The sequence below is a fragment of the Phragmites australis genome, chromosome 19 (assembly GCF_958298935.1).
Source record: "Phragmites australis chromosome 19, lpPhrAust1.1, whole genome shotgun sequence".
In the NCBI taxonomy this organism is placed as follows: domain Eukaryota; kingdom Viridiplantae; phylum Streptophyta; class Magnoliopsida; order Poales; family Poaceae; genus Phragmites; species Phragmites australis.
This window is the reverse complement of record NC_084939.1, coordinates 22,369,805-22,436,475: the sequence shown is the minus strand read 5'-3', so window position 1 is coordinate 22,436,475 and position 66,671 is coordinate 22,369,805. Positions and strand designations below refer to the sequence as shown.

Genomic DNA, 66,671 nt, shown 5'->3' with positions numbered 1-66,671 from the left:
ATGCTCAGATGACAACAAGGTGGATTACTTACTCGAGGTATGAAAGCTCAAGAAGAAGTTCGAATGGCTAGAAGTAGCGCACGTCAAAAGGAGTGATAACTCTGGAGTGGATGAACTTGCTAGACTTGCTTCTTCTCGAGCACCGGTACCCATAGGGGTCTTCGTTGAGAAACTCCTTAAACCATCTGTCTCGACAGTTCGGCGAACAGATGCTGCCCACCCGACCAGCAATCTGGCCAGGTCAGCGAGGCAGAACCCATAGACACAGATGGTGCACTACTCGAACGTAACCAGACTTGGATGACTCCGTACCAAGTCTATCTCGAGGGTCGAGACATCCCTGATGATGATGCGTCTACAGAGAAAATTGCTCGTAAATCCAAGCTCTACATTTTGGTAAATGATAAGCTCTACCGAAAGGGGAGTAACGAAATCTTGATGAAGTGCATCACTCATGAAGAGGGCAGTAAAATATTGCTCAATATCCATGGAGGCATATGTGGCAATCATGCGACTTCTCGCACCTTGGTCGGAAAAGTTTTCCGCCAGCGATTCTATTGGCCGATTGCCCTCCAGGATGCTTCCAAACTGGTCAAAAAGTGCGAGAGCTACCAATTTTTCGGAAGGCAGACCACTTGACCATCCCAAGCTCAAAAAATTCCTCTTTCTTAGACTTTCTCTGTCTAGGGCTTGGATATCCTGGGACCATTCCCAAGGGCCCAAGATGGTTACAAGTTCCTATTTGTGGCTATCGACACGTTCACCAAGTGGATAGAGGCTGAACCCGTAGGAAAAATAACCGCAGAAGCAGCCAAGAAGTTCGTGATGGGCATAATTACTCGATTCGGCATTCCACATAGGATAATTACGGATAACAATAACCAGTTCAGGAGTGGGACCTTTATTGCGTTCTGCAAAGAATTCAATATCAAAACCTATTTCACCTCAGTAGCTCACCCGCAAAGTAACGGTTAAGTTAAGCGTGCTAGTGGTATAGTCTTACAGGGCATCAAAACTCAGGTCTTCGACAGGCTAAAAGCCTACTCGAAATGCTGGGTAAAAGAACTTCCCTCGGTACTATGGATCGTTCGTAGTTCGACCAATAGGGCCACCGGTGAAACTCTGTTCTTCTTTGTTTATGGAGCGGAAGTGGTGCTCCTGACTGAGTTGCAGTTCGGATCACCTCGAGTGGAAAGTTACTCCGAAGAAGGGCAGGAGCAATTATGACCAGACGACATAAATTTACTCAAGGAGTACCGAGATCGAGCATCTATTCGAGCAGCTAAGTATCAGCAGGCATTGTGTAGATATCAAAGATAGAGAATCCAGTCCAGGAAACTCGCTGCTGGAGATCTCATCCTACGAAAGGTACAGAAACAGGCCCAACGCCACAAGTTATCGCCTAAGTGGTAAGGACCTTACATAGTAATCGAAGTCACTCTACCTGGATCAGTACAGCTATCTACTCCAAACGGCGAGATATTCGAGCACTCGTGGAACATCAATCAACTCCGAAAGTTTCATTTATAGAAGAAGTAGGTTATAGGTAAGTCGATTACATTCAATTTGGTTAGCTAATCGATTACATATATTTTTTCCCTCTAATCCGTGTGGCTAGTGCAAAATTGACAGAAAGGATTTGCCTAGCTCTTGCAAATAATGAAGATCCACAACCTCCAAAAGTTTGGAAGCACATGGACCCTTATTCGCCCTTGAAAGAGTCGAGGAACCTTTTATACTCCTCCCTCGGGCGGCAGCTGATCACTCTAGGAACCGACCGTCGACCAGCATAAGGACCAGGAAAAGTGGCTAAGGCGAAGACCCTGCTGGAGCTGCTGGCCTGCGCTGGTGATGCCGAGTGGTCTTATGTGTGGCGCGAAGGCGATCTGGTGGTTGTCGACAGAGAAGACGACTGCGCCTCCTTAGCCGGTAATGACTTGGGGGCTCCACCGTCGAAGACCTCGATGGCAGCTTGGTCAATGATCCGGTCGAGATAACCACCATCCTCATTCCTCTCCGGTGTGGAGCGCTGCGCCGTCTGGCTTGAAGCATAGGTCTTGATGTAGCGGTGAATGCGCTGAATGAGGTGACGTCGACGATCTACGGTGGGGGCTACTTCCCTCTCCTTCTTAGGCTTGCCATTCGAGTCCTCGTCATCGGAGGAAGTGATGATGACTCAGGAGGGACCATGGTGAGAGGCCTAGGGGAGAGGACTTCTGGGATTATGTCATGGCCCAAAATTTCCAAAACATATAATTAAGTGCTAATGGACGTCATTAGCATCATTTGTTTGGTTTTGAGCAATTTTAGGCATGCAATTTTTAATTAAATAAATTGTAAAAAAATCAATATTAGTTGATGCGTTGTTAAGCAACTCACCATATTTCTATGCAACATAGGGTTGGAAACAATTTTAGAAATTAGTAGGTGCCTGGAGGAGAATATAAATGAATTTTCCCAAATTTTTGGGAATTATTTTAAAGGCATAAAAATTAACACAAGTTAGAAAAGCTTGCCTCTTTGGAGAATTTTCATTTGAATTTGGTGCAAGCTTTTTGGGTCAAACAAGGTAAAATGGATTGTTCATGATTTATAGAAGCCAGCAAAATTTGTTCCACAATTTTTAGACCACAGTAAGGCCTCCACCTTGATAACCAAAGTAGTGAAGATATTTTTGCCTGATGGTCACTATTCATCGGCCCCACCTGTCATCCCCTTCGCTCAGGCAGCCTCTGCTTCCCCTTCTCCCGCTCTCACAGAGCAAGGCGGCGCCGCAAATCTTGACTTCGGTGGCCAGCTCCACGTTGCCGGCCAAAAGATCGGCCCAGGCCTTATCTCCTCCTTCGCCTCTGCCTTATATCTCTCTCTCCCTCGCTTGCTTTTCCTGTCGCCCAGAGCACCACAGCGCCGAGCTGCATTGCGCCGCGCCGCTGGCCAAGCCAACGCGCAACCGGCAAGCTCCCTCGAGCCCGAGCCCAGTAGAGCCGCAGGGAAGAGCGCCCCGAGCTCCTCCGCCGTTTCCCCTCCTTCCCCGGCTGTTTCCCGCAAGGATTGGAGCCATCCACGCCTTCTTCCCCAACGGCGGCAGCCGAACTCCGCCGCCCTTCGTCGACCCGCCGTGCCCTCGCTTCTCCGGTCCAACCTGCTGCACGGTGAGCTTCCCCATGCTCCTGTACACCTTTTGCGCACGGCATTTTTCCTCCGTCCCGTCACCGGCGCGTGTGTCCACGATGGCCGAGCCGCCGCCGCCTCCCCGCGCGTGCCGCCAGCCGTGCCGCCGTCGAGCTCGTCGGCCAGCGAGCACGCCGTTAGGTCCACATGCTCGCGTGGAACGCGTAGGTGCATTCGGCCAGGCGTGTTACGCCGCCGTTCGTCGTCGGCGAGTCAAGACCGAGCCGCCGTCGTATAGTTTCCGCCGTCCGCCGCCGCTAGCCATTCTCCGGCCGTCGACAGTGACGACGTGTGCCTCAAATGGATCCCCGCGCACATGCTGGAGCCGCAGCTGCCGTTGCCAGCCGCTTGGACTGCGCCGCTCGCCGCCGGCGGGCTCAAGCCGAGCCCCGGCCAGCCGTGCTGCGCTCTGTTCTGGCGCGAGTCAGTTTTGACTCTGGTCAAGATGTGCCGGCCCCGCCGGTCAGTGGCTTGGGCTAGGCCGGTGTCGGTAGAAAAAGGCGTGGGCCCATTTGAATATTAGAGAAAATCGAAAATGCGAATTAGAATATTTGTTCAATGTTAAATCGGCTGAAAACTTGAAAAATGCATAGGAAATTGTGTAGAGCTCCAAAATTCCTAAAACCAATTTTGTTGGTTTTGTTGTGTCATGATCTGTCCATTAAAAATGCTAGTGGCCATGAAATGTGTGCTGTGAATTATTGAGTTAATGGTTTATGTCTAGGCTTTGATAATTCATACTTAAAGTTTGGTATTTCCAAAATTGATGAATCTAATTTTGTTGGCCTTGTATTGTCATACTCTACACATGAAAAATACTAGGTATTGTGAAAGGTATAATTACTTTTATTCAATTAATGAGTGTGTTTAATCTTCAATAATTCATAAACAATTTTTGATGAGTCCAAAATTGGCAAACCAAATTCTGTTAATCTTGTTAAATTATGCCATGTTTATTAATAATACTAGGGTTTATGAAATGCTTACTGAGGATTAATAAGTTGTTAAAATGGTTTCAATCTTTAAACATTTCATAATTGGTTAGTCCATAAATTGAGTTGTGTAAATCCTGTTAGTGGGTTCCTTGTTCACTCAAAAGAGTTGCCCTCTTGTTAAGTATAGTTAACTTTCTTTTGGATTTAACCTTAGAGTAAGCTTAATCAATCTAGGAAGTTGTCAAATGTTAAACAATAATTCAGATAAGGAAATCCCTAAGGCTTTTAACTCATGGCATAAGTGCATTGCATCTCCACTGCTGTCTTGCAGTAAAGCATCTTTCATTGCATGTCATTCATATTCATTACATTGCACGCGTGATTCTTTTAGGGAACTTCGAACCGGCGAACGAGGCGAACGAGGCTGTCCCCGGAGGTTCCCGCAGTGGTGATCTTGACTCGGGTAACTGTGAGCAGCAGCTAGGGCAGCAAGGCAAGCATCTATCATATTGCACCGTGTCAAATTGAAATCTAATATGTTATCTACGCTTAGTATACATTGCATGTGTCAGGTACCGAGTTGGGTAGAACCTATGCCTATGCATTCTCCCATTTTTGGTCACGTGCCGTGTTGTTCCTAGGAGCCTAGTGGAGTCATCGAGGTCTACTTATAGTTCGCTATGCTTAGTGGTACTTAGGCTTTCCGGTAGAAGTCGATGACGGCGTCCACCGTTGTCGCGAGCCTAGGGCTTATTACTTGTTCACACTTGTGGTTGTGTTGAGGATGAGTCGGTTTGGTGAGTGGAGAGTTGAGACGAGGTGTGGGCGGTGTTAGGGGTGTCATCTGCTCACGAGGAGTCCTCAGGCAGTTCGGGAAGGGAACCCGGACACCGTAGACCGCTTGCACCGGTTAAGCACCGATCATCGGTGTAGTCGGCTTTAGCACTTACCTTACTCACCACATGCTGATATAATGGTAGGCGAGCCGATTACCTTCGCAGACGTGGTCATGTGGGCCTCGTCATAGACGGTGTGAGTCCGGTTTGAGTCCGGGCTTTTAGCGGTATTAGTTTGCTCGAGGAGTAGTTCTAATACCGCCTCGCCGAGCTATGGTTGATCCACATGGTTGGGCCTGGTTGGGAAAGGTTGTCACGGGTACCCCCTTGTGCGCATCTTAGCGGGTGGCACAAGCCGTATGGTCCCTGTGTCGTGTGGGTCCAGGAGTATCCCCCTGCAGGGTGTATAATCAGTTCGAACTGCCGCGCTCTCGGTCATGAGCATCGCTATCGCTTATCTCCACCGAGCGACCATATTTTGGTCGTAGAGTTTCGATGTGGGTTGTAGTATGGTTGGTTTGGGTGGTTTGGTCGGTATGCGGTCGGTGGTTTGGTGGTAATGGTTTACTTTTATACACTTGTTTGTTTACATATCTGTTGTGATCAGTTGGTTGGCAGAGTTTGAATCGGTGGTTGGTTGAGTCAGTTGCTTACACCTAGAGTCTAGGTTGCTTACCGCTTAATGAACTTAAACATGTTTTAATCCTTGCTACAGCTTTAAATGCATGATCCTTGGAGTCGAGAAATATATATACTCATACTGTGTAAGACTTGCTAGTACCTTCGTACTAAGGGTGCTGCCCTTAAGTTGCTTTCAGGTTCACAGGTTGGCGAGGAAGAGGCAGTTTTCGGCTACTTTTTGCCTGCCGATCCGGGTGGCGGGCAGGGGTAGCACATTCTACTCCAAACTCCGGCGCTTTTGGTATGGAGCCTAAGGGCATCCGGCTTCATACTCTTTTGTTGTATAGGTTTCTCTTCCGCTGCGTAGTTGTTGTTGTTCCTCTTTTGTTGTAAATTGTGTAAGCAGTTGCATGTTTAATAATTGTAATTCAGTTTAATTACTTGCTCTCTATTAAACTGTGTTGGGATATTTGAGTTGGAAGGCATGTGTTCCGATCCTGGGCACAAAACACGTGCCGGGACTACCGGAATGGTATTCTAATTAATCGTCGAGGTTGTGATTATGAATAATGATCCTCCTGATGATTAATTAGAATTCCATTTGGACGGTTCCTCACAGATTAGTTCAAGAGGCGGAGATGGAGTGGAGGCCATGGCTTCAAGCTCTACGAGTCCTAGGAGGCAATGGGCAAAGGAAACAAAGGAGGCGACGAACAAACGGCTTTGAGCTCTCTCTATTTATAGCGGGAGAAACAGGTCGTCATGTGTAAACGTAGCCGTCAAGATTCGAAACTGTGAGGAACCATCCAAACAATATTCTAATTAATCATCATGAAGATCATTAAACATAATCACAACCTTGACGATTAACCAGAATACCATCCCGGTAGTCCCAGCACGTGTTTTGTGCCCAAGATCGAAACACATGCCTTTACAACATGTAGCATCACAACACAGGTTAAGAAAGAGCAAGTAATTAAAGTTATATTACAAGTTCTTAAGCATCAACCATTTTTAACAATTTACAACGAAATACAACAACAACTACACAGCAGAAACATAAACCTAGACAACAAAAAAGAGTGGAGCCACATGCCCTTAGGCTCCACCCCAAAAGCACGACCTTTCGATAGTAGGATAAACTATTCTTGTCCGCCACCCTGATCGGTAGGCACGAAGTAGCCAAACACTGATATGGTTTAAGTCTTGTGAGTACATTCGTACTCACCTGCTCTACAGGTTTTGCGGGTGAGGTAGTGCACATATACATAGCTCGACTCCAAGGATTATGCATTGAGCTATTAGCAAGGAAAAGCCACATGGTTAAGTTAAACATAAGCGGTAAGCAACCGAGACACGTAGATGTGAGCAACTAACTTAACAAACAACAACATAAGTCTAACCGGCCATAACCAAGTGAACATAAATAACTAGAACCATTGAACATATATGTAACAAAGACCAACTCAACCATCTCCCACAAAACCATACCACAAACTATAATCGAAAACTCTACGACTGATGCGGATGGACAGAAGCATGCTCATGACCGAGAGCGCAGCATTTCGAATGTTTATACACCCTGCAGGGGATACTCCTGGACCCACACGACTTGAGGACCATACGGCTCGCATAACCACATAGGTCCATACGAGAGGGTACTCATATCAACCTTTCTCAATAAGCCCCGATCATTTGAAATATGCATCGCTCGGCGCGGCGATACTAGAACTACTCCCGGAGCAAACTAGTACCACTACAAGCCCGCCCGCTCACACAATCGATGTTCAGACCCTAAATGACCACAGCTACAAAGGTATTCGGCTCGCCTTACTATTAAATCGGCATGTGGTGAGTAACGAAAGTGCTAAAGCCAACGGCAATGACGGACGGCCTTAACTGATGCAAGTGGTCTATGGTGCCCAGGTTCCTCCCCCAAACTGCCCCCAGGACTTTCCTCCAGAGCAGATACACCCCTAACACCGCCCACATCTCGCCTCATTCTCATCAGTCATCCAACCATCTCATCATCATCATCAAGTATTTGTGAACCAAGAAGTAAGCCCTAGGCTCGTGAACAACAGTGACACTGTCGTTCGACTTTGACCGATGACTTAAGCATTGCTAAGCATATTGGACGACTCTTAGACATCAACCATGTGACTATGGCTACAAGGATATGGATGAACAATAATTCAAGGTAGACGAACCATGCAAAAAACATAGGTTCTACCCATTTGCTCAACATCAACTCGAAACATATGCAAACATACATAAGCATAATTTATCAATTTTTAGACTCCATTCATTTGAACAAAAGGTGCAAAATACTTAGTTGCTTGCCTTGCTGCACTTGGGTTTGTCTGACACTCCCCACACAGAATTCATAGAAATGCGGGAGCTCGCTGCCGCCTTCGCTCACACCCGCGTCACGCTCCGGTTCTTCGTTCACTAAAAGGGTGAGCGCGTGAGATGAGTATGAATGAAGTGCAACAATGCATGCCACAATATGCATATGAAGAAAAGCCATAAAAATATACTTTAAATTGCATGAACATCTTTTCCTAGCTAGCACAAGTCATAAGAAGACTAGCAAAATTGGATTCACCAATTTTAGACTTGTAAAGAATTAATGGTAAATTAATAAAGCATTAACATAATTAATTTATCCCAGAAAGTTAATTAACTATTTCATGGATAGGAATATTTTTAATAGGCAGAGGAGGTTATTATGAAACCAACAAAATTAGTTTCATAATTTTTTTGGAGCTACGGAGAATTTATTATGAATTCTACAAGCCGCAAACTGCCTGATGAAAAGTAACTCCGGATTATCCGCAAATTTCTACGGATACTTCGCATTTTTGCGAAATATCTGAGAATTTTTGCAGAGAATCTGGACTGTCCAGAATTGCTTCCATGAAAAAGGGAAAACTTTGCCAAATCGACTTGCTAGCCTCTCCAATCCAAAAGGAATATGTTTGAGGTAGTTTATGGGGTCTAAAACCCACTCATCAACCCAGCAACTCGATTCATAACCCAAATCTCAACTAATCCTCATTTTGGTCTAAAGCATCAAGAACTCATGAACTTTGCTTTATCACAAAATCGAACAACCAAATCACGAATTCATACCATGGTGAGCCTAAGAGACTTACTCACGGTGCTTGTGGAGGTTAGTGACCGTCGGGTGATGAAGGAAACGGAGTGAAACGCTCGGGAGATGAAGAAATCCGGTGTTTCTCACGTTTCAACCCTAAACACCAAAAGATACCAAAATCGTGTGGAAAACAAAAATAAATTGGAGGGATGGGTAGCTTACGAGCTAGTGATCGCGTAGACACCACATGCACACCTCGATTCCTTCTCTTAGGGTGGGATTTTGAGGGAGAAGGAGAGAGTGCTTGAGAGAGAGGGAGAGAGGGCCACTTCTTTGGCCGGTGGGGAGCATGGTGGGAGCAGGTGAGGAGTGAGGAGGAGAGAGAGAGAGCAGGTAGGGGCTGCCCATTATGTGTGGTGGGTGGTGGGGTCCATGTGGAAGAGAGAGGAGGTCCGTTTTAACTGTGAATTTAATTATTTTCTCTCTTGAATTTTTTTCTCTTATCCAAATGACTCGGAACAAAGTGTTCTAGTGTGCCTAAATAATTTACCTCAAATTTAATTATTACGCTAATGACGCATGATTAAATTTAATCACGTGATTACGGAATTTGGGAAGTGACAGAAACGATGGCGTCGCCTCGAGCGCGTAGCACGTTCGGCGGAAGTCGAGACGTCATGATGGTGTTATGGCTTGTTTCGTCTCTACAAAGAGGGATGGACGGTCATCACGACGCGTCAAATCAAGGTTACGGTGAAAACGAGCATAAATGAGAGTGGGTTTTTAATACCCACCTACCCGGCGGTTTGAGTTTACTCAGTAACCACATTACAGTTAAAATCATAATACTCGGGGGTTTGCACTCTCGAGTATTCGATCGAGAACGGTGCATTAATGTTGGGTATCTATATGACTTCAAATAAAATATTATCACATACAAAATTGTAAATCTCATCGAGTGTTACAATTTTCATGTGAATTTCTAAAAGATCAATTCGTTCATTTTCGGGAAAACAACCATAACTTTTTTAATATGAAGTCGATGTTTGACCTCTACTTTTGATGTTAAAGATGAGGCACATGTGAAAAAAAATACAACAGTGGTACCTTTCTTGACTTAAAAAAAGTTTAGAAAATTGTCGATAGGATCTTTAAATTTTTGGTAGACCTTATCTAAATTACTGAATATATTTAGAGACATAATATTACATCTGAAAGTCAATATTACATCGATGATTCAAATTGCAGTTTTCAACTTTATGATCATTCGTGTTGTTTTTCTTTAGACAGTGTTATAGAATTAGTTTTTAAGATTAATTTTTCTTTTTTACTATGAAACCGCAACCTAACCTCTAGCGCGATCAGCCGTCACCCTCTTCCCTGCCCAAACATCCCGCTCCGCTGCAATCCGCATCGGATCATCCTTTCGCCATCACACTAGTCTGTCCTGTTCCCTCCACAAGACACTAACGGTGGCAAATCATCACTTGACCTGTTTAAATGGGCTCCGCCACGGCGACCCCGACCACTCCCCCGGCCTCTTCCCCTCCTAGTTCCCCTTCACCCCCGACCATCCGTGCATCCAAGCGCCGCCGCGGGACCGACGCCACGGGGAACTTGCCGCTGCGCCCCAGGCGGGGCAGGGGCGGAGGCGAGCGCCGATGTTTGGCGTCCTCCGCCTCCGCCTCCGCCCCCGCCCCGCCGCCGGCGGCGGGGGTGGAGGGGTTTCGCCTTCTCGACCTTGAAGCTGACCCGCCGCCGCCTGAGGGGGCTGCGGCGGCGGGGGTGGAGGAGTTTGACCCTCGCGACCCTGAAGCTGACCCGCTGCCGCCTGAGGGGGCTGCGGCGGCGGGGTTGGAGGAGTTTGAGCCTCGCGACCCTGAAGCTGACCCGCCGCCGCGGGCGCTCACGAAGGGCCAGGTGAAGCACTGCAAGAAGGCGCTCAAGGTGCTCGAGAAGAAGCTCGGGAAGCCCGCCGCGATCTTCAATGTGTCCTCGAGCCTCCCGGTATACAATTTCCCCGTTCAAAGTTAGGATGTTTTTACCTACTCTCTTTGCAGTTGTTTTTAAAAGAGCACATAAAAGGAATCAATTGGTTAACCTTAGCTGAGCCTGAGCGCGTTCCGAATTTACAATCAGGTGGCCGCTTATTACTCGAGCTGTGAAAAGATTGCAGAGGGTGAATTAATTTTACATAGTGCTTAGTGCTGCATGTTCTTGCAACAGTGGTTAGCGTAGCGTTGCTCCTAAGCGAAGTGTCTGGGAAGGCGATTGGTGTACAGGCACTCAGACAGAAGGGGGTCAGAAATGTGTTGGATATGATTAAGCCGCACTAGAAATTGCTAGTATCATTTCCTAAGCCATTTTTTGAAAAAAAATCGATGTAATGGAATGTTCACAAATTAAGTCACTGAGCGACCAAGGCGGTTCAGCCAGTTTAGAGGATCTTTCGGTTCCTAGATAAGATAGGCTACACGTACAATGTTGAATCGGCTGCTAGCTCGGTATTGATCATGTTTCATGTGCTTGGTTTCTACACACAGCAACCTGCTGAGCTGAAGGGATCTCCATGTCTCCTGCAAGGCATCGATGCCACGCCAGCAGGAGGCACAATGCAAGCTGGCTAGACCACCATACACTATCGCTTGGACTGACCAGAAATTTCCTGAGTCATTTTTAATTAACCGCCTAAAGCCTTATTTCATAAGTAGGAATTTACCCAATCCTCTTTGGTTTACATGACAATTAATTGTTTCCCTTCCAATCTAAGGAGATTGGCCTTAAATGCCACTCCATTTGAACAAGGCCTAGCTTGAACAAGCTGAAAAGTTCAAAACAGCGGCGATTGATCTTCTGCTTTGAATTGGTCTAGAAGTCACATGAAATATTGTTTGTTTTGAGTTAGTCTAGTGAGAGATCCTTACCTTGTTGCCTTCCCCTGTCATCTAGTTGGGGTGTGTTTGGTTGGAAGGATATCCCTGGATGGAAGATGACCATCCAATTTTTGAAGGAGTTTGGTTAGAGGGTAAGTTGGATGGTGACGATGAGTAGTATAAAACTACCGTATACAAGGCGTCTACAAATCCCTGGGGGTACCCTAGATACCCAAAGCGTATGGTCGTATTTAGAGAGGGAATTCATGGACGTATGGAAACCTTCTGTAGGCGTCCAGATATCCCTTAAACAAGGAAGTCTATCCCTACGTTTAAGGATGACAGAATCCTACTCGAAAAGGAGTTCGGATGCTACACGACGGAGTTCTATCCCTATATATTGAAGCTAGGGGACCTTGCGGAGGAGGCATCACCATCTAGCAAGACACAATCGACATCTAGAACCACAATTGCGATCTACATCGACAACTCGCCAGACAACACGCAAGAAGCCTTTGACTAGTTTTAGATCCCATCTAGGCTAGTCACGCCCCCCTTTAGTCTATCTCGAAGACCAATACAAGAACATAGAATGCATGTTATTATCCTCCGGGAGGCTCGAACCTGTATAAATCTTTATCGTTGGTGCTTGATTTCGGCAAGAGGGAGTATCCCCTACCTTCATCACGTATTCGTAAGATCGGTGGTTTACTAATCGTTGATAGATGAAATGACCACCTAAAGGGAATATTCTTCTCAAATGCTGGATCAACTCATCCCGTGAAAACTCCCAAACGAAACCATCCACCTGACTGATTGACTCCCACGCCTCTACCCCCTGTTTCCTCTCACCTCCACCCATTTCCACTCGACACTCCTCCCACTGCCCCCTACCACCCAGCCACCGCCTCCCTCCTCTATCTAGCATCGCCCCCTCCTCCATCCAGCACCACCCCCTCCTCCATCCCCCGCCATCATCCTAGTAAGGACGAAGGCCCTGCACCAGCACAACGCGCTGGAGGCCGCCATGATAATGGACCTATTCGGCCTTATCGGCACTTATGCCGTGGGGAGCTGCCATGCCTTGTCATTTTGTGATGCTTAGGTGCTCAAAATGTCCGCACTGAGAGCCAGCGCTTGCGCCTTAAGAACGTGCCTTTCGTCTCGCAGCTACCGACAAGGGTGGAGCTCACATTAGTCATAATAAGATTGGAGTTCTTTGTTGATAATTTAGATTGGAAATTGTAAATTTTAGGCTTGAAAGACTGAATTGTTTCTTGGTAATTGAAGGAGGTTGAAAAAACACATCCAGTTAGCATAGATTAGTTGATTTCCATGCTCACATGTAGTCTGAATTTGTATAACATGATGCTCGCAGGTAGTCTGGAGCTTTGGTCCATAACATAGGACCGAAATGGTTACTAGACTATATCAGAAAGAAAAAAAGCATAGTCTGGTTGGTTCCAGGCATATAGACTGCGTATCTGCTCTGGAAGTTGGCTGTGGCCAGGTTGGTAGTTGCAAGTTTCAAGGCTGAAGTCTGAAGCTTTGATTTGTTTCATAAAAATGAATTGACATGATGTATGCACTGGCAATGGATCGGGAGGGGTGTAAGTTCACCACCTCACCATAAAGAGGTCACCACAACCAACTCAGCGTATTCCATCCATTCAACCAAACAGAAAATTGGATTTTTCCTATCCAATTGATCAAATAGAAAATTGGATATCCCATCCCAAAAAACAAGGATTGCCCTATTACATCCAACCTTGCCCTCTAACCAAACGCATCCTTAAGGGATGATCCATCAGACCCCCCAGGCTCACTGCAGCTGACAAGCAGGTAGTCTAGTTAGGTTCATCTGCACCACCTCTCTCTATCCTCAGTTTCTTTCTTCTTTTCCTATATATGTGTATAGTTTTTTTTTTGTTCCTAGAGAAAAATGTAGCATAGAGCAAATATGTATGGCCAAATAGAGGAAGCTAGACTTTGGGAGCGGGCAGGCCTGGTGCTATTCTCGGTCGATGCACAGTAGCGAGTAATCAACTAGTTTCTTTGTGGGTGTCGACGGTCGAAAACCTCCCCCCATCCCCATGTCTGTGTTGGCCGTCCGTGGCATGTTTTTTTCTTCTGCTTTTGCGTTTGTAGCTTTGTAACATTTATTTTTCTCTCCTTCGCTTAATGAAATATGTCCATTGCACTGCACGTTCTCAAAAAAAAAGAAGGTTTCAGATTCCTGAGCTTTGCACATGCAACACAACTTAATTTTTTTTCTCATACATGTTGGTCTGACATTGACTTCTGACTTCTGTATGGCCTGCCAATTCCAAATGGTCGTTGAATCCTATTAAAACTACTCGATACTGTCTGTTAATGACCTTCTGGTGTAACAAACTCATTGTTTGTCTAAGTATCATCTCGTCTATTTTAGCAACTAAAACAGTTCTTATATTGATCGGATGGAGGACATGAACCCATGCAGCAAAACCAAAACAAAAGGGCTGTTTTTCTCCATAATGAATAGCTTTTAATTCATACTCAGAGATAATTTTTTTCTACTTTATATTAAAATGTTTTCTTTTTACACTAAGAATAGTTTACATCTGTATGGAGTACTTATTCTTTTTTATTTCTTCCTTGTGAAAAAATATAATAAAATGTTCTGTATGGCTGAAGAGCAGTGGAAAATATATTGTTGCTGATTGAGTTAAAGTAAACTTTATTCTTAATGAATGACACCCAAAGGTTCAGTTATTCTCCAAAGAAATGAATTAAAGTAAACTACGGGAAGTGGTTTCATGGTATTATGGCACTTCTGTATAATTACACTGTCCATATGGACATACAATATTTCAGGATCATTAAGACCATCTCCAACTATATTTCCTTCATTTCGTTCTTTTCTTGATTCCCCTTCCCGTTCTTATGCCATTTATTTTCCCTCATCTTCAACAGCTTCCCTTCGAAAGGATTTGTAAAGGAAAATGAGAGAGAATCTCGGGGTGGAGGGAATGTGAGAGAGAATCCCTTGGAAGCCGTTGGAGTGTTGAAGGGAGCGAGAATCCCTTCGCGAAAGGAACATGACTCACGAAGGGAAGCCGTTGGAAATGGTCTTAGGAAAAATGGTATTCCCTCTAATTAAAAATTATTGTTTGGAGATACACACATATTTTTGTTTGTTGATATTTCTATGGACATTGGGATTGAAGGTGTAAATTTGTCTCAAAAATACTTCCATGACATTATAAATGTACTAAGTTTTATAAATACATTTAGAATTAGATGTCAAAGTTGCATTTTGGAGAAGTATCAATGTCCAAACTGACACTTATCTATGACTAGAGTATCTACAGGCAGGTATAATTTATATATTGAATAGTTTTACCGTGGCAATGCAATATACTCCATGCAACTAACCGTACCGATATATGATGCTTCTTTACATATATTACATATGAAACAATGAGATTCCTTCAAAACTTTTAATAGGAAAATGCGCCAAAGACAAAAAGAAAATGCCTCTGCGATGCAGGGCAGTTAGCCGGTCACCATTCATGTTGGTGCATTAGTTATTCTTACATATTGTTGATCAGCTAGCTATTACTTAGTTCATGAATCTCAAAGCAAGATTTGCGTCTCTAGTGTGGTGAAGGCGTGCCCATATGTGTAGCATAAAGTCTTTTTTTCTTTTATCTTCTGGAGAACCTGTAAGATGTATTCCTTGCTTTCTAGGGTACGGTGTATGTGGATCCAAAATGTTCAGATTTAATTAAATTTAAATTAAGTTTCAAATATTTCTAGACCAATCATTCTTTTTTGAACACCACCTTAATCGCTCAAGTTGCCCATCCTGCTGAATTTAAGCTCCCGGTTTGAATGGAGCTTTGGGGCCTACTTAGGTATAGGGGATTGGGAGATAAAGTTTTTAAGCGAAATTAACATGGTATTTCTGTACTTGCAGTTTCTTTTTCACCGCAGGATGAGCAACAACACTAGTAGGCAACAAAGGGAATTTGATAGATTTGACAAAATACTAGCTAATCCAAGTGCCATGCCGGAGCGTTTGACGTTAGATTATCTGAAATACATCACAAATGATTTCTCCAAGGAGAAAGTACTGGGAAGCGGCGGATTTGGAGTGGTTTACAAGGTATGCCTATTTTTTTTTTTCTTTTCCCCTCATCCCTTCACTTTGCAAACGCTCGCAAATCATCAAAGGCTAATGTCTCGCAACTGAAAAATCTGACCAGGGCGTTCTCAAAAACGGGGAGGCGATTGCTGTGAAGAGGCTGAATAATATTCTTGAAACGCACCTAGGCGATGATCAATTTGAGAACGAAGTTACTCATCTTTTTGGGTTGAAGCACAAAAACATAGTTCAACTCAGAGGCTATTGTGATGACGCACACAAGCAAGTCTGCAGGTCAGAACAATCACGGTCCAAAGGAAGAGGGGAACGGGTCCTGGCTGAAGTACGAGAAAGGCTGCTCTGCCTTGAGTATGTTCCTAACAAAAACCTTCGTGAGCACATTTCGGGTAAGACAATGCTGCGTAGTTGCTCTCTTTTCTGTGTGTCCGCTCTGAAACTGCACAAACTATATTTCTTTGGAAAAAATTCAAATTACTTCTCTAAACTATTTCTAGTGTCCGGTAAACCTGGAACTTTAAAACTGTTTATTTAACCTCCAGAACTTTAAATACCGGATCACATAACCTCCTGGAGTGGTTTGCAACAGCGCTTTTGATGACGTGGTTGTCACGTCACCTGTTTTTGCCACATGGCTACCACGTCATCTCTCGCATGTTTTTGAACCGAGTTAGTTTGGGCACTGGCAGAACTCGTCGCATATGGCCTGAGTCATTCGACCTGAGAAAGAGGACGATGGGAGGGAGAGAGAGGCCGGCAGAAGAGGGCTGGGCGAGAAAATATGACATATGGGCCTGCTTGTCACGTGTGCACTTCTATATCAGCGAAAATAACATCGTGGGCTGCCACATTAGTGAAATCACCACCACATTAGCAAAACTAATGAGAAAAACCACTCCAGGGGTTACATGATCCGGTATTTAAAGTTTGGGAGTTAAATAAACGGTTTTAAAGTTTGGAGGTTATCTGGCACTAGGAATAGTTTAGATAAGTAATTTGGACTCTTTCCATGTTTCTTTTATTTCAAGGAAGACGTGCTCATTCTCATCACTGCAAGCAGCACAACGCACATATACACTCGAGTGCACCCACGTCAAGTTAGCACACGCCCAAGTGCGGTTTTACCACTTAAAGCACTCGAGTGCATGTAAAAGACGTGCAACTTTATTTCCTGAACTTTTGGCCTCACACGTCTTTTTATTTGTTTCTACAGACACATCTTGTGGACTCGAGTGGCACGTGAGATATGAGATAATCAAGGGGATTTGCTCCGGTTTGCATTACCTTGACACAGAATGCGATATTGCTCACATGGACCTTAAACCCGAGAATATATTACTGGATGACAATATGGTACCGAAAATTGCAGATTTTGGTACGTCGAGACTCTTTGGCGAAAATCAATCTCGAATTATCACCAAAACATGTAGAGGGACATTGTAAGCTAATCGCCTTCAGAATGGTACCATTGTATGCTTACTTATCCAACTAATAAATACATGAGTGCATTCTCTTGCTACATCATGCAGTGGGTACATGGCACCAGAATACATCAATGATGGGGAAATAACAAAGAAGGTAGATATATTCAGTTTGGGTGTTATAATCCTGGAGCTATTGACAGGATCCAAATTAGAGTTTCCCCGTGGGAAAGAATATGTCGCACGATTCACAAAGGGGGTAAGATGAACCACTCCAGCCTTTGCATATTTCGTATCCTCCTCCCAGTTATATTATATTCTGATATGATTACCGTGGCAAATTTTAGGTGGTTGGAAAATGGAGGGACAGATTGCCGAACTCAGCCTATAGTCAACAAGTGGGCATATGCATCTCGATAGGACTAAATTGTGTCAACTCTGACCCAAATAGAAGGCCTACCACAGGGTACATAATAAAAAAGCTTAGCGAAGTCCAGGTCGGTGTGCTGGCTCCTCCCTAACAAGTGTGTAACAAAAGATTTTCATGCTGAGATCATACAGATTGCATGGAGCTATATATTCTTACCACGCATGACCTCTCGTCCTGCAGAATCCCAGCATTGCATGGTCATGGGTGATAACAACCGCCCTGTCGATCGTCATGGCCGCCGCCATAGGAGTTGTGGCTAGTTCTCGCGGACGAGGATCAGTATCTGTATCAAAAGAGATGAGGAAGAACGAACCATCATGAGGAGAGGCAGGACGAGCTGGAAACGAAGCACGCAACCTTGTTTCTTTCTTTAATAAAAAGCTTCCCTCTGTTCAGAAACTGTATCAAGAAATGTTTGCGTTATTGGAAATTGTAAGTTTGGTAGCGTGACCGCTTGGGCCCTGTGTGGACAGACAATGATTCGGCCTTGCGAACGGGCATGGAGCCCGATTGGCAAAGCCGAAGGGAGTGGCCAAGCCCGTCGGGTTCGAACCCCGATATCGCACACCCCTCTGTTAAATACTCCTTTCGATTGTAAATGTAGTTCGTTTTAGATTTATACATAAGGATTAAAAAAGTAGATCAAATAATCTTGTTATTCTTTATTTATTTTGTATTGGAAAAGATAATTTATTCATTTGCGAGAGTGATAGTATCTATTAAACAAAGGCAAGAAGGGAACAAAAGAGAAAAGATACATAGAAATTTGAGAATGACTTATATTTAGAGAATAGTTGAGAAAATTAAAACGATCTATATTTGCAAACAGAGGGAGTAGCTTCCAAAGAAAGCTCCGGGTAAGAGGGATCCCGGTTCATGCCCTCCAGGAAGCAAAGCTCGAACATGACCACGACGACGCGTCCGGCGGGCCTGCCACACCCACCGGTGACTTGCCGCTCACCGTTTTGTGGAAGTAGATGTGGAGGTGCGTCGGGGTGGCTGCTGGAGATCACTCAATGGGCAGCAGCACTCTTCTCTCCCAGCTCTGTCTCTCTCGCTTTCTGACGAAAAACAGAGGTTTATCCGATGCGCTACAGTAACTGAGCATTCAGCTCTGAACTTGGCTTAGTGTTTTGTGCTGCTCGAAGCGATGCAGCGTTTTCTTCCTGATCATTTATTTATAAAAGCAAAAGTAAACAAGGTAATGACCTACAAGACCGCTATGCGCACCACGATCCGTAACTAACTACGCCATCCCACAGTCAAGATCGTGCCGCGCTGAGGCTAACTGAATGACAGAAAGAAACTAACTAGCTGACTAACTCTGACGAAACTGAATCTAACTGAACTGACAACCTTTAACTGAACTAGCGGAGAATGGAGGGAGTGCACATCGTGCTACGATTAGACTCTGGTTGATGATAAGGTTTGATATTCCTAATTAGTGAACAGTAACTTCGGCTAGTAATACTAATTCTGACTCATGTATAGTACCTCTGTTCAGGAACAGTAATTGCACCTAGCAAACCGTACCTTTGACCAGATGAACATCACCATAAATAGTACCACTGACCAGATAAATAGTACCACGATCAGTGACTAGACAATCACAACCAAGCGACATGGACATATGTTCGGATCAAGAACGTAGTCGAATTAAAGAAGGCCGAGCTATAGTAAAAGATACTCAGGTAGATATATAGGAGTTTACATGGTCAAATAGGAAAGATACGTTAGTTATAAAAAATTTGAACTCATATGTTATAGTCGAATCATATATGTAAGTCTTGTTTAGTTTGAATGAAGAGTTCTAATCTTGTACGGTTAGGACATGTCATCTTTTAAATATGAGAGGGTTATGGCCGATTGAAACATCAACTAATCGATCAAACACAATTTACAATATCTTTCATCTCTTTGCCTAGCTCCTGTAGTTCTGTTCTTTTTTCCATCTATATTGTTACCCGTTCTTAATCTTGACGATTAAGGACAAGCTGTTGATCATCCGTATTTCAACAGGGTCCCTCCCGAGTATAGATGACGATGAAGGTCCGATGACGTAAAGTGTCATGACCAGAGTATTCTAGATATTGCTTGTCGAATATTATACACGGGATACTCAATGTTTGGCATTGCATCTTTTACGTCAACAACTCTATCAGTGGCCTCCATGCACCTGCCAGCCCTGGGTCCATGTTGCAGCTAGGCCTCGGCCACAACCAGCACAAGGAAGAGCAGAAGCAACACTCCCTTGCCCATATTTGAGCTGTGAGGTGTCGTAGTGTGTGAGTGAGACTTCGTACTAGAATGTGCTAGTCACTTGGCTCATGAGCTATTTATAGCGGGATGGAGTGTTCTAGGCGTTTTAAAAAATTGGTGACACGTGTAAGGTGGCGATTGGGTCTCTCCAAATTTGACAAGTGGCAGGGCGGCAACGCTTTGCTTGGCCAATCGTGAAAGGAACCTGGGGAGCAAAATGCAGAGGAGCACATCGCAATGGCAAATGTGAATTGCCTGTGGTTTCAGAGGAAAGGTTGTGACTTGTGAGTGGATGCTCAGTGCTCTTGTCTTTGTTTTTCCTCGGGTACTCAGTGCTCTTGTCGGTGGAGAGCAAACAAGGAAAGAAGGCACTTGTGGCATGGTTCACGACCTGAGCGTGTATTTCTCCTCAAGATAACGCCATTTTTTCATGACTGGAGGGGTAGTACTATGCGATGTCGGATTGTCCTCTGGTTAAAATTCTATCAGACAATGTGGATTAGTCGCTTCCGTTGCACGTACTCGCCCTTGAAGTTCGAAGGAATAAAATTTTCCATGGAACGGAAGGTCCACAAATTAAGTCACTGATCAGATCAATTGATGTCAGATTGTGCTATATTTAACGTTCTAGCGGACAGCCGTGGACTAGTCACTTAGATTGATTAAGTTTCTCTAATTTACTATGGAAACTCTGAAACATTGCAGCTGTCCTTTCTGCGTCAATTCAAGGGATCCATCAGTAGATCAGACTATTTGGCACTGAGGTTGGGCTTTGTCACCGTGAGTACTCCAAATTTGTTTCTATTGTTTCAATCTTTTCCTCTATTAAGATGCTTATGATATGCCACATCCCCTGCATTGTGATTTGCATGTCTTAATTTATCCTGTCAGTATCACAAGCTACCACATTCATATGACTTCCACAAATACATGGTACGGAGCATGGAAGATGATTGCAATGGGACTATTGGTATCAGGTAATAGAACAGAACTTTCTTTCCTGACTATCCACTTTTCATCATGATTTAAGCGTTGAATAAGTTAGCTTTCTTGGATTTCTTGATCCAAACATCAAAGTATGTATGTATACCGGTGTGAATTTTTTTTTTGCATTAAATTCAGTCTGATGACTGTGCTGAACAAAGTACTTAAAATTTTTCCAATGCATATGCTGTATAACCATGTGAAGCTCCATATTGACCCAAAGTTTAGCGTCGCGCTTGATCACTTGCAATCAATAATACTAGCTGATGCTGTCTGAACATTCATCTTTCTAGGACTTGGTTATAGCATGTTAGGAGCTATCCATTTTCTAATTTTCTTTTTGTAATATTCTGTTTTATAGTTGTTGGAATTATTGTTCAGGAATAGTGGTTGCCATGCATGCGCTAACATCCCGTTTGTTACAGTTGGCCACTTTGGCCATATGCAATCGTATGCATACTAATCTATGTTCATAGTACTCTCCCTCCCTCCCTCCGCTTGCGAGCTTTATAAGCCTCATGTGACACCATTTGCCTCTAATTGTAGGTATCAATATATATTTCTGGTTATCCTTTGTTCCTGTTATTGTAAGTATTACCCATGTTGCCTAACTGATGTTTAAGATTCAGCTAATGATGTCTCTTGTTTCTTGTCTCAAAATGATACTTATGTCTGTCATTATTATGTGTCTTCAATTTTGCAAAAGTTGATCCTTTTGGTGGGCACTGAACTCCAGCATGTTGTCGCTCAGTTGGCTCTGGAAGTTGCTGAGGCAAACAGCAGCGCCTTATGTTGGCACACAACTCAAACTGCGTGATGATCTCTTTAGGTTTGGAAAACCTCGGGTCCTCTGGTGGCTTATACAATTCATTTCGTTTCAGGTGATGTCCCTTGCTACATTAGATTATTTCTGCTGTGATTCTTATATGAACATCTTTCTCCACATCCTAACACTTGTTCTTGCTTCCAGAATGCCTTTGAGATGGCAACATTCATATGGTCTCTGGTGAGAATCTTCTCAATTTCTATGATCAGTCATAAATAGTTTGGGGTCGAACAGCCATTGGTGCAAGATGTAGGATAGATGGTGGGTTCATGTAATCTTTCTTAGTTGTTCTGGATCACAGCTTGTGCTGAAACATAATAGCTGCAAAAGACCAAAATTTGTCAACTAAATGACTCCCTAGCTGAAGAGGAAAAGGAACTGCACAACTTCTCATCAGTCTATATATATGGAAGTTCCTATGTATTATTAGAGAATTTCTCATGCCACCCTTATAGCTCTGTTGGTTATTCACTAGTTTGCATAAATCGCGTGCAGCGGGAACTGAGTGCACAATCCTGCTTCATGAAGCACTATTACATGATGGTCATCCGCTTGGTTTCTGGGTAAGTTTAAAAAGATGAGTATTACTGTGTGTTTTAACCACAGAAGAGCTTGACATCACCATATGTTCTATCAATATATTGTTTTTAGAAAATTACCACAAGTTAATATTTTACACCAGTTTCAATGTGAATAAACTTAAAAAAACACAGATATTTACAATGAAACTCTAATAAGGATAATGGCATGCACTAAATTAAATTGGATATTTGTGGTAAACTAATTTCATCATAATGTTTCTTTTTTGTTGAAGAAACGAATCTCACTTCATTGTAATCTTATTTGACATACAAATATATTGGTTGGGCTCAGGACTGAAAATTGTTTTGCAGGCTGCTAGTGCAGTTTTGGTGCAGCTACAGCACACTGCCCCTCAATGTGATCATTTCTCAGGTATTCTTAAAGAGCAAATCTAATTCAGACCAAACGAGCCACATTAGTGAATTCTTCACATAATTTCATCAGCACCATTTACTACTAATCACTATCGTATCAACCTTTCATCTTATTCCATTGATGAATTGTTTCTTCATTTGCACAGCAATTTTTTCTCACCATATTTTGAAACTCTTTAGCTGCATGCAATTCACTTAAGTTCATCTGCTGTGCTTTATACATAGAAAGAGTTGTTTTGTCCTGAAAAAGAAAGACAGTAGGCTGTGGGATTGCAAAAACATAGCTCCTACCTAGGTTATATGCTGTTCTTCATATTTCTAGTTTCTTTGCTGAATTTTCAGACGGGATGTAAGTTCAAGAAGTCACTGGTCTCTGAAAACGTGAGGGAGTCGCTTCACAGCTGGTGCAAGAGGGTCAAAGACAGGAGCAGGCACAACCCGCTCTTCTCTCGGAACGTCTGCTCCCTCGACACGACCTACGAGACTGATCATGAGACGAACACGGTGTGCACGCTGTCGAGGACCGTGTCGGCGACATCGTTGGACGACCAGCTGACCGTGGCCACCGTCGACGACGAGCCGTCTTGCATGGAGGAAGACGATTGACATACTGCTCAGTGGCGGACCCAGCTAAAAAATATAGGTAGGGCAGAATCATACGGAAAATTTAACCAATAAAAATTAAATCGTATACACATATCATATTTAAATCGAAGCAACATCAAAATAGAGTATAAATGGTATAGGAGAAGAATCAAGATGGTACCTCTTGTATACAAGTAGTCGAGTAAACAACGATTCTTAAACCATATAAATCAACATATATCAAAAGATATAGTACAAACCTGTCAAATTCAAAAATTATTCAATTAGTGAGTGATAATTAAGTGATCATATATTGCAAAAATGTAGATAATATTACGAGAAGACATACCACTCATAAAACACTAAGAATGTCTAGGTCTTTTAGGAGGTTTAGGCAAGCTCATTTTTCGATCTTTCATAACTTGAAATGTCTTCTTAATTTTATCCGAATCAAGTCCTCTAAAAATATCCTTCTCAATGTAGCACAAAATCAAGTCATTGAGCCACTCATCAGATATCCTATTGCGTAAATCTGTCTTGATTATATTCATAGCCGAGAAAGATCTTTCAACCGATGCCGTTGCCACTGGAAGGAGCAATGCTAACTCTATGATGCGATAGACTAGAGGAAAAGCAAGATATTTTTCAGTTTCTATCAATTTCATGGCTAAGCTTCCAAGATCATGACAAGCTTTGAAATCATCAACTCTTCGCACGTGAAGAATGAAGGTCTTAAGTTGATCCCTTATAAGCGAACGCTCAACAATTGAGAAATCATGATCATAGATCTCCGTCAGACGAACAATCTTATCAACATCAAACTTAGCGAATGAGTCTCTTGGATGAAGACAGGATAAGCAAACAAGTAACTCTGATGATACCTCATTAAAGCGATGATCCATCTCCGTGATAATAGCATCAAGAGCAGCAAAGAAAGTATCAACACGATAATGATGCTCTTGAGTTATCAAGTCGCCATCAAGCCTTGAGCGACCCCATCTTGGTATGGGCTTATTCATATTTGGTAGTGGAATCTTTTTGGCAACACAAAAAGATTTGACTTCTTTAAATAATGGCTCCCAACCTTCATTTCGCAAGGTGACCAAACGTGTCTTGACATCAACTAGTAATGACATAGACTGAACAATATTTTGATCCTTTCTTTGTAGCAAGAGAGACAACTCATTTGTAATGCGAAGAACTTGCAACATCAATTTCATATTTAAAACAAAGGAAAAGCTCTCCATTTTGCGTACCAAACCAGCTGCTCGACCAGGATTACGCTCATCCCCATGAATCATGGACAACACTCTGACCACAGAATCCCACATTGACTCAATACGGAGTAATGTTGTGAAATGAGAACCCCATCTTGTATCACCAGGTCTAACCAAGTTTGTTCTTTGATTTTTCCCCTTTCCTGAAAAAATCTCACCACTATCCAACTTTTGCAAAATGGTATCGCGATTATGTGCAATTAACTTATCTTTCCTTCGACAAGATGAACTAGCACTAGTCACAATCAAACTCACATAGTTGAAGAAATCAGAGAAAGATGAACAACAAGTTGTAACGGAAACAATGACCAACTGCAATTGATGAGCAAAGCAATGAACATAGAAAGCATAAGGGTTCTCATCACGAATTTGTTTTTGCAAACCATTGAATTCACCTCTCATATTTGAAGCTCCATCATATCCTTGCCCTCGAAGTTTAGCAACAGATAAACCATAGTCAGCAAGCATCTCAAGCAAAGCTTTCTTTAATGCATTTGATGTTGTATCCTCCACATGTTTGAGACCCAAAAACCTTTCCACAACCATTCCTTTATTGTTCACAAACCTACAAGACACATGATGCAATTAGGTGACTAACTTGTTGCAAGACCCAGATAATTTATAGAATGCATAAATAAATAATAACTAACCTCACAATCACAGCCATCTGCTCTGCTATTGAGATATCACGAGATTCATCAATTAGAACTGAGAAACATTTATCACCAATCTCTTCCTTTATCACTTCTCTAATCTCTATCGCACAACTTTCAGTAAGATCCTTTTGAATCTTGTGAGAAGTCATTTGGGCATTTAATGGACACAACTCCTCAAATGCAACCTTTACACTCTCATTCCTCTTTTTGTACCACTCAAGCATCTCTAAGAAATTCCCTCTATTTAAGGAGGAGGGAGATTCATCATGTCCACGAAATGGATGACCTTGCGCAATGAGGAAGCTTGCAACATCTAAAGAAGCTGTCAGACGAACTTCATATTTCATTTCAGCATCAACACTATTAGTCTCAACCCTATGTGTGATACTTGCCCTTCGATTCTTAAAATCTTCACATGCTGTCCTTGCTCTATTATGACAACTAGTTGGCCCACCAATATGAAGAGGAAGTCCATGATAAGCATTCTTCCAATTCCTATACCCTGCTTTGGTAAAAGCATCATGACCAAATTGTTGCTCTAAGGGCTCCTGCTTAAAAAGAAAGCAATAGAAACAATATGCTGCATCCTTTGCCACACTGTACTCTAGCCAATCGTTTTGCCTTAACCAAGTTTCTAAAAATGCCCTGCTATCACATAACTTGCGAGGAAAATCATGGCCAAAAGGTTGTGTCGGGCCCTTCAACAAATAAGCCCTCTTAACATCATCTCTAATGTTTGGATGAAATCCCTCAATAGGAATACGAAGTCCTGGATCAGAAACAAGATGGACAACCGGGTTGAAAACCTTAATACCTTCAATATCTTGTGATGGCAAATTTAGTAATAATGTATCTTCAACAGCAACTTGTGCCATAGAATCTGCAATTTCAGGTGCTGAATCTCCGAATCCCAGTCCCAGGTCACCCACCTCCCCTTGCCCTTCTTCAGATTCAAGAGCATTTCCACTTTCACGGGTACTTGGACCCGAGCCACTCGACAAATTGCTACTAAAGAAGGACTTCAAATCTACAAAATCATTTAATTTTTGTTGACTAATCAATATTCATACTACATTACTAAAGGAATCAAATCACAGTGAATAACTTAATATACCTAGCATTTTATAGCGCTTCTTGCTTGGCGGGGTAGGTCTGGCGCTTCCAGATTGCTGGCTTCGGCCTCCCTTCATGCCCGGCGCTATTATTGATACCAATGTAACCAATCAGTGACAAATTTGAGAAAAAAATTGAGCAGTACATCAAATACGATGGATAGGAAAATAATCGAAGTACCGGACAACTTACAAGTCACAATTGAACAGGTAAAGAAGTGCTAATGCAGTAATGTCTAATACCCTCACACAGAACTGCCCTCACACCCGGCTCTTGCTCTGCTAGGCTCTGTCCTCTGACCTCACTGTGCCAAACTGCCAATCCCCAGTTCCCCACTCCCGGACTCCCCAGTCACCAGGCGGCCAGGTCCCCAGCGCCCAGCGCCCAACGCCCAGCGCCCAGCCACCAGTTCTGCAGTTTTGCTTGCCACTGCAGGCCTGCAGCGTTGCCCGCAGCCCCGCTGCCCCCGCACGGCCGCACCCCGCAGCCGCCCGCCCGCCCTCCGCTGTGCACTCCCAGTCCCAGGCTCCCAGCCCCAGCCCCCCACGCGGCCACTCCCCAGCGCGGCAGCGCCCGAGCCCCGAGCCGCCCTGCAGGGTGCAGGCTGCTGCCTTGCTGGTGCTGAACAGCTGAAGCCTGAATGGAATCGGTGATGGCAGGCCGCAGGCGGCCAGGCGCGCAGCCGAACTGCCCGGACGCCCGGAGCCCCAGATCCGCCGATGAGGAGTCGAGGAGGCGCACGGGCGCACGGCACGGCTTCGGCAATCGGCAGTTTGGTGGGCACTGGCAGTGGGCTCCCTCTCCCTGAGCGGCGGCGCACCGCGCACAGCACAGCCAGCGGCCAGGACGCCAGGTAGGGTGCTCAGCTGCTCGCTCTGCCCTCTCTCTGTGTCCGCGTGGGCGTGGGGAACGGCTGCAGCCCGTAGGAACAGGCCAGGCGAGCCTGTGAGGTGAGAGGAGCATCGATTTGGGCTTGTGTCCTGTGGGCCGAAGTGCCGAATGGATTATGGAGTTGGAACTAGTCGGCCCAAATTGATTCGATCCCCTTCAACCTTCATCTTCTTCCTCCTGCAGCCTACATGACAGCCAACCGAAGAACCGAAGAGGTAGGGCGGTGGCCCTACCATGCCCTATAGGTCCGTCCGCCTCTGATACTGCTGATTTGGTAACCCCCATTGTTCACCGAAACTACACCTGTGTTAGGAGTTGGTTGATCTGAAAAGAGTGCACAGTTGTGGCTGCGTGTTGCAACTGAAGAGAAAACCGCGCACTATTGTGCAAATTGGTTTGTACTGACATCAAACTTCGCCCTGGGCTCCACAGTCCGAATTTGGCTTCGCATGATTTTAGTGAGACACGGTTTCTCTTACATAACTGTATGTTACAACGGGTTAATTTAGTGGATCCTGTATATCAGCGGCGACGTTATCTATAGAGTTACGTCATAGGATCTCTCTCCACTTCAATAGTTGTTTCTTCTTTGAAGTTATCAAGGAGAGAAGAGAGCTTTCATCGAAGAAAAAAAGGAGAGAGAGGAGAGAGCTATCCCGGTGTCCAAATATCCAAGCCAAACGGTAGCACAGGTTGCGGCTCAAACTCAACCAGGACCAGAAAGCATAGAACGGCCACGATTCGTCGTCGTTATGAACTTCTTCCAGACACCACAAAATTGACACAAATATACTCGAAAACTAGAGAACAATTTTCTCTTTTTGACAGTAAATCAACCGAATCGAAGCTTCTAAGCAGTAACTTTTCTTTTCCCTAAACAAAAAGAAAGAAAAAACGGAGAAAAAAAGGCAGAGAAGGCACACCAATCAATCAGCTAGCCACAACGAAGCGGAGCTTCCCAATTCCAACCCTCCCGGCCGAAGTCTTCGTCCCCGACCGAACACCAGCCAGCCAAGAACAGCGCGCAACGAGACAGGGCACGCTTCCTTCACCGGTGATGCAGGCGGCGGCTGTGGCGTGGGCGCCGGGCCCATCGCCATCCACCTCCTCCTCGCCTTCGTCCTTCAAGGTTGTGGTTTCGTTCCTCTCAGCCCCCTTCTCTTGAAAGGCACTTTCTTTTTTGGCTCTATCGGGCTGATGGGTTCTTGATTCGGTGCGCAGGTGGGGACTGCGTCGACGGCCGTTCCGGCTTCTTCCGCGCCGAGGCTGGTCGCCGCGTCCGCTCGCTTGGGTCGTCAGCGGCGGCGGCAAGGTGAGTCCTTTGTTGGTGTGGATGTTGGATTGGCGGCGAGTTTTCGAAAGCTTAAAACAAAAAGAATAACCTCCAGACACATCGTGGAATTTTGATGGTATAAACCTGGTAAAGAAATTCTACAATAGCATCTGCTAAGAGGAGAATTTTGTAGCTCCAAATTGTTTTGTTGTATGCCCCACCCTTCCAGTGTACAGATTAAAGGCCAGCAATTATTCTCTCAGATTGATTTCTTGCTTATGCTCTTCGGCTAGGGATAGCTAGTTTCGAGATGGTTAATCTGTTGGTACAGTGAAATATCGCAATGAATTATAGATGAAAACCGAGAATCTGGCAATTAGGGAGCGACAGAATTGAATAATAGCACACCTCATGTTCAGCACCTATCCAGAATGTTTTGTATGACTATATGATGCTCCTTGGTGGGAACTTAGTTTCATATGGTCTGCAGAGTGTGATGATCTAGCATGCAAGCATATAATATCAATTAAAAAACAAGAACAGAGTGTGATGATCTAGTATGCAAGCATATAATATCAATTAAAAAACAAGAATGTTAACTATTATGGGCCAAACCGGAGCATCTCCTAGACTACTACTAGTGTGGATTATGTTAGGTATTGGGGCATTCCAGCATATAGACCATTTGCTTGTGCTACTTTTTCATTAGAGATTTAATATGAAACTGCTGAAGTAACATAAACTTTATTTGTGTCCTGCTCTAGCAGTGGTTCAAGCTATTGCCAACCCAGACCCAGTGGTCGAGCTGCCTTTGACCGCTGAAAATGTTGAGGAAGTGTTGGATGAAGTGCGGCCGTACCTTATGGCAGATGGAGGCAATGTTGCATTGCATGAGATCGACGGCAACATAGTGAGGTTGAAGCTGCAAGGAGCATGCGGTTCATGCCCAGCTTCAGTAACAACAATGAAGATGGGCATCGAGCGACGCTTGATGGAGAAAATACCAGAGATTGTAGCAGTTGAACCCGTGGCTGATGAGGAGACTGGGCTTGAGTTGAACCAAGAGAACATTGAAAAGGTAAGTGTTCTATTGTTGGGAAAATGTTTCTGTTAGCAATGATCACTTGATGCTTACAGAATGTCAAAGCAACCCAGGCTTAATGTTAACTAATTGCCTAAAACAAGATCAATTTATTCTGACATACGGTGTTTTACGACCATTGTTGTAACTCAAATTCAGAGTTTTCTGATGCATTGTGCTTAGTAGTTTCTACAGAGCTGTGACTGCATAATGATGTTATTGTCCACCGTTTTTGCATTTAAGATCCATCTTTCAATGCTAGTTTACTGGACATAGTCATTTGTACCTGAAGGCATAGGGAAAAGGCATTATACTGCTAAAACTATTGACTTCAGTTCTTAATTAGTGGGGACAGTATAGTTAGGGATCTTTTTCAGTATAGTTAGGGATCTTTTTCAGTATAGTTGAACTATCATTGTTCTCGCTGTATTCTTTTGTAACAGCACTGATACTTTAGCTGATTTCGATAGCATGAACCTGCTACATGTATTTATATCATATACAACTAATTGCTGCGCCTCTGCCCATACACGCACTGATGCATTTAGCTTTTCTGTCCTTTTCGGATTGTTCAGTATGTGAATTAACATCCTTTCCGCGGTCAAACTATTGTACATCGGTACATCCTGATTTGACAGAGAGGAAGTGACGTTAATCAATGCTACTAGTACTATTTAGTAGGAAATTTTGTTCGCCGATACGCACAGTGGTATCATTCATAGCTCGGTTTTGTGCTTTTAAGACATTCCCAAGTTTATTTCCTGCAAAATGAAAGCAGTCGAGAAGGATATGGGGACCAACAATCAAATGATATGCTGCTATCTTTGTATATGATCTTAACCGTCTGACCTTTTTGAAAAGTAGCCTTGAAGATGTATACTTGCAGTCCTTTTGTTCAGTGCATAACATAGTATCTTTTCATAAATAAAATATTGAGATAGAAACTGGAGCATTGCTAACTTGTTTTCACCCATATCAGGTACTCGACGAGATCAGGCCTTACCTTGCTGGCACAGGTGGTGGTGAGCTCGAGTTTGTTTCGATTGAGGAACCTATTGTGAAAGTTCGGCTTACTGGTCCAGCTGCTGGTGTGATGACTGTCCGAGTAGCGCTGACTCAGAAGCTCCGAGAAAAAATCCCTAAAATCGCAGCTGTGCAGCTACTGTCGTAAGCCTAGAACATTTAGAAGTCAGCCGCCACAATCTACAATGTACATGTGCAACTTCAATTATCTTATTGTGTAATGTGTAGCCTCTTGAGTTGTATTTGGCTCCACTTCAACTATAACTGTGATGATCAATACGGAATGTTGTAAGGGTGATCTTGCCAAATTTATTAGAGTTTTGGTTTCTATCTGTACAATCTGTACTCTCTCATTTGTTTTTGTTATAAACATGGGAAGAAACTAAAACATGGAGGTAACAGCGAGGTTAGCTCTTCTCCTATTGTAACATGCAAGTTCTCTGAATGTTCTCAAATTCGCTTGATCTTTTTTCTACTGGTTTGAACTTGGAGCTGTGCTGCATCATCGTCATGCAGTGCTTGATAGTTTTGTTTAAGAATAATAGAGACATCGCAACAGCGATACTAAGGTGCCAAGTTTACTGAAACCAAAGTCAGGCAAACCGTTAAGTTCGATACAGTTTTGTGACCAAAAGGCCTACAGCTAGCACGGTTTTAACATCTTACATTTGATGCTACTCTTCCACTGCCTCCAGCAGCTCCATTTCTTCTGTCATTGTATCTTCAGAGGAGCTTATGTTCTCCAGGAATGTAAAACATGCCTCCATCTTTTGTAACATAGTATCCTTGTAAATTGGTAGCGAACTCTTTTATGCCCTCAGGATAGTACTGAATGTTTTTTTTATTACTGATCAACAACTTAGCTACAGTTTCATTATCACTTGCTCACTGCATAATATAATACTGATGATGATTTTTAAGCTAAGGTAGTTAGTCATATCTTTCACTGTAGCTTCTTCTCAGAAAGGAAGATGAAGTGTTGCCATATGGTAAGATTCTATATATAGAAGCTGGAATTGGACTAGCAAGCAGAAACCACTTTTCACTAGCTTCTCCCATAATCTAGCTTCTATATAAGCAGAAGCTATGCCATAACGGCTGCAATGTAAAATCCTTGAAGCGAAACTCGCTACATTCATGTGCTCTTTAAATAGTGAATAAATCCGGTGTATGCCAACGGAGAAGTTCCTAATTCACCATTTGCCATTGGATGAGTCTACTTTCACTCCATGCCATCCAGATTCAAATACTCTATTTCCTACCATTGCCAGCTAGAATGGAGTGAAAGTTTTTTAAGCCAACTTTGAAATTTGGATGGTACAGAGTGAAATCCCACTCATTCGATGGCAAGTCATGTAACTGGAGCTTACTTATGGCATATAAAAATTATTCTTAAGTTGTATGTTGGTAAATGCGCTACGGTCAGTATTTTAAATTTCGCCCCAGCTTGTGTTGGTTGATTTGGTTGTTTGCATCCCTATTAGGCTTTACTTGAGTCGATTGTTGGTATATAAATCAGCCCTAGTCGGTTGTCTAGAAATTAATAATTGAGTTCAGCTAAGTCTATTTGGGTCTGTTAGTTGTAATTCAATCTTAATCCCTGTAGTTAAGTCAGGCTAAGTCTATTTGAGACCATTGGTTGTGATTCAACTTCAATCTGAATCCATTAAATAAAGGCTAGAAGTATTTTTCTTTTTACGAGATTTTAGATATTTTTTCCTGACCGTGTAGAGTCGGTTATCTTCTGGCATCGATTTCAGCCATTTGACCTACAGAGTTTTCAGAGGACGTGGCACACTCCTAGCAGCTCTAGAGGAATTAATTGCAGTAAGCAAGTTACTATCTTAGATCATAAATACATATCATTTTGGATAAAATACAGTTTCCAATACATAATTTTGATCACTATTTTTTATTAGAATATATTTATAAAATCTATTAAATTTGTGATATTATAAAAAAATTTCCAAGACAAATATTATTTATGATTTTAATATTTTTAAATTAAACTTTTTAAAAACTATTGTTAGTCAAAGTTTTAAAATTTTAACTAAACATTTTTCAAAACGACGTGCATTTATGACCAAGCGAGTATCTAAAGAAATCAGTAAGGATGATGCAGGATTAAATGTGCTAGGTGCGTTCGTCCGGTGCGGTGTTTGATTGGGCCGTAGGAGACTGTAGTCGCTGGGCGACCGGCACTCCACAGTCGACACGTCGACAGTACTCACCAGTCACTACTGGCTGCATCTGTCTCCCTCCACGTCTGCGCGCAGATGGATTGATTGCCGGTGGCTAGCGAAGGAGGACGGTGATGTGGCTCTGGGGCTGGCCTTGGGGACGGCGAGGCCCGTCCGGCTTCGGCGCGGCGTCCACCGCCGAGGAGGCCACCGCCGGCGTCGACGCCAGCCATCTCACGGCCATCGTCACAGGTCAGTTAGACCTCGGTGCTGTTCTTATTCTTTCTGTGCCCGTGCAGCAGTGCTGTGCCCCCTTTGCTCAGTCAGGCAGGACTGCAGGAGGACTAGGAAAATATTGCAGCCAAATTTATTTTTAAACCAACGGTTTCTACAGTTTGGCCGTAGCAATTGTCAGCTAAATCTGTAAAGCATCAGTTTTTCTTCCTTTTAGTTTCACAAAAAAAAATCGGGTTTCGTTTGGTTAAACACAGGAGCAACAAATGGCATCGGAAAGGAGACAGCAAGAGTCCTTGCACTGAGGGGAGCAAAAGTGATCATACCAGCAAGGACACTGGAGAGTGGCATGAAGGTGAAAGAGAGCCTTGCAGATCAGATCCCAAGGTCCAAGCTGCACGTCATGGAGATGGACCTGAGCTCCCTCAGCTCCGTCCGCAGCTTCGCGCGGTCCTTCAACTCATCTCACAAGCATCTGAACATCCTCATGTATGCATCATCATCTCTGAACCATTGGAAATGTTGAGACGAAGCACGGTTTGTGTACTACTGATCCACCGCCACTGACATGGTAAATCTGCATCATATTTCTCTGAAGAAACAATGCAGGGATTATGGGCTGCCCCTTCCAGCAGTCTAAGGATGGGATGGAGCTGCAATTCGCGACGAACCATGTCGGTGAGTGCGATACTGCTCATTCATGTGAACAGAAGCTTGCCCTTCCCTGTCAAGTATAGTCTCAGTGGATCTGCTATGCTGGTTTGGATTCAAATGTTGTGGTTTGGCACTCTATCAGAAGCAAATGCTCAATTGATTAAGCAAAGCACCTACTGAACTCGACCTTACGAGCAGGCCATTTCTTGCTGACGAATCTCCTGCTCGACAAGATGAAATCAACTGCCAGAGAGACCGGTGTGCAAGGCAGGATCATAAACGTATCTTCTTCCGCGCATAAAAGAAGTGATGGTTCATGCTTTGAGCTGGAGAAGCTAAACGATAAGGATAGGTTGGCAGTACGTTGTTCCTTGATGATTGTTAATTTAATATACATGAACTCAACAAAAGAAGCTGAATTTATTATTTTCTCGTACTAGGAAATTTATAGGTATTGGCCGTTCATTGCATATTCACATTCCAAATTGGCAAATATTCTCCACGCAAATGAGCTATCCAGGCGTTTTCAGGTGTGCAATCTCTTTCTGTTCATTGCGCATTCACATGCTCAGAAACTTACACATGCTTGGTGCCATTTCAGGAAGAAGGATGTAACCTCACTGCAAATTCCCTGCATCCTGGATTAATCCCGACTAACATTGCCCGCTACGTCGTAACAAACAGTAATACCATTGCAAGCTCAACAAGAAGATTCAGAAAAAACTAATCTTGTTCTCTCTTTTTTTTCAATCAACAAATATAACTAAATACTTGGCAGGTGTGCTGGTTTCAATCCTCTCTGTGGCAAAGCCTTTTCTGAAGGGCATGCCCCAGGTTACTGAATCGTAGTACCTAGCTAACTCACTACAAATTCCAGAATAGTCGGTATCATAAGAAGGGACTCATCTGACATGATGAACATGATTTGTAGGGAGCCGCGACTACTTGCTACCTGGCGTTGCACCCCGATCTGAAAGATGTGTCTGGCAAATACTTTGCGGATTGCAACGAAGCGACCCCGACTGCCGTCGCAAGAGATGCAGAGCTGGCGAAGAGGCTATGGTCGTTCAGTGAAGAACTTGTAAGGATCAATGAAGGGAGAAGACCCAAATGATATGATCCAATCTTATCCGTATGTGATGTGGCTGTGAGTCTTGAGAGTGCCAGTGTTCCAATTTCTTTTTCCAAAGGAAAAAAGATATGTTGTTCATGTGTTGTCAGACAGTGGCGTAAGATGCCCTCATGTCTAGAACTGAAAACCAAGAGGTCGTACCACATTGAAAGGCACAAATGCACAAACCGGTACAAAACCTTGGATCTGGTCAATCTGGTTTCTTCATGTGTGTTTGGATGCCAGAATTCGCTCTAACTTGGTCTGATAGCTACATATAATCTTGAAAAGTTTCATTTGCAATTCGTTTCAACGGGTGTAAATATATGATCTCATTCTGGTTAGAGAGTGAAGTTTGAATCGAACTTCACTCTGCAGTCTGACTTAACGGATGCAGACTCTGTATCAACTTATACATGCGAACTTATTTGTCAGTATTAAAAAATTATCTTTATGCGAACAATCAATCATAATCTCAACTATTGTTTCTGCTCATGTGAAAGGAGTAAGATCTAGGGAGTTAGCTGAAGATGCTCTTCGACGATCGGATCCAAAAATATGAATATCAAAAGATTTTGCATCCGTGCAGCTTGGCCCAATTCCATGCACCTTTACAATCACGCCTGTAGTGTCATGTGAGAAGCAAAAATCTGTCCAAATATGTTCCTAAGTAATCTCTAGATGTTTGTGATTAAATTGAATCAATCAATTCTTGTCATACATGTGATCGATAATCCAATTCATTTACAATAGCTGTTGTTGAGATGAAGATATGGCATCCGAAGTGAAATGTCTTTTCTTTTTAATTAAGCAAGATCTTATTAGTAAGAGAAGTCTAATTCGACCTTGAAGTGGAGGTCACATCGGTTCATGCTGTATAAGTATTAATGTTCGGCGTTTTTGAAGTAATGACATGTATGTGACATTTCCGGATGTAGGAAGAATGTTTTTATACTATATGTGTTTCCGATGTACTTTAGTACTTAAAAATATACTTGTGCAAGTGGTAATACTTCCAAGAATGTCTAAGCGAGGTTCTTTCGTCACCTTTGGTAAAAAGCAAGTAACATAGGGGTGTATTTATTGCTATGTTTATATTCATATCTTACTCTCTTTGCAAATGAATTGAAGCATCTAATATTTTCTAATTTATTTAAATCATGGATGATATTACATTTTGATGAATTAAATCCGTGCCATTTCACTGACTTCGATTATATCGTTGGTGTCATGAATTAGTAGTGATGTTACTCGTTATAAAGAGTTATCAAAAGAAAATTAAGAATTGACATCAATTCACATGTATACATATGCATTTATGTATTTTATATGGTGATAAAGACCGATCACTACCATTATGCGTGACTTGTACCGGTATATGGAGTTGCATGAGTGACTGGCATCTATTCAGTGCAAAACTCTCAAATTGAGTAACATCATGGCATTCAAACATTTATATAATATTTGAAGAATATAAAATCCTAGAGTATTTAATGCAATGATATATGGGAGACCGTGTTGGAGATTATTGTTGTTGTTCTATTGACGAATATTATGTCATGTGGAAGGATACTCCCTTTAAATTCATATGTTTTGGCTTTTTATTGTGAGAAAAACGGTTGTTTCTGAAATACTCTTTAACTAAGTGAGATATATTTATATACATAAACGTTATTTGCTGAGCTTATCTCATTCTTGTTAATTCTCTTACAGGTACGCCTAAGCTCTTGATGTGCATTTTGAGCACGGAACTTGGTAGCTGCACGCACTATCTCATCACAATGTTAATAACCCAACTCATCTTTGAAACTCTGTTTTTGGTAGTATATCGTTGGTGCTGTAATAAGTTTTGCGTTCGAAGAAGAAGTAATCTTGTATATGCTGTAGAAACAAGTATGTTATTGTTGCATCGTGAGGATCTTTATACGTCGTTTATATCTTATATGGTTTTTTTATTATGTTGTCAATTACACCGTAACTATAGAGGAGATGTTGTAATTTTTTTAATTATTTAGTTGATATTTGCTTAGTCGTAAAGTAAGACGTTACATTATTCCCTGATACTTTCTCTTGCACGTTTGATTTTTCCTTTAACCTTTTCTCATCTTCGGGATATGGAAGCACAACGCATCGGAAGTAAATGCACGGTGTCATAGCTTTGTGCCTTTAATTTGCTTCTCAGGGCAAACTATTCAGCTCCTTCTACAATAGATTGGGCTTCGTCGTAGCATTGGTGCATTATTAACCATCTGGAAGATCTATCACCACGGAAAAACCGGAGGCAACCATCTTTCTTCGTTTTTCAGAGGCATTGGAAGCGACAGGCCAGATTTCTAAGGTTACTGTGAAGCATGTAAAGAGGGAGCATAATTTGATAGCGCACTCGCTTGCACAGCAAGCGAAACATTTATATCGTGCAATTTGATGTGGTCCGTCACCGGTGTGTGTCGAGCAATTAGTTACTCATGATTATAATCTAACTTTAAGTAACTAATAAAGCCTGCTTCAGCGGAGCCCTTAAAAGCGATCGGCTTCCCTGTGCTGCACTGTAACACCTGAATTTGAGGCTTTTGTATTACTGTGTATCACTCCAGCGGAGCCTTTTTCTACCGCTACAGGGATACAGACACAACTTTTTTGCGAGACGGGAGCAGCAAATTTGCGGGAGCTCGACAGCTCCTGTATCACTGTTTACAGAGTATACATGTGTATTCGTAGAGAGGAGGAGAGTAATGAAAGATAGGAAATAAGGTAATTGCTGAAGATGTAAAAAAAATAAAAAAAACTATAATAGTATTAGAAAATATTATAATAATATTATAGGAGATGGATTTTTAAATATCTACTGAAGATTGCCTAAAGGGTTCTCTTTATTCGCAAAAAATTAATCATCTAGGTCGTTGGCAGGTGCCCGTGTATGCGTGAGTGCGTGACTGTAAAGAGACCTGTATCCTCAAAAGTTGTTGGCTAGTCGGGCTGCGGAGTATGATCATGGTGGATTGTCACGGACGTGGCCTACTGGACCGCGTCTTCGAGCTGGATCAGTGGGCTGTCTCTAGGCCCAGTGCAATGGCGAGGAGCGGCACAGTAAAAGGAAACGAAGCAGCCATCGACGGGGCATCGACGAACAGAACACGGCAATGGCATCCTCTTCCTTCCCCGTACTGTCTCCTTCCCAAATCTGAAGAATTGAGAAGAATCGGTTCCTCCTTCCTAAATCCGATCCACCATGATCATACATTGCTACTTCTAGTCTATTCTTTCTATTCTCCCAGTTTTATCCCCGAAATACTCGTATCTAGTGTTTAGACTATATATAACGGTTTTTCTTTAGAATCCAGAATCCCTTCACGAAAGGATTTTTATTTTTTTAGCGTTCTAATGATTTTCTTTCATGATTTTCATCACTAAAGTATTTCCAAGATCATTCCCTTCAAAATGTGATTCTCTCTCATTTTTCTTTACGAATCTCTTCGAAAGGAAGCCGTTGGAGATGAGAGAAAATAAAGAGAATAAGAACAGAGAGCGGAATGGAACGAAATTAAGAAAATATAGTTGAAGATGATCTAAAAGTTGGAATATATTTTCGTATTTGTGATGATTTTTTGGGATCCGATCGGGTCTATAACATGGATCGACTCAGAGGAACAGACCGAACCTGACACGAACGGTAAGTCCAAAACCCCACTGGTATGAACCCCGAACGCGTGTGCGCACTAGCTGTTAAATTACTCCGAAGTTTCGTGCTGCTAAATCACTTGTCAGCAACCGGAAAAGAGAAATCGAACTGCAGGCCGCCCTCGCTTCGTGATATTTAAGTTACTCAAATCGCAGTGCTCGATCGATCCATGGAGGCTCCTGTGGGCACGGGTATCGCCGCCGGCGTCCGCCCGGCGAGCACCTTCGGCGTTTTGGTGGGCGGTGGCTGCCGTGACTGTGTGGGCAGCACGTCTGCAGATAAACTCGACTAAAACGACAGTTTTGTGATCCTGCCATTCCTGCGTGCTCGTCGTTGTCATCTTTCGTTCTTTTTTCGAAGTAAGAGCGTATGGTCTTTTGGCTGAATTTGTGTTAATTGCATAATCCTTTAACTGACGTGTGAAATTATCAACGAGGAACTGTTTTGTACACAAAATTGCGCGCGCACAAATAGTCTCCAGCCAAGCAGTACATGATCTAGCTGGGCCTCAATGTCTCAGCACACTGACACACACGCACACACCTCTTTCTCTTCAACAATGGCGGCATGGGCGCACGGCATAGCTGCTTGGTTCTCTTGCCTGATGTCTCAGAAGAACCAGCCAGTGGCAGCCTCCACCTCCCTCGCCTCGGCGAACTTACCACTCCTCCCGGACGATAGCGACAGGCACGACGACGAGGAGCTCGACGCCGACCGCCGCAGTCGGCCCTGCGCCGGCGCGCCGTCCGACCCGAAGCTGCTGCTGGACGAGCTCGATGTCCCTGACCGGCGGCCTGAGCCACCACCCTTCTTGCCGTCCCGGTCCCTCCTCAGGAACACGGGGAGCGGGAAGCATCTGTACGCTGGCACCGCCGCCGCCTCCCCCTCGGCTTCGACGCCGGCGCCATAGGCAGGAGCAGCAGCCGCGCGAGGCGCGACGTCGAGGAAGGCGGTCGGCCGGTGCTGGCGGCGCCGGGACGGCGACACCGACGCCGAGCGCGCGGAGTAGTAGGAGACGCGTGGGGAGTGGTACGGCGAGGGCGCCATTGAGGGGGGAGGCGTCAGCTTCGGCGCCACCGCCGCCTTGGAGATGGAGGAGGAGTAGGACGACGGCACGCTGGCGCTGCTGCTCCTGGCGTGCTTCGGCGTCCCCGGGCAGATCTCCCACTTGAACGGTATCGACCCTGGCCTCCTGCAAGAGTCATCCATTTCTTCAGTTCTTGTTCTTGCAGCAAAACTCTCTCTCTCTCTCTCTCTCTCTCTCTCTCTCTCTCTCTCTCTCTCTCTCTCTCTCCTCTTCTCTTCTCTCTCTACTGATCATGCATGTCATTCATTTATAGAGGTCATTGTGGTGAGCTATGATTCAGGAGTGATTGGAGGGGAGATGGATAGGAGAAAGTGGTCTGAGAGTCATCTGAACTTTTTAGTGCGGCGGTCAGCTGCTGTTGAGAATTGGGGAGTACCGGCCGGCGGTTTGGCACTGAGTGGAACTAAGTGGCAGGTTAACTGAATTTCGTGGGCATCCATGTTCTGCTTGACTTCGTGTATCGGTACCAGAAAAGATCACAAGATGAGCTTGATTATTTTTTGGAGGATTCAGCAGATCGACAAACACATTCAGCTTGGCGTGGATTGGGGCGGCGTACGTGTTTGACTAACGAAGGCAAAGCAGGCACGTCGAAGTGCTCGGTTTTTCACCGGTCGATTGGTCGCTGGTTTCGTCATGGGTTGTTCTTTGTTCAGACTGGTGTTGCTTGTCGCCCAGTGGTCTGCGCGGGATTTTACCTGTAAAAAAAAAGGGGGCAAACACGACTTGTGTAAACGTGTCGGACGGTGTTTTAAGCCCAACTTGATGTCGGAAACAACATGTCCAGCCTTTAGGGCAAGCACATTTGTATGCGTCAGTCTAGAGATCGTTATTTCATAGGGAAATAGTCTTATAAGCTAAAATTTAAAACTATGAGATTATTTTTATATTATAGTACGAGTTGTTATTACTATGTTTATCAGCATACGAGTTTCACCTCCGTCAAGTGGTATGGTACTAAACGACATATGCGGAACGAACTCGCACAACTGCGGGTCCAACAGCTCAAGCATTGGTCCACGGCCTTGTGTTCTTGACCTAGCTTTTCGCTCACTTGCAAATATAATGAAGCTACCAGGCAGTTAGGCATGTATGCAGTTAGGCATGTATGCAGGGGGGTGGTGTCTTCTTCATGTTTGGCTAACGGAGACAAAGCAGGCACACGTCCAATAATTTCTTCTGTTGATTGGTCGCTGGTTTGAATTGAAGTGCTTTAGTGGATCATTCAAATCACTCTCTTGAGGGGCAAATATAAGAAGGGGCCAATAAGTGAAAACTTTATTACTCCCTCCGGTAAAAAATACATAAGTTTTTGATTTTTTATAATCTTCGATATGCAACTTTGACTATTATTTTTTTAAAAAATATAGTTATAATATTTCATAAAAATATAATATTATGAAAATATTTTTCAAGACAAATCTATACGCATAATTTTTATGTTTCCAAACTAAATATTTTAGAAGCTACTGACGGTCAAAGTTTTAAAAGTTTGACCGAATCTTAGTCAAAACGTCAATTATTTATAACCGAAGAGAGTATATGGGAGAGGGACAAATGTCACGTCTCAGAACGCTAATCACGTGATTAAGTATTCATAATCATCATGATATTATGTTTATGCCCATTCGTTTGATAACTTAAGTATAAACATATTTCAAAAGTACTGAAAGGTAGTTTAGAGTCCTTTAGGAAAACCTTAAATGTTGTAGAGATGAAGAATAATAGAAAATAGGAAATAGAATCAAATTTTTGGTCTGATCGGGATTCCTCATGGTCTGACTGTCAGGGGTAGCCACGTAGGCTTGCCACGTGGGCTTCCCGCAGTCTGACTGACCTTCCCACGGTCTGACCACGACAGCGCAGAGGCTCCACTTAAAAAATCGGCCAACTCTCTCACACTCACTCTCTCTCACACACTCACTTTCACTCACTCGTTCACCCACACTAAGAGAGAGGGAGAGACCACCTCGACATCCACGACAACCAGAGATTGATGGAGGGAACTTCCTCGAGCACCCCGGAGGCTTCCTCGAGCTCATCCCCTTCATCCTCTTCGTTGAGGGAGTTCCTATACACGTTTCTTCCACCTCAAGCCCCAAACCACCCCAAAGCCCGATCTTCAAATCAGAGTTTCCCCGGAGTGACTCTCTCCGATAGAAGGCTTTGCTACACTAAGGTGAGACGTCTCCTACCATTTTCCCATCGTTTTCGAGCTCTAATCAATCCTCATTCCATTTAGACCCAAGCTTAACCATAGCCTAGGGTTTATCCATAGGGTATTTTGAGTTTAGCTCGGTGAATATTATCCAAATCACTTTAGAAGCACTCCACCGGTCTCATAGAGCATTTTGATACCCTTCGTGGTCGAAGGTTTTGCCGACGGCCTCGCAAAATGGTGTCGGTAGGGTCTCACGGTCTGACCACCACTAGGACCGATCTGACCGCTAGACAATAGTCTGATCGCGACACATCGTTGGTCTGACCGCCGAGCGCCAAAATCTTCTACAGGTCGACGGTCAGATCGGCACCTCCACGCCAGTATGATCTAGCCCTTCAAGGTTATATGTACTTAGGTTACCTTGCCCGGAGTTTCAAACTTTGAAACCCTAATCATTTAGTGATCTTTTGCAAATATTTTTCGAAACACAGCGCTCTATTAATATAAAACATGCATCATATGCACACTTTTCCACCATTTGACTATTTATGCAATGCATTCTTGATTCGTTTAGAGAGCATTACGCCAGCAATTCAAGCGAGTGAAGGTGACGCCAATCTACTGGAGTTCTGTGAGTATTATGCTGAGAGTATCAGGCAACTGCCAGAGCAGCAAGGTGAACATCTACACATAGTGCAGCCTTTAGTTTGAATTGAATGGAGTCTAAACTGATAGGTTGTTGCTTATGTATGTTTGCATGTTTTGCGATGTCGATGTAGGATTTATATGGGTAGAACCTATATTGTTTTGCATTACCTTGAGTTGTTGATTATCCATATTCTTTTAGACTTGATGACATTGTTGATGTCTAACTTACGAGTTATTCGAAATACTTACCAATGTTTAGGTCCTCGGTAGAAGACGAGCAATGGTTCAACAATTATTCGCGAGCTTAGGGCTTACTTATTATTTATAAAACACAATGACAATGATGTGGGTTGTATGAGATGTGAGGATAAGGTGAGATATAGCCAGTGCTATGGGTAGGTCAGGAGAGGAGTCCGGATGCCATAGACCGCTTGCATCGTTCAAGCACTGTCCGTCGGTGCTGTTATTTTTAGCACTTTTTGTACAACCATATATTCGGATAATGGACGAATAAGCTGAGTATCATACGCCGTGCTGACGCTTACCTTATGGCCCTATGACGCGTAAAAAAAAATAAAGGAGAAACAAGGTGACAGGGAGCCTGAGGTGTCCGGGACACGCTTGTGGTAACCCCGGTGGCATAAGAGCATGTGCAAGTGGGTAGTTTCGGGTATGAGAAATGTTGTTTCGGGGGCCAAGAGGATGGACCTGGATCATGTGGGTAAAGTTGTACCCCTGCAGGGCGTAAAAATAATTTGAATTGCCGCGCTCTCAGTTGTGAGCATGCTTTTGTCCATCTACATCTATCGTAGAGTTTCTGGATTTAGGTTGATTGGTATCGTTGGTCGGGTTTGGTTGTTGAGGGTTATTGATTACATGAGATGATTCCTTTTACAATTATGTGCAGGTTGATGTTGCAGAGTAGATGTGTCTCGAGTTAAGTATAGATGCTCACACATAGAAGTCTAGGTTGGTTATACATATGAATTTACTTAACCTTGTGGCCCACTCCTTACTAATGACTTAAATGCATAATTCTTGAAGTCAGGTTATTATATGTACGTATTATAGATTAAGTCTTGCGAGTACCTACGTATTCGCGCTGCTCTTTCAGGTTTTGCCGGTGAGGAGGAGCTCATGTTTGGCTACTTCACGCCCGCCAATATAGGTAGCGGGAATGAGTAGTGAAAATTACTCGTGTGGCGAGCCTTTAGGTGGAGCCTAAGGGCACATGACTTTACATAGCTTTGTTGGTTCATAGATGTTAATCTTTCATTGTATAGTTTCTAATTTTTATTAGAAGGTGATCTGTTCTTTATTATCATATATTCCTTTTGATGTAAACTATTATAAATAGTTGAATGCTTAAAAACTTGTAATATAATTTAATTACTCGTTTTTTCTTAAACTCTGTTGTAATGCTATATGTTGAAAAAATATGTGTTTGAATCTTGAGCACAAAATACGTACCGAGATTACCAGAATAGTATTCCGTTAATCATCATGGTTGTGATTAAGCAAATAATCGACCTGATAATTAATTAAAATATTAGAACGATTCTTCGTAATGAATATCTAATTGCTACTGTTGTAATAGTGTTACGGGTAAGGCCATCTCCAGCAGCTACCTCAAGTTTTCATCCTCTAAAACACTATTACAGCATCCCATATCACTATTACAGCATCCCATATCACTATTACAGCATTTCTTATTTTTTCATCTCCAGCAGCTACCCTATTTTCTACCTTCTACTCCTCTTTTTCTCTCTCCGGACCCGCTGTCAGCCTCTGTGAACAGTACTGCTACAGTGTTGCTACAGTAACAGGCATTGTTTTCTCCCTCCGCAGTACTGTAGCAATTTCTCTCTCCGCAGTACTGTAGCAATTTGCAGTCCCAATTTCTCTCTCCGCAGTACTGTAGCGTACTGTAGCGCCGGATACCGATTCTGCTGGAGTTGCTACAGCACATGAACAGTGCACCGTAAAATCACTGTAGCGCCGAATCTGCAAATTTACCACCTCTGCTGGAGATGGTCTAACAAGTGTATACATGAGGGTGTTCAGGGAGCATAGAACTGAGCATTTTTGGCCCGACCAAAAAAAGCCCGCCGATGAAGCCCGTTGATGCTTAGTAGGTGAGTCTAGGTAGAACATAACTGGTCTGAAGCACCTCGGGCTTGCTCTGAGCCCAGCCCAAAATAGTGGTTGAGGTGTAAAAACATGCAGTGACCCGGCCCCACCCAATCTTGGCCCAACTTGGACCCAAATTTGCTGGCCTGATAGTTTCATTGGGTGGGCCAGGGCATGAATTTTAGGCCCAAAAAACCCGGGCTTTAACGGGTAGTATATTGGTCAACTTACTCTACGAGGTACAAAATCGTTCTACGTTAAGAGCAAATAATTAAGGGAGGTGCTATTGTTCAATCACTTGAAATCAGGCTATGTTTGAGCCGGCACACGTGAAGAGTTCGATCTTCATCGGACTGTTGTTCACCCTTCTTCCTCCGAATACACTCCATCTCCTCTCTCACGCCAGCAAAATCAGCTCGCCGCTTCGCCCATCTCCAAACGTCTCAGGTTGCGTCTCTGCCCCCGCCCTGACACCGCCCAACTAGCAGTCCTCCGTCTCCTGACCCTAGCATCCGCCATCACCACCTGGCCACCCTGCTGCCCTGAGCTGGCTGAGCATCCCTTTAAGCTTGTGGAGCTGATCCTCGAAAACCCCTACTGCTAACTCGCCAGGGAAAAGAAGATTGTTGAAGAACTCAAATATATTTATCTCCTAAGTCAATCTCGTTAATGATGTCGTTGCCATCTAGCTAATCAAGGTTTGACTCTCACCTTTTATATATTAATATAAGGATGGAGGTCTCACCCCTTAGTCAAGTTTCTTTTTAATATTAGGTCCGGCTGTATGGTAAAATTCGTTCAAAATATTGAGCAATGATTTTTTTTTAAGGAAACCTACTCATAGGATTTTCTTTTTTCTTTGTACCGAATCCCTCAATTTTCCCTCCAAACCTTTGTTAGGCCGATGCTATTTACATCGAAATTGATTCTTTTCTTTTTAACACACTAAAAGTTCGAATTTTAGAGAAATGATAAAAAAAAAGCTAAGCACAACATGTAGCGTGCTATGTAATCGTCAATAACTTAAGAATTTTCTCATAGAGGAGTTTGCTTACCACGGTTACCTCGCGGTGAGTCCATCGTCTTGGGGATAGCTTATCAACATGCGAGTTCCGTCTTCCACAAACGATGTGATATTAAACGGAGAAACGAACGTTGCCCGGACTCTGTCCCAATAGCACAAGAACTTTTCTAGATCAGTTAGGACTCGATTCTATAAAAGATCTTCTTCTTTATGATGATATATGTCTATTTTTTCTCTCTATTTTTTAACTTAGCTATTAGATCATAGGATATATGGTATGGATAGGATTTCTAAGGTCTCGAAAGTAAATTCTATAGGACACGGTTCTACAAAAATCCCTCTCCTCTGTGATGACACATGTCAACTCCCTATCTCTCCTCTTCAACCCACCCATTAGATCACGTGATAGATGGTATAGATAAGATCACGTGAGGGTCTTTTTGACAGAACCCTATAGCATTTGCTTCCGTTTCATGGAAGCAAATTCTATATGATCCGGTCCTAAAAAGACCCTCTCCTCTGTGATGACACGTGTCTACTCACTCTCTCTGCTCTTCAGCTCAGCCATTGGATCCTAGGATGGATGACATAGATGGGTCTCACGAGGATTTTTCTAGGTAAAATTATGTAGAATTTGTTTCCCAGCTTCACGACACGAGATCCCTTTGCTTTGACCTTTTCCATCTTTCCCCTCTCCTCATGACGTCATCTTGCGTGCTGAACAATACATTATATTAAAAGTCATCAAAAATAAATTTTGATCATTAATTTTTTATAAACAAAATACGTCTTATATTTTTAATAGAGGGAGTACTAATACATAAGCTTGAGAAAATATTTCATGAATATAATTGCAAGTCTGACGAGCATGCAGAGCAGATGGAACGAGCTTCACTGGCCTTAATCTCCATGAACACACAATCCTTCCTCAAATTCATTGGGATCCCCAAAAGGGATCTGAACCGGCGGCCACTATTGTCATGACTTAGAATACGATAGGCTTTTAGCATACCTAGCTTACTGATGTCGTTTGTTTGAAGCTCAATCTCCATTTGGCTTTTGCTGGCCAAGTTTGTCATAGTTTCTGCTTGTGCAGGATCCGGCTTGCTACTGCTTGGCTTAGAATTGAAGTATTCGGAGACCTTGCTGGGATGGAGATGATTTCCAGTAATGGACCGCCGTCCTTCGGGTAGCGGAAGACTGATCGTAGCATCTTGCTCCTCATGTTGACCCTGATCAGCCACACCGTCTTGTCGCCAAGTTTCACCATTCGGAAGCCATTTAGCTCATTTGTTATGCAAAACATTGCCTATGCATGATATATGCTGAAATTGGGGCTGTTTCAAATATTCTATAACTCCAGGGGCCTTTCTGAAAATCTGACATTTTAAGGGGGTTCTGTTTTTCTTTTATCGATCATGAGAGTTGCCTAGTATATTAATTGAAAAAAAAGCCTAACAGGCTGAGTACAATGAATTAAAGCAAAAAAGCGATCCAAGAGACCCACAAGGCCTTTAGGTCGCAGAAGCTAAAAGCCTATCCTCGCAAAATCAGGCGCCTCTAGCAAACGCCCAGATTGAAGCCTCATCTTCCATTAGATGCACAATCTGGTTTGGTTGTTACTCCTTTTGTTCAAAGATTCTCCTGTTTCTCTTCTTTCATAGCGTCAACGATTGATAAATAGTCGATCTTATGAATTTATAGGAAAAATAGGATGCTTCGAGTCAACGAACCAAAGAGCACACAAAGGGTATATACAGGTTCAGATCTCCCTTAGAATAATAGTCATATGTCATATTTATCCTATATTGATCTCAAGACTGTTAAAAAAAGGGTGCATAGCTAGCCTAGATAAATCTATTATAGTCAGGCAGCTTACTTGTGCGCAGTCAGAGGAGATATAGCTGTGAGAGGCTTGGTGGATGCATAGCTTCCGTAGGCATGTAATGGCTTCTAATCCTCGATGTCATGCGTAGGGTCCTATGCTCTTTATATATAGGGGGTGTTGTATGTCCACTGGAGTTCTCCTTCATGTTCATGGATATAAACTTCTTTGTTTACAAGATATCTTTGACGCCTACGGGCAGTTTTCATTCATCTAGGGATCCCCTTCCTGGAAAAAGAGATATGCTTCGAAAATGTAGAAAACACTAGGGGTGTCTTGATACGGTAGTTTTATACTACCCATCGTCAAGCCTCCCACCAGTACGTGAAATAAGGTTGTAACGGATCAGGAAACTTAGCCTAGACGAGGAAGATGTCTCGACAGGTTGCATCTCCAAGTGATAACTCAGGCTTCCGGGTAGGATGTACGTCTATCTAGGTTCTTGGTTGTCATCGGGTCATCTAAATCGGGATATTAGACCTTCTCTGGGTAGCTCTGTGAGCCTCCAGGTAGGGACCTCGTTGGAGTAGGAAATTCGGGTCAACCGATAAGCATCATCCTAACTTCTCAAGATTTTGAAAAGGTTGGAGAAAATCTGGCTCTCTATTCGGTGGGTTATTCAAAAGTTAAACCGTTGCGACAGAGGTTTTGCGTGGTGGTGAAATAATCTTTCCTCCTTTTCTGGAAAAAAATTAAGATGATATTTGGAAACTGAGCACCTTTGTCAATGTACTGCGTCAGCTCTACTGGTATTTTGCACCAACAGCCCTCACATGCGCCGAAAGAGATCCCAAACATGAAATGTGATAGGACCCTGACACAGAAGATCATAGCTCGGAGTAGGGATGACAATTTTACCAATTTGCCTATTTACCTGCAGGTAAATACCCTAATAAGGCTGGATATGAGTCGTATTTGGTACCCACGGGTATGTTTATGGGTAAAAAACACTACCAATAAGTACACATGTATGGGTATGGGTAAGGCTTACCCATACATGTGGTACCTGTTTACCCGTCTATCCATATGACAAGTGGGCCCAATACAACAGCCCCATACTCCCACTCTTGAGTCCAACTCTACACTAATCCCCATGCCTGCCGTCACCCCATCAAGCCACCAGTCGATTTCGTCCTGATCCCCTTCTCCCCTCTATCAACCGCACCACCCCTTCCACCCCAGCCCATTATGCGGATCCCGGCTGCCAAACAGCTCTCCGCCGCCTCCCAACACCCCACTACCCAGCTCCCCACCGCGCAGACTCAGTTCCCCGCTGCCATCTTCAATTGATTCAACGTCATCTTCTTTCCCTTCCTCGCCCACTCCACCCCATGCAAATCCACAACGAGAGTGAGGGGGAGCATATTGGTGGGCGGTCGCGGTGCGGCGCAGCTTGGCTGGCTCGATGGGCGGAGAGGGCGAGGACGGGGAGCGGCGGCTGGGGACAGTGTTGAGCTTTGGGATCCCGGACGTGGCGCTAGGGCTAGTGATGGGGTGCATAGAGGACCCATGGGATTGCGAGCCATCTCGCCGGTTTGAGACCACTGGTATAGATATTACTATCTCTAGTCCGTCTAGTTTATTGCGAATTCATTTGTTGCGTTAGAATCCATTCCGATTGGATTGGCATTTTCACCTTGTGATTTGTACAGTAGAGTATTAATAGCAGTTTATTTTCTAAATTTCTAGGGTTACAGTCAATATCAGAAATATGTCAAATTAGTGTTCATAGTCTCTATAGAATGTGTTCTACATCTACTATTCTAGAATCTTGATAGATTGTGTTCTAGTAGGTAATTAATCTTGATGTGTTTGCATGAAGTGGATAAATAATTCAGTTAACTGGTATGAACAATCCCAATATCTGAAAATGGTCATATTCTTTAATTTTGTTGTGAATTTTGTTAGCAGTCCTATGAATTTTGTTGTGACAAGTTCAAATACAAAGTTAGTATTCAAATAAGCATGCATATGGCCAGCGGGTAAATGGGTATACTCATGGGTGACCTGTTTGGGGGGGGGGGCACTCTTTGCCCGTGAGCATTCGCGGGTATACCCACGAACGGGTAAAAATTGATGGGTATGGGTATGGGTGAGCACTACCCGCACCCGCCATACCCAATTGCCATCCCTAGCTCCGAGTAGCACTCGGAACCACCGCGGTGGCTAGTTGGAGAATCACCAAGTCCTTCTTATGTATCTTGTGCTTGGAAATAGAAACTTATTCTTTTTTTAGTAAAAAATAAAAAAATATATAAATAAAAATAGTGGGACTTCTTGGGAACCTGATACCGAGGAGATATCGACAACCTAACATGCTTAGTGCTACTCGCTTCCTCCTCCGGCTAAGGTAGGATGATTTTGTTACTAATCAGGGAGCGTAATCGGGTCAGTCCTGGGTCCAACATGAGTGGGAGGTGTCATAGCCCACATGCACTCGAGGATGCGATAAGGAACATTTATCACATTTCACGAGTTTGTATCTTAGAATATCGTTTTCACGCGAAGGAAGTCGCTTTGGCACATGAACAATATGTTGTCGTTAGCTCTTGGTATATTGTATTCATCTAGTCCCAACTGGTTAGCTAAGAAAAAAACTCAGATATGCCATCAAAGATAATAAAATAAAAACTGCCGGCCGGTCATTATGAACTAGTCAACTGGGGTAAGAAAAAAAGAATTGAATGCTCATACTTCCCCTCTGATCATAGAAACTCTTGTTTCCTGAAGTCAATTCCCGTGTGACCTTGTTTGGGCTTATCCAGGTGCGCGCGATATGTAAAGGTACCCGGATTGAAGCTTGTCGCCGGTGTACCCATCTTACGGATTCTAGATGTTTAGTTTAGGGAAGACAAAAAAGAACACAAAGCAATTCAAGCGACCTTACGGGAAATATGAACATTTACTAGTGTAAGCTTACTCTCAGTACTTACACATAAAACTTTTGGAGTTGGTCAGGAGATGTTGGATCTCCAGACTTCATTAGGATTTGGGATCCGAGGGGTTGTAATCAGCAGAGGCTGTCTATTGTCTCTCGCAGCTGGAGCATGAGGCATTTGCGTGTTTGCAGGATTGTCATCATGATTGCCTAGACCATCACCCCTATATCCAATGGCGAAGACTTATCGGGGTAATCTCCACTAGAGGAGGAGTCCAGATCCATCATGGATTTATCATCAGATTGATCATATAACTATCTCGATAATCCATGTTGTCCAAAGCTACGAGGGAGAATCCTAACTTGTGGTAACATCGCTTTCGTGGTAGCATTGACAACCGAGTGGTTCAAACTGAATGTTGTATTCCTTGGCACACCATTCCATGAAATGACTTACCCCATCTCCGGAATCATCGCCAGATAATTCTTTATTGAGGTCCACCTAATCGTTGGCTCATTGATTGAAGGGGTAAAATTGTTGTAAAACCCCTCATTCAAGAAGCCGGTCCTTGGTGTAGGCTTGGGCGACATCGATGGCTTGTGTTCTGTAGATGTTTAAACGCCTATTGTCATGATCCCCACGGATGGCACCAGCTGTTGACGATTGGTGAATTGTTGATCTTACGAACTTGTAGGAAAGATGGGGGATGCTTCTAGTTGACGAATCCAAGAGCACACAGAGGGTTTTTTTTTATATAGATTCAGTTCTCCTTCAAGTTAATAGTCATACGTCCTATTTGTCTTGTATTCGTGACTAGCCTAGATAGATCTATTCTAGTTGGACAGCTTCCTTGTGCGTAGTTGGAGGAGATCTAGTTGCAAGAATAACCTAAGCTCTATATATATATAGGGGGCGTATGTCCTCTGGAGTCCTCCTTCTCGTTCTTGAAGATAAACTTCCCTGTTTATAAGATATCCTGATACCTACGATAGTTTCCATTAACCCATGGATACCCTTTACAAAGATAGAGATATGCTCCAAAAATGTAGAAAACCCTAGGGTGTTTAGATATGGTAGTTTTATACTATCCATCATAGCTTCCAACAGACAAGGATGACGAGCGATTTGAGTCCTTTTCGCGGTGTGTTGGGGTTGTAGGCCAATGAAGTCCACCATTCATGAGTGGAGGATGAGGGTAGCTAGGAAGCTGGATCCATTGCCAGATAAGAAATCCACAGAGAAATTAGTTACCAAATGCGTTGCAAGTATCTGCACTCGATGAAAAGGTGGAAACAATATTCTAGGTTATTTTGGTAGAGGGCACAAGCCGTAGGGCATGGCCAACCTCTCTGGCAAGACGATCCATGGTCCAAAGCCTATTCTGGTTTGCCAACCTGGTGAAGAATTTGCACTTTGGAGGGGCCCAAACTGTCTAGAAAAGTGGAACATAGTTTAGGTCTGTGGAGCCCAAGAACTACACTTTGTAGGCCAAGGAGGATGAGTATTCACCATTGTTTGAAAACCTCCATAGGATTTCATACTGTACTTGCTCTTGTAGATTTACCCATGTAGAAGTGTTCCATAGGAGGACAAATTTTGCAATGTGTTGCCAGGAGGTGTAATGATGACGTGAAATGTCAGAGATCCACCGATTGTTGTTGATTGCCTCTTTGAGCGTGCTCCTTTTCCCATTTAAGGCCAACTAGAGAAGTGAGGCAAAATCCATTGGCCTGCACCTCTCCACCCATGGTGATTGCCGAAAGGAGATGCATTCTCCATTGCCGATGAAGACATTGGTGGATGCGGTGAAGAGGATCTATCGGTGTTGTCACATGGACTTTCGGTTCCAACCTAGGGCTTCTGTGGGGCCCTCCATACTTGCCATAACCATCACTATCTTAGAGATCTTCCAAACGCTTCCAGATGCAAAATGCCCAGGCTACCTTTGCTCTTCGGTGTGCACACTCTTTGCCAATTGACTTTGCAGCTGCCTCTCAATAGAAGTTTGCATCCGGATCATAGGAATTGTCTTTTAGCCTTGTAAATTTCCTTTAGTTCTCCTTTTGGTGCTTGATTGCTGTTCGGAAGTAGATCGATTTTGAAGTGATCACTGATTTGTCTAGCGTTAGGCGCCCGTTTGGGGCTATATCCTTCCCCTTCCAAGTAGCCATCGTTCCGACCGCCTTGTCGACAAGAGGCTAGAGATCCGCTCTCTTTAGCTGCTTGACAGACAACGATAAACCTAGATAGGTTATTGTAAAGTCTACCTTAGCACAAGATATCTTCTAAATTCAGCGTGGAGTTTTTACCAACCGAGGGTGAAGTGTGGCCTACAGGAGGGACGCCCACATAACAAACGGACCTCGTGTGGCTATAACCCTAAACCTTACTGCACTCCCTTCCAAGAAAAGAACACTTCCATTAGAGTGTTTTGTTCTTGTGCTTGAGCCTCTCTCAACCACAACATCGATATCCCATCATCTAATCTAAAATATATCAAAGAACGCATGTATGCCTCGTATACCAACTCAATCATACACTATCTAACTTGAACATATGGCACTAATAGCAAGCAAGATGATGAGCAATCAACACATATAGCAAGATAAATACTGAATCAAGAGTAGACATCAAGATTTACATGAAACCCCTTGCGAGAAAAAACCATGAGCGGCAACGAGTAAGTAATCTACTATGAAGACGAAGAATACAAAAGGTGGAAGCTAACAAGGATGGGGGAATAGGATAAGAGCACATAGTCACATCAAAGTACATGGTGTGACTCATCACGTGGTCATGTCAATACATATGGCATGATCAAGGTGTGAGTCACGTCATGTACTTTGGCGTGACAAAAGGGGTAACGTGGTAAGGCGTCGGGATAGGACATCAGCGTGGTCACCTTGGTCACGCCACATACATTGGTGTGACCAAGTTGTGAGTCACGTCATGTACTTTAGCGTGATAAAAAGGGTCAGTTCCTAGAAATTTAGTATTTCATTTGCTGTTTTTAAAATATTTGTTTAAAAAGACTAAAATAAAAAACCTCAATCCCGCATGCACGCTTGAGCCTAGGGCACACCAGCGAGCCGCACATCCTGTCAAGCCATCACCCGCCTAGGTCATAGCACCTCATGCGAGCATGTTTGAGCCACACCGTGCCCCCCACACGTGCCCATGCGCTCCTGGTCTGCACACCCATGCGCCAAGCAGCAACTTGTATACCCAAAGGTTTCACCCAGTGGGCGATACCTTTTGGGTGTGCTCGTCCAACAAGATCATGCTCGCTGAATGGTCGACACGTGGGAGCCATCGGAATTTTTATTACCTTACAGGTAGGACCCACAAGGTGTCGCCCTTTCATGGGGCGAGATCTTGGTCTCATCCGATGAACAGGCAATGATAACCTATTATTGTAATTTTTTAAATGGCTATATAAATTTGAAAATATTAAAAAATAATAAAATATATAAAGATCTTCATGGGAGGGCCTTGCTATGAGTGCTCCGTACTTCTGTTCCCGAACACGGAGATGAATTGCTTCACCTCTTGGAGTGCTACATGGCGCAAGAGGTTAGGGGATCCACCAGTGCCACCAACGAGCCCGTGTAAGTCCAACAACGTGTGGCTGGTCTGTCAGATCTCGTAAACGCATGTTGTGTAATTCTGACAAAAACACGCACGTGATAGTGGAGAATTTAGGGAAACTTTAGATGAACAAGCAAGAACAGCATGAATCACCAAACAGATACCCAAATACGCTACCTAACCTAGAAGATAGAAATGATTCCAACTTACATTTTCCATATTCAAACCACTCCCGGGTTTAACATCTGAAGCTTACATGTTAATTTGGTAACAACTCCTTAAAACAAAAAAAGCAAATGGTAAATAGTAACATCAAGCTAATTAACGCCAAAGTAACTAGTCTCGACCGTGCGATTGACTTGACCCTCGCTGATGACCGTTTGATGCTCATAAACGAACCGGTACTCAGCTTCATGCCATCACCTTTAGCTGCTACCTCACGCTTCTCTGAACTCTGAAGATAACCTAAACTTCTAGTGTTTGACAGTGCCCCTCTTGTTGAAATTCACCTTGGCCTCAAAGTGTAAATCTAGGAAACATCTTTCTGATGAATGATACATCTTCCCAAGTGACTTCTTTCGGAGATAGATTCTGCCAATGAATGAGCCATTGTGCCACAGATTCGCCCTTCCTGGAACAATTATTCTGTCCAGCAAGGCAATGGATTTAGTCTTGAGCTTTCCATTATCCCCAACCAAAGGTACTCCAGGTATTGGAATAGCTTCTTGACCGACATGCTTCTTCAACTGACTAACATGGAAGACAGGGTGTAGGAAATTGCAGCTTATAAGCTACTTGGCCAATCTTCTCCAAAATTTTATAAGGCCCATAGTACTTAGATCTAAGCTTTATAGAGCCTCTCAACCCAAAAATATTCTGCCTGTAAGGCTGCACTTTTAGATATACCATATCACTAGTTTCAAAGGTTCTTTCACTTCTTCATCTATCTGCATATTTCTTCATCCTCTTTTGTGCATCATGAAGGCTTTTTTGTTGAGCTCTTGTAACATCTATTCCTTCTGCAGTACAATGACCTTTACTTCTTCAGAAATGTTGCAGGGCAATGAATACTCATCCAATTGTGGTGGAGGATATCCATACAAAGCCTAGAAAGGTGTAATCTTCATAGCAGTGTGGTAAGAAGTGTTGTACCACCACTCAGCCATGTGAAGCCATGTAAACCACTCTTTGGGCTCCAACAATACCATGCTTCTCAGGTAAGATTCTAAGCACTGGTTCACTCTCTCAGTCTGCCCATCTAATTGAGGGTGGTGGGTTGTGTTGAACCTTAATTTCACCTTTAAAGCCTTGAAGATTTCTTGAAATAGCCTGCTGGTAAAGATTCTATCCATGTCACTTACTATTGATATTGGCATTCCATGTAACTTAAACACTTGGTCTAGGAAGAGATTAGCCACTTACTATACTGAGTAAGGATGAGAGAGTGCCATAAAATAGGCATATTTAGTCAGTCTATCCACCACTACCAATATGACATATTTTAATTTAGACTTGGGTAATCCTTCTATGAAATCCATTGTGAGATGAGACCAAGCCATTTCTAGGATTTCCAAAGGAACTAGTAATCTTGGGCTAGATACATTTTCATATTTGGTCACTTGACAGACTAGACACTCAGCTATATGCTTCTCAATCTATAATTTCATCCTTGGCTAGTGGAACACTTTCTTAACTCTATGATAAGTTACTCTCATTCCAGAATGCCCACCAAAAGAGGAAGCATGGAAACTCTCAAGAATATTCTTCCTCAATTCAGTATTCGCCCCTACAAAGATTCTCCCCTTATACTTGATAATTCCATCATATGTAGAATAGTGTCATGAATAATTTCAACTTTCTTTGATGAGTTCCAGGGTGCTTTGGCACTTAGGGTCAGTGAGGTATCTTTGTTTGACATCTTCTATCCAATCTGGTTTCAATAGTGTAACATTCTGACATGCCACTTCTCTTCTAGATAGGGCACCAGCTGCTAAGTTTTCTTTCCCCTTTTTATACTCAACTGAATAATCAAACTCAAGCAATTTGAGCAGTAACTTATGTTGAATTCCATCGATTAATCTCTGTGTGGTGATGTACTTTAGACTCTGCTGGTTAGTCCTAATCACAACCTTGCTTCCCATAAGATAGTGTCTCCACTTCTTAATAGCATCTAATATGGCCATGGCCTCTTTGTCATATATGGATTTACCTGTTGATTTGTTATCTAAGGTTTTGCTCATATATGCAATGGGTCTCCCAAACTGCATCAAAACTACCCCAAGTCCAAAACTGCATGCATCAGTTTCCAAAATGAAAGGCTTATTGAAATTAGGAAGGGTCAGGATTGGGCTTGTTGTCATTGCTTCTTTGAGCTGATTAAAAGCACTAGTATGAGGTTCTCCCCCATACAAATGCATCCTTCTTCAATAAATCAAACAAGGGCCTACAAATTTGACCATATCCTTTAATGAAGCTCCTATAGTATATCCTGTGAGCCCTAGAAAACCTCTTAGCTATGTTACATTCTCTAGTATTGGCCACTTGACTATGTCAGCTACCTTGCTAGGATCAGTTGTCACTCCACTACTAATAATATGCCCCAAATACTCAACTTGTTTTGCAGCAAACACGCGTTTGCAAAATTTTTGCAAACAATTGATTCTTCCTAAGAACATCTAGAGCCAGCTAAACATGCTCTCTGTGGTCTTTTTCAGACTTGTTGTATATTAGTATATCATCAAAGAAGACTAGGATGAACTTGCCCAAATATGTGCCAAAAATAGTATTCATAAGACATTGAAAGGTGGTTGGAGCATTAGTCAACTCAAAAGGCATAACAATATATTCATAGTGACCTTAATGGGTTCTAAAAATAGTTTTGGGAATATCTACTTCCTGCATCCTAATTTGGTGGTAACCAGACCACATATCAATTTTGATGAATATGGTGGAGCCATGCAATTCATATAGTAAATCCTCTATAACAGGCAAAGGAAACTTATTCATAACTACTAATGAATTCAACTCTCTATAATCAACACAGTTTCCATGAACATCCTTCTTCATAACCATAATATCTGGTGAAGAGAATGGACTCAAGCTAGGTCTGATTACCTAGGTTTCTAGAAGTCCTTTGATCAACCCTTCCACAGCCTCCCTTTTATAACATAGAACCTTGTATGGTATGAGATTTGGAGGTTCTGCCCCCATCTTCATATGCACTACATAATCATAGTCCCTCTTGGGTGGTAACTCATTTGGCTCCTTGAATACATCTGAAAAACTGTGTACAATATCCTTTAGAATTTTGGTTACCTCCGTCTCCTTTACTAAGCTTCCTTTTTGTATGAGGTTTACTTGTATCACAGAGGCCATCACTCCCTTGTTGATCATTTTCTCCAATTTAGTAGCCTTCACCATACACTTACTGTCTTGAGTAGTATGATTAGTGAAAACCAATTTTCTCCCAATATGATATCACAAATATTCAGCCTTAGTAATTCGAAAGAGGTAGAGAATTGTATGACTTGTATGCTATACTCCAAGTTGTAAACAATAGCATCCATCACAAGATCCCCTCCTCCTGCTACTGTAACCCTCTTTGCCTGTACATAACTCAAATGTCAATTTGCACCCACAACAAACTCATAACTCATGAGTGTATCAGTGCTGCCACTGTCAACCAAAGCCGCTGTTGTTTTACCATTAATATGTGTGATTAGGGAGAAGGTCATATGGCTAGCAGTTCATTGAACAACATGAGTAGACATCATCATGAGCTTCTCTTGTTCTTCAGTTTGGACTGATGAACTGGTTTTCAATGTTTTAGTTGGGTTGTTTGGAGCTGTAACAAAAACTTGTTGCCCACTTATCTTTTCTTCCCTTTCCTCAAGTTCGTCCCTAGACAAGTCTAAGAATATGGAGTGTATCCTCTTTTTAACCTTGCAATTATGCTGAGGACTCCGAGGTTCTTGACAATACCAACAACTCTTCCTGTCCACTTTAGTGTTCTTCTCAGTCAACCGTGACCCTTCTCTATGTGTATAACCCTTGTTACCTCCACTAGGCACGGGATTAGGCTTTGTTGTGACTTGAGGTCTTCTAAAATGTTTAGACAACTCAATATGCTTAGCATATCAAAATGCTTCAAGTAGGTTGTTTGGCTGGTGACATGTGACCTGGTGTTGAATATTACTCTTCAACCCTCCTATAAAGTAGCTCAAAAAGAAGGATTATTGCAAGTATGTGTGTTCCTTCTTAAGTAAAGCCATGCATTCCTCAAAGTTGTCTATATATTGTGCTAATTGATCCATATTGTTGCAAGTTTTGGAATTTTGAAACTGCCTCATGAATTCCTAGTGGAGAGAACCTGTCTTGTAACATTCTACTTAACTGCTCCCAAGTTATCAATGGCCAAGGCACTCTTAGCCCAATAAACCAATTTTCTGCCATATCTACAAAGTGTGCGGTTGCAAGATTCACCCTCTATGCATATGGAGTCCCTGTCAGTTCAAAGAAATGTTCACACTTTCAAAGCCAACCACTGGGATTATCACCATTAAATAGTTAAATTTCCAACCTGAGACCCTTTATGATGGCTTCAACATAATATTGGCTAGGGTGAGGAACTATTTCTCCATGAGCTCTCTAAGGATCAACCAACTAGACCCTAGGGTATCCTTGACTACCAATCCTCTCAGTACCTCCAGTCACAGAACTAACAAGTCCATATGGATTGTATTTAGGCAAGCAAGGGTAAATACACACCTTCAGGGGAATTACTGTTGGATGCACAGATGCACTATAAACAGGAGGACCCATGGGGCATGTTAACTAAGCAAAGCCAGAGTTGGGTCTAGAGTTCTCCATTAACAATAGATTTCTAGGCTCACACATGGGCACATAGATAGCATGATCAGAAAAATTCATAGAATCGCATATGTTACCTCATGCATACTTACCATAGGGTCACTAATACTAGGTGGTCTGTTGTGAGGAACCGTTCAAATAGTATTCTAATTAATCATTGAGTCAATTATTTACATAATCACAACCGCAATGATTAATCTGAATACTATCTCGGTAGTCCCGACATGTGTTTTATGCCCAAGATCAGAACACACGCCTTCACAACATATGCCATCACAATAAAACTTAATAAAGAGCGAGTAATGAAATTATATTATAAGTCTTTAGAGGATTATCATTTAGAACACTCGAACACTAAGAAGATAAAAGAACAGTCTCACCTCCTATCCACCTAAAGATAATATGCAGCGAAAAACAAAATCTATGAACAACAAAAGATGGGCGAAGCCATTTGCCCTGAGGCACCACCCCAAAACCTCATCACTTGAGTAGTTTGCACTACTCCTGCCCGTCAGCTACATCGGCGGACGTAAAGTAACCAAACACTAGCTACTCCTCACTTGTAGCACATGTAAAAGCAATGTGAGTACGAAGGTACTCACAAGACTTAATCCATAATGAGTACATATAATAATCCGGCTCCAATGATTATACATTTGGATGAGTTAGTAAGGAGTCTTCCACAAGGTAAAGTAGATTCATATGCAAAAGCAATTTTTGACACAAGATGTGAGCATCTACACTTAACCACATATACACTTCTATCCTAAAATCCCTAACATAAACATATCTGTAACAGAACCATCTTATCTCATCAATATTCATCACCAATCATGTCCCCACATACCATACCATCATCCCACATCGATACTCTACGACTGCTGCAAATGGAAAGAAGCATGCTCATGATTGAGAGCGCGGCAATTCGAATTATTTTTACACCCTGCAGAGGGTACATCATTACTCACATGACTCGAGGATCATTCGGCTTGCGTGATCACATAGGCCCACACAAGGGGTACTCATGTCAACCTTTCCCAAGTAACCCCAATCGTTTGAACAGACGCCTCTAGGTGCGGGGGTCATCTAGAAGTACTCCTAAGCAAACTAGATATCCCTACAAGCCTATTATACCTACAACACCCGAGACGTGCAAGCCAAAGGGTCACAACTACATGAGGTATTTGGCTCATCCTTTCCATAATCAAATATGTGGTTAGTATGAAATGTTCTAGAGCCAACTACAACAACGGTCGGTACTTAAACGATGCAAGCGGTCTATGGTATTCAGGTTTCTCTCCTGACATACCCCTAGCATCGCCCACATCTTGTCTCATTTTCACAACTCATACTTCCCAATATCATTATTATCTTGGTGAACAATAAAATAAGCCCTGAGCTTATGAACAATGGTTGAACCACTACTTCACTTCTACCGATGAGCCATGCATTGCTAAGCATTTCGTTAACCTTTTAAGTTAGACATCAATAATATTCTACATAGGTTACAAGGATAAGGATCATCAATAAGATCAAGGTAGAATTAATGCAACAATATAGGTTCTACCTATATAACCCGACATTGGAACACTAACACGCATAACTTACATAAGCAATAAATTATCAGTTTAGGCTCCACATGATTCAAATTATAAGGTGAAATATGCTTAGATGCTTGCCTTGCTACTTCTGCGCCTGCGTGACACTTCTTGTGCAACACGCACAAAACTTTGTTGGCTTGGGGTCACCTTCGATCACTTGGATAGTCTGCGCATCACTCTATAAATAAACTAAGAATGCATTGTATAAACAAATAAACGATGAAAAGTGTTACGACAGCTGCTCGGGTGGATGAATCCGGCAAGTGGGTCCTTGATCGTGTGGACCCCACTTGCAAGCTCTGACAATTCTTCCTGAATCTGGGTGGGAGAATTGATGAGAAAAGAAAATGACCATGTATTTTTTTCGGTAACCTTAAAATCATTTGAGTTTTAGATAGTTAGATCTAACACATCTAAACATCAATTGTTGGATCAAATTCCTAACCCTAAATTCTCCCTCACTACCTCTCTTTCCACAACCAACTCCCGCATCTTTCTCGCGATTCCACCTAGCTGCCGCCACCACCTGTCTTTTTTTTATTTCCTCTTGCCTACGGAACGGGCAAGGCCGACTTTTTCCCACACTCATCACCCCTTCCATGTTACTCTTTGCATGTGCTGGCTTTCATGATATTCATATCCCTCTTCGGTAGGACGGGCTCAAGAGTTCACACCTAAAAACTATAGCCTCAAACCCCAACCCTAACCCTCTGAAGTCTGAAGCAACTTCCTCTCAGTCACGACGAATGCTCCCCGCGAGGACTCAAGGTAACAAAACAACAAAGCCCTTTAAGGCCATGTTTGGATGCTAAAGGTATATTTCGTAGAGCTATAGCTACAAGAATTTTTAGAGCAGATCATCTTTAGTTCTATAAATTCTTGGAACTGTAACTGTGAACAAATTGATGATCTTTGATTGATGCATCTTGTTCTTATTTTAGACTATAAAAATATATTTAAACTATTTTATTTTATCCTATAAATTTCAAATCCTACATGGATCTCGAAGCTGTAGCTCTGCAAAACAGGGTCTAAGTTTATGTGGTTTTTTTGGAAAAATACTATGGTTTTATAAAATAACTTTGGTTTTAGAAACTTGAAAGTGTTGGAATGTAACATATCTTGTGATTTTGAAAGTGGTTTCACCACTATGGCAGCTGATGTGGATACCATGTGGCGATGATTGTTTACAAAATATTTTAAATAGTGGGAAGTATATTTTTCTCGTTGCATTTTCTTCTCCTTTCTATTTTTTCCCTTGGTAATTAACATAAAATAACTCACACTATTGAAAAGAAATAAAAAATGCTAGCCATGTCATCACCATGTGGCAGTACCTATTATAGAAAGGAAGTGTGGAAAATGGAATAATAGGAGAAGGAAATGGCAAGCGGGGGTGAAAACAATCGAAAAACATTAAAATTGTTTCCAGTTTCACATTTTTTTGGAAATCAAATCAGAAGCGATAATACCATAAATAGATACGACATCGGTTGTATCGAAAAATCGATAATGGCATTGCCGGATTGGTAATATGTCGATATCGATCAAGAATCAATAATTCTGAATGGAAACACTAATCTATAGCTCACAAGCCACACATCTCATACGGCAAATTCAATGAAGTCACACATGAATCATACGGTCATTTCCTACCAAAGATCAATCTATGATCAGTGTAGGGACCAAAGTTCAGTATAGTAAACAGTAGTTAATAGATCATTTTAGTATCATTTTTACCGCTAGCCTTAAGAGACATGAATCATATAAATAATGAAGGAAAGATTTAAGTATGAGGATGACATTGATTATACTATGAGAATAAGTTCAAATGTATGGGTGCTGGGTGACCGGTAGGGAAAAGAGGTAAAAACAGTCGGAAATAGTAGAAAAGTGAAAACGGTCAGAAACGATCAGAAACTGCACAAACCGTTTTCAGTATCATATTTCTTTCTCGGAATCGAAAAAAATAAGTCCGGAAAATATAAAAAATGCCAAAAACGAATATGGATTACCATTTTCTGGTTTAGACAGAAACGATCTCCGGTTGAACGGGAACTTCCGTTTCTGTTTTCACGCCTAATGGTAGGTCAAAAACAAAACAATCTTCCCACTGATTAATTTTTTTTATCACCATTTGATAGCCATGTCAGTTGCCCCGGTGGAGAAACAACCTTCGTAACCATAATATGGGGTGTATCAACCCAGTAAGAATTATGGAGCCTCTTTGGGCGGGCTTTTTTGGGCCGGGCCGGGCCAAGTTTGCTCAGGTCTAGTTTGGACCGTCTGATCCCTTCTGCCGTGTGTGTGCATGCTTATCCCCTCTCTCTCTCTCCTCCCGACGTCCTCTGGAGTCAGTTCGGATGCATGCAGAAGTGTGCTGCGCGCGGCGCGGAGAAGTTGTTATCACTCCGATCAAAAAAAGAAGAAGAAGTTGTTATCACTTAGGCGAGAGAAACTTGGAGATCGGTGGTTAAGTTGCATGCATGCACATCTTGAATTGATTTTCTTTAGATAATGACATCTTGAACTGATGCATCTCGTATAATCCGTTATGGCTCGATCAACGTACGTGTGACCAAATGAAAAGAAGATGACCATTATCCAGCAGCGAGAGATTAGGGGGAAGGATAAGGTTAGTTAGCCACGACACAATGGACTATGTACCTTGCGGCTAATCCCAATCCAATGGGCCGGATCCCTGCGGCTATAAATACTAGCTAGTTCGCCTCGCGACCCATCCCATCTCGCTCTCGATCGATCTTCTCCACTGCATCAAATCCTTAATCCGCCAAGTTTCCAGCAGCGAACTCTGTTAAGTGCGCGAGATGGTGCAGCGCAGTTCCACCGCCGAGGTTATGTCCATGGATCTCAGCCCCAAGAAGGCCAACAAGATCTATGGCGGCGAGGGCGGCGCCTACTACGACTGGTCCCCCGCCGACCTGCCCATGCTCGGAGCAGCCTCCATCGGCGCTGCCAAGCTCTCTCTCGCCGCCGGCGGCCTCGCCCTGCCCAGCTACTCTGACTCTGCAAAGGTCGCCTACGTCCTCCAAGGCAAGCAGTCTTTTTTCCTACTCCCATCTCCACGCATACATGCTTGGCCTCGATCTTCTCTCGAGTGGATCAGCTAGTTGCATCCACATGCACATTTGTATGCAGGCAAGGGAACGTGCGGAGTGGTGCTCCCGGAGGCGACCAAGGAGAAGGTGGTCCCCGTCAAGGAGGGCGACGCGCTCGCTCTACCCTTCGGCGTCGTCACCTGGTGGCACAACGCCCACGCCGCCGCTGCCGACCTTGTCGTCCTCTTCCTCGGCGACACCTCCAAGGGCCACAAGGCTGGCCAGTTCACCAACTTCCAGCTCACAGGCTCCACCGGCATCTTCACCGGGTTCTCCACCGAGTTCGTCGGCCGCGCCTGGGATCTCGCGCAGGAGGACGCCGCCAAGCTCGTCACCACCCAGCCCGGCGCCGGCATCATCAGGGTCAAGGACGGACACAAGATGCCCGAGCCGTGCGACAAGGACCGGGAGGGCATGGTCCTCAACTGCCTCGAGGCGCCGCTCGACGTCGACATCAAGAACGGCGGCCGCGTCGTCGTGCTCAACACCCAGAACCTGCCGCTCGTCAAGGAGGTCGGCCTCGGCGCCGACCTCGTCAGGATCGACGCCCACTCCATGTGCTCGCCGGGCTTCTCCTGCGACTCCGCCTACCAGGTCACCTACATCGTGCGCGGCAGCGGTCGCGTCCAGGTCGTCGGCATCGACGGCACGCGCGTGCTTGAGACCCGCGCCGAGGGAGGCTGCCTCTTCATCGTGCCCAGGTTCTTCGTCGTCTCTAAGATCGCCGACGACACTGGCATGGAGTGGTTCTCCATCATCACTACTCCCAAGTAAGCGTTTTCTTTCTGGAGCATATGCATATGCACGTTAAGAAAGTGTTCTTGATTGAAACGATCTATCTATTGTGTCTTGTGCAGCCCCATCTTTAGCCACTTGGCAGGGAGGACTTCAGTGTGGAAGGCGATCTCGCCGGCGGTGCTGGAGACGTCATTCAACACCTCGCCGGAGATGGAGAAGCTGTTCCGCTCCAAGAGGCTCGACTCGGAGATCTTCTTTGCTCCCCCAAAATAATCGACTCACCGAACGATCAAGCAGTAGTGCAACTGCAAGCTAGGTTCATCCATCTCCGGCACCCTAGTTTAGATAATTAGGGAACTTAGTGTGTCTTTTATCTTAAGCTTGGATTCTTCATACTTTGATCAAGGGTTCGTTTATGTTTCGGTCGGTTTAAAATTATATTACTTGATGAATAAGCTTGAGATGGAACTAGTTTCTTCGATTGGTTTTTCGTTAAGCAGTGAACCTGAGTTCAGAAGAAAAAAACATATCTTTGGAAATGTGTTATACATGTTCGTGCTAGCTATTTACTTTATTAATTGCGGTACGTGCATGCATAACTCGTGGCGCGATCTTGGCCTTGGCGAGCTTGCGCGTCTCTGGTGAGTGTATCAGGCGGTAGAGCAGAGCTCGGGGACGTTGCAGGCGAGCCTGCGCCTTGCGCAGGTGGTGGTCGTCAGTCGTGCGTCTAGAGCTAGATGCATGATTATTTTTTATATATATTATTAGTATTGAGTGGATCTTATTCATTGTTTTGAGATCTATATCAGGGATATATGATAGCTATCCAAACGATGTTACAAGAGAAAATATCTGTAGCACCGCTGCATAGAATTTTTTTTACAGTAGAAACCGTCATTGCCGGTGCGGCGCAGGCCATGTAGGCTGCGGACGAGCTTGACCGTGCCGTGCGCCCAGGCGGCGGCGTGGAGGATGCACTCGCTGAATACTCGGTCTAGTCCGGTGCCTCTGTAAACTGCCACTTCGCCGCGAGAGGGCGTTGCTGCATTACTGCTTACTTCGCAATATCAAGTTCTTACATGTTAAACGGATCCTATTTCATCTGAGAGATTGTCAAAACAGCGCAAGTTCATCGTTATCAACATAGAAGTAATTGTGCGTGTGTCTTGAGAATTACGCTAGCGGATTCTTTCAATATATAAGCTAAGCTTCTCCCCTTAAGTTGATAAAAGGAACGGAGCCTAGCTCGACTGGTAGAAGATGTGAGTGTACACCATCCTATTCATGTTCAAGTTCTCTCCAGTTTGGATATGGTTGTTTTTCTTCTTCACTATGAAACAATGGCTTCCTCGCAAAAAAAAGATACAATGGATGGCTAATTGTTTAGAGGAATTTTACAGTACTCCCAACTTCCCAAGTAATATGGACCGTCCATTAACCTTGGCTTGATGACTCAGATTATATATATGGTAACCCTATTGCCCCTTGGGGGTAATAGGTCACCTTAAGCCATTAAAAAGGAAATGCTATCTTTGCCAACTAGGCATGTAAGTATATTAAAGGAATTAATTTTTTTTTGGAATGTGTATTATGTGTAAAGATGAACTATTGTAGAACGTAATGCATGTCCATAACTGAGATTATTCTCCACAAATTATATTAATTTGAATTGTACAATGCTCTCGGTATAGCTAAGTTGAAATGAATAAATAAGTCAATGATACATCAATCGATTGCTTGCATCATCGAAAAATCTGAACATAATTTAATAATTTTCTTTCCTAAGTTCATGTGTCACTTTCCAGCCCATAGTTGAATCCAATCAATATATTTAGAGTCAACTTGAATTCTTAACATTTTTATGATGTTGGTTCAGAAAGAGAAAAGTAAGATGAAAAAATAGATAAGCATTTCATGACCAAACAATAAATGGACTCAATGCTCTTATAGGCTTGTTTGACAAAGCTCTCAGAGCAGCTTCCCGAGTGGAATCAGTGGAAGCTCTGCCAAACAACAGTTTTCTATTTTTAGTTTTTCGAGTGGAATCCGTGGGAGTGATTTCTTGAAATGAACTAGATGCTGGGAGCTGAAAAAAGTAGCTTCCCCTGATTCACTTTCCACACAAAATCACTTCCTCCATTAACTTTACCTTAGAGAATCACTAGAGAATCATTTTCAACTATAGAATCACTCCCTCTAGAGAATTTTAATCAGGGGAAGCTCTACCAAACAGGCTACGGGCAATTACTCACTAATTAGCATAATTGTTCCTTATGTGCCGATTGATTCCATTTCTAATTTCATTGACCACCGTGACTTGCCAGTTAATCCTTTGTTTCCCAAAGCAAAGCCTATACAATGGATGGCTAAGATTTACTCAAACCTCTTACCTGTTGAGAGGTAATGGGAGTATTGTAAAGGGCTCAATTGTTAAACAAAAAATGCAAAACTTATTGTATTTTTTTAAAAAATAAAAGATGTCTTGTAAGCGTTGTTGTTTCTTTGTCTTTGGTTAATGAATGCCTTTTATATAGGGATAATTGAAAAAAACTACTACTCCTGGTGTTATTGCAAACTTGCCACTAAAAAATTGCAAAAATGCTATTAAAAATATCATTCGAGTGGC

At 43.1% G+C, this 66,671-nt stretch overlaps 6 protein-coding genes, 1 long non-coding RNA gene and 1 pseudogene across 10 annotated transcripts; 5 read left to right on the top strand and 3 right to left on the bottom strand.

The window, feature by feature from the left end:
* Positions 1–10,121: 10,121 nt before the first annotated feature.
* LOC133900588 (cysteine-rich receptor-like protein kinase 44) lies at positions 10,122–18,203 on the top strand. Of its 2 annotated transcripts, none has more exons than XM_062341778.1 (7): positions 10,122–10,670; positions 15,498–15,686; positions 15,787–16,072; positions 16,897–17,122; positions 17,213–17,363; positions 17,452–17,628; positions 17,715–17,938. In XM_062341778.1, exons 1-6 carry the CDS (start codon positions 10,164–10,166, stop codon positions 17,623–17,625), a joined length of 1,533 nt encoding a protein of 510 aa, XP_062197762.1. In that variant the 5' UTR covers positions 10,122–10,163; the 3' UTR covers positions 17,626–17,628; positions 17,715–17,938. The 2 variants fall into 2 exon arrangements, with proteins under 2 accessions (XP_062197762.1, XP_062197761.1); XM_062341777.1 differs by having other exon boundaries at positions 10,124–10,670; positions 17,452–17,601; positions 17,715–18,203.
* A 1,827-nt stretch (positions 18,204–20,030) lies between these two features.
* LOC133900271 (MLO-like protein 4) lies at positions 20,031–23,165 on the top strand (annotated as a pseudogene).
* Positions 23,166–23,331: 166 nt separating this feature from the next.
* Positions 23,332–26,267, bottom strand: LOC133900270 (uncharacterized). The gene is made up of 3 exons (XM_062341377.1): positions 26,192–26,267; positions 25,072–26,104; positions 23,332–24,986 (listed from the first exon to the last, which is right to left on the bottom strand). The coding sequence occupies exons 1-3, from the start codon at positions 26,265–26,267 to the stop codon at positions 23,507–23,509; spliced, it is 2,589 nt and encodes an 862-aa protein (XP_062197361.1). The 3' UTR covers positions 23,332–23,506.
* A 1,694-nt stretch (positions 26,268–27,961) lies between these two features.
* On the top strand, positions 27,962–30,913 carry LOC133900132 (nifU-like protein 2, chloroplastic). 2 transcript variants are annotated; one of them, XM_062341266.1, is made up of 4 exons: positions 27,962–28,210; positions 28,303–28,393; positions 29,119–29,432; positions 30,415–30,913. In XM_062341266.1, exons 1-4 carry the CDS (start codon positions 28,139–28,141, stop codon positions 30,604–30,606), a joined length of 669 nt encoding a protein of 222 aa, XP_062197250.1. In that variant the 5' UTR covers positions 27,962–28,138; the 3' UTR covers positions 30,607–30,913. The 2 variants fall into 2 exon arrangements, with proteins under 2 accessions (XP_062197250.1, XP_062197252.1); XM_062341268.1 differs by having other exon boundaries at positions 27,968–28,210; positions 29,122–29,432.
* On the bottom strand, positions 29,788–30,108 carry LOC133900133 (uncharacterized). Its single transcript, XR_009906514.1, has 2 exons — positions 29,972–30,108; positions 29,788–29,912 (listed from the first exon to the last, which is right to left on the bottom strand). It is a non-coding gene; the product is annotated as an uncharacterized LOC133900133 (long non-coding RNA).
* A 1,749-nt stretch (positions 30,914–32,662) lies between the features above and the next one.
* LOC133900131 (short-chain dehydrogenase TIC 32, chloroplastic-like) lies at positions 32,663–34,933 on the top strand. 2 transcript variants are annotated; one of them, XM_062341265.1, is made up of 8 exons: positions 32,663–32,890; positions 33,130–33,361; positions 33,471–33,550; positions 33,725–33,857; positions 33,975–34,056; positions 34,128–34,209; positions 34,305–34,360; positions 34,458–34,933. In XM_062341265.1, the coding sequence occupies exons 1-8, from the start codon at positions 32,773–32,775 to the stop codon at positions 34,638–34,640; spliced, it is 966 nt and encodes a 321-aa protein (XP_062197249.1). In that variant the 5' UTR covers positions 32,663–32,772; the 3' UTR covers positions 34,641–34,933. The 2 variants fall into 2 exon arrangements, with proteins under 2 accessions (XP_062197249.1, XP_062197248.1); XM_062341264.1 differs by having other exon boundaries at positions 32,666–32,890; positions 33,725–33,878; positions 33,978–34,056.
* A 3,758-nt stretch (positions 34,934–38,691) lies between these two features.
* LOC133900568 (uncharacterized) lies at positions 38,692–39,618 on the bottom strand. Its single transcript, XM_062341747.1, has one exon. The coding sequence runs from the start codon at positions 39,523–39,525 to the stop codon at positions 38,926–38,928; it is 600 nt and encodes a 199-aa protein (XP_062197731.1). The 5' UTR covers positions 39,526–39,618; the 3' UTR covers positions 38,692–38,925.
* Positions 39,619–62,968: 23,350 nt separating this feature from the next.
* LOC133900797 (glutelin type-D 1-like) lies at positions 62,969–64,081 on the top strand. The gene is made up of 2 exons (XM_062342043.1): positions 62,969–63,242; positions 63,348–64,081. Exons 1-2 carry the CDS (start codon positions 63,017–63,019, stop codon positions 64,079–64,081), a joined length of 960 nt encoding a protein of 319 aa, XP_062198027.1. The 5' UTR covers positions 62,969–63,016.
* Positions 64,082–66,671: the final 2,590 nt, after the last annotated feature.

What these genes read in the sequence shown, in the direction of transcription:
- LOC133900131 (XM_062341264.1), top strand. Translation starts at nt 32,773, where the DNA reads ATGTGGCTCTGGGGCTGGCCTTGGGGACGGCGAGGCCCGTCCGGCTTC. An exon ending in AGCTATCCAGGCGTTTTCAG is followed by an intron (nt 34,057 to 34,127) that starts GTGTGCAATCTC and finishes GTGCCATTTCAG; the next exon opens with GAAGAAGGATGTAACCTCAC. An exon ending in TTCTGAAGGGCATGCCCCAG is followed by an intron (nt 34,361 to 34,457) that starts GTTACTGAATCG and finishes CATGATTTGTAG; the next exon opens with GGAGCCGCGACTACTTGCTA.
- LOC133900797 (XM_062342043.1), top strand. Translation starts at nt 63,017, where the DNA reads ATGGTGCAGCGCAGTTCCACCGCCGAGGTTATGTCCATGGATCTCAGC. An exon ending in GGTCGCCTACGTCCTCCAAG is followed by an intron (nt 63,243 to 63,347) that starts GCAAGCAGTCTT and finishes ATTTGTATGCAG; the next exon opens with GCAAGGGAACGTGCGGAGTG.
- LOC133900132 (XM_062341266.1), top strand. Translation starts at nt 28,139, where the DNA reads ATGCAGGCGGCGGCTGTGGCGTGGGCGCCGGGCCCATCGCCATCCACC. An exon ending in TCGTCAGCGGCGGCGGCAAG is followed by an intron (nt 28,394 to 29,118) that starts GTGAGTCCTTTG and finishes GTCCTGCTCTAG; the next exon opens with CAGTGGTTCAAGCTATTGCC. An exon ending in ACCAAGAGAACATTGAAAAG is followed by an intron (nt 29,433 to 30,414) that starts GTAAGTGTTCTA and finishes CACCCATATCAG; the next exon opens with GTACTCGACGAGATCAGGCC.
- LOC133900270 (XM_062341377.1), bottom strand. Translation starts at nt 26,267, where the DNA reads ATGAAGGGAGGCCGAAGCCAGCAATCTGGAAGCGCCAGACCTACCCCG. An exon ending in GAAGCGCTATAAAATGCTAG is followed by an intron (nt 26,105 to 26,191) that starts GTATATTAAGTT and finishes ATGATTTTGTAG; the next exon opens with ATTTGAAGTCCTTCTTTAGT. An exon ending in CAGATGGCTGTGATTGTGAG is followed by an intron (nt 24,987 to 25,071) that starts GTTAGTTATTAT and finishes TGTGTCTTGTAG; the next exon opens with GTTTGTGAACAATAAAGGAA.
- LOC133900568 (XM_062341747.1), bottom strand. Translation starts at nt 39,525, where the DNA reads ATGGATGACTCTTGCAGGAGGCCAGGGTCGATACCGTTCAAGTGGGAG.
- LOC133900588 (XM_062341777.1), top strand. Translation starts at nt 10,164, where the DNA reads ATGGGCTCCGCCACGGCGACCCCGACCACTCCCCCGGCCTCTTCCCCT. An exon ending in CCTTCGTGAGCACATTTCGG is followed by an intron (nt 16,073 to 16,896) that starts GTAAGACAATGC and finishes TTGTTTCTACAG; the next exon opens with ACACATCTTGTGGACTCGAG. An exon ending in AAAAGCTTAGCGAAGTCCAG is followed by an intron (nt 17,602 to 17,714) that starts GTCGGTGTGCTG and finishes CTCGTCCTGCAG; the next exon opens with AATCCCAGCATTGCATGGTC.